Source organism: Lontra canadensis, unplaced genomic scaffold (assembly GCF_010015895.1).
Source record: "Lontra canadensis isolate GAN:19392208 unplaced genomic scaffold, GSC_riverotter_1.0 scaffold104, whole genome shotgun sequence".
Taxonomy (NCBI): Eukaryota; Metazoa; Chordata; class Mammalia; order Carnivora; family Mustelidae; genus Lontra; species Lontra canadensis.
This window is the reverse complement of record NW_022631098.1, coordinates 2,046,389-2,117,313: the sequence shown is the minus strand read 5'-3', so window position 1 is coordinate 2,117,313 and position 70,925 is coordinate 2,046,389. Positions and strand designations below refer to the sequence as shown.

Sequence of the window (70,925 nt, the reverse complement as noted above, 5' to 3'; positions counted from 1 at the left end):
CGAAGGCAGAGGCTTTAACCCATTGAGCCACCCAGGCGCCTCTAAAACACAATTTTAAAAACTGTCAGATTCTTGGCAGTAGGATGCAAAGCAGCAGGAACTCACATTCATGGCTGATGAGAACGTAAAACCATACCACCACTTTGGAAAACAGATTGATAATTATTTATAAAGGTAAAACGTACATTCCCCATGTGACCCAGCACTCATACACCCAGGTGAAGTGAAAAATATGTTCCCATAAAAACCTGCACACTAATGTTCATCTGTCATGGTCAAAAACCAAAAAAAAAAAAAAACACATTGTCCTTCAGCCAGTAAGTGGGTAAACTATGGTACAGCCATAGAATCAAATACTACTAAGCAATAGAAAACAACACACTGTTGATTCACACAACAGCATGAATGAATCTTAAGTAAATTCCTCTGAGTTCCTCTAAATTAGCCATTTTCAGCAAATAAGTGAAACTTATTGTATATAACTGGAACCAGGACTCTCTGGGAGAAAGAAGATAAAGATAAGCCTAAGAACAAAACCTGTGGTGTTGAATCGTAGTCATATTGTAGTTAATCATAGAGATAGCACTATGACGCCATATTTGGTATTTGTACAAATCTATATATAAATATAAGTAAGAAATACAGTCTATATATTTGTACAAATCTGCGGAGACATAGGCGTGTTTGTTTACATGGATGAACATGTCTGTGGTGTTATATAGCTCTTTCTGCTGCGAGGGCCCAGTTGCAGTGGCCCCCCAGTAGCTACACGCACACCCAGCCCCTGTATCTTCTCCCGGTTCTGGAGGCTGGGAAGTCTGGAGACTTCCCAGATCAAAATGCCCCAATTCAGTTCCTGGTGATGACTGTCTTCCTGGCTTAGTAGATGGCCACTTTCTCCACTGTGTCCTGACCTGAATTTTGAGAGACACAATACCAGTCGTTCACAAATTATTAGCTACTACAATTAAGGCAAGGCATAATGACTAGGTTAGCATTAAGCAAATCGCCAGACATTTCAGGCTTTAGTTAAGAAACAACAAAGTAGAAATCTTCAGGAAAGAAAAGGAGACTGGTCACCTGTCCTATGGTAGACATTGTCTTAGACATGTTTCATCTATCCTTACTTATTCTTCACAACAAATGACTCTGCAAATTAAGAATTAACCTGTCCACTTTTATGTGTGAAAGTAAGCCTTCCAGATTCTTATGACCTCAGATTTAAGGTAATAAAAACCTGAGCTTCAGTAGTAGAAGAAACAGGAAATGAGTTTCAGAGAGGATGGAGGTAAAAATAGGAAGGTGCTGATCCTTGAGAACTCTTATGCTCAGCGATTTTTTTCACTTTGTTTTTTGGCAGGTTCACATGGCTTTCAGGATAGGGAGGGCAAATTAGGAGTTGGTCCTTACTGTTTTTTTTTTTTTTTTTAAAGATTTTATTTATTTATTTGACAGACAGAGATCACAAGTAGGCAGAGAGGCAGGCAGAGAGAGGAAGGGAAGCAGGCTCCCTGCTGAGCAGAGAGCCCGATGCGGGACTCGATCCCAGGACCCCGAGATCATGACCTGAGCCGAAGGCAGAGGCTTAACCCACTGAGCCACCCAGGCGTCCCGGTCCTTACTGTTTTTAAAGAGTTATATGGGGCACCTGGATGGCTCAGTTGTTAAGCATCTGCCTTCGGCTCAGGTCATGATCCCAGAGTCCTGGGATGGAGCCGTGCATTGAGCTCCGTGCTTGGAGGGAAGCCTACTTCTCCCTCTCCTGCTTCCACTCTTGCTGTCTCTCTGTCAAATAAATACTTTTTTTAAAAGATAAAAAAATTAATTGCTATGTGACTGGATCCCTATCCCGCAGCTGAAAACTGCTTTTTCTGCCTTTGGATTATCTTATTAGCTAATGTGACATAGTCATAGTGTCCTATTCACACAGGCAAGATTCTTGACTTATGGATTTCATGCAACCCCTAAGTTAAGTGACTCTTCATTTTTGATAACCTGTTCTTATCTTAATCTTTTCTTCATCAAAAAATCCAGATCTTTTATAACTTTATACAGTGAAGTGTTTCATGGTGAGAAATTATGAATAGTATTACACAATTTTTGTAATGCTTGATTTTTTTTTTTTTTTTCAGTCCTTGTTTGGAAAAAACTTGACAACAATTCTGAATGAATATGTAGCTATGAAAGCAAAAGGTAAGAACTGAGGGTCAAGAATTCTTTTCTATTTTATACAGTATTTTTCTAATTGTTTTAATCAGAAATAATTTTTAAAGGCTATTAATTTTCTTAATAGCCAAAAGAAAGCTTCTTAGTTGTGATGAGATAAGTTTTGCTGGGAAATATTTAATTAATTTGCGTTTATATTGATTGATAAATGTGTGACAAAAATCTGAATGCTAACAAATATAACAAAGTAATTTTCTTAAAAAATAAAATTCATAAGTCTAGATGTCTAAACTGGTGAACAGCATTGCTGTGTGTTATAGAATTTCAAGCCAAAATTTTAATTTTAAGGTCTTGGTAGTCTAAATCTCGACACAGGAACCAATCATAAAATTCTGGTTTATAGTAACCAAAATATAAAATAATACTTGCCTAAGTTAATGTTTTAGGGAAAAAGTTGAAATTATTTTATTCTCTAATACTGATAAATTTTATAATTGACGACATTAAAAAAAGAACCATAAAACAATAACACTGAAAAAAAGGAAACATGCTCATCTATTTATTTATTGAGTTTTTGTCTCTAGACAGCTTTGTGCTAGATGCTTTCCTTAGTTTTACTTCAGTCCTTAAAATAACCCAGTTACAGGTTGATTATTAAGATCATTTTTAAGTATCAGAAAACTGAGAATTGGAGAAGCCATATAACTTTTCTACGATCACAACAATAAAAAGAATATGCTACTGGAATACAAAGGTTTAGTCCCATTTTTATGTTGGGTAGCTTTCTCTGGTTTGAGTTTTTTCAAAATATATGGTAAGGATTTTAAATATCCTAGAAGTTTCCTATCACTGTGGGCTTTTAGAGCATATCCTAAAAAAATGAATCCATTCCCAGGAATGTTACCTGTAACTCCTAAGAATAGTAACTGATGGGGCTTTTATTAAGTGGTTGCTGAGCAGTTGCATTGATGTGGACATAAAAACATCAGTTGTAGCAAAATAATTTCCATAGTCAAAGGAGTTTGCATAACCTTTATGGTATTTATTATAAATCAGCTTATTAACTTTCAAATATAACATGATGTCAAATAGAACATATTTAAGGTAGTTTGTCTTTTTGGGGTGGCACCTGACTGGCACAGTTGGTAAAGCATGCAGTGCTCGGTCTCAGGGATGTGAGATCGAACCCCATGTTGGAAGTAGAGATTACTTAAAAATCATTAAAAAAAATAGTTTGTCTTTTTTTTTTAATACAAAGACGGTATAAAGTTAATCTATAAAAGCTTCAGAGGCTTTACAAATTTCCATTTCCCCTCATATTGCATCTGATACTCAATGGCTTAAGAAAAGAAGGCAATCTCATTTATAGCTTTGCAGGTTATATTACAAAAGAGGCTTATTTCTTAGTTTCCAACATGTCAACAGCTGAAAGAAAAGTTTGTTTTCTGTGTTCATTTTTGTGTCTAAATCAAGGGGTGAATTTTCTTCAACTGTTTTTATTAAGAAACTTTTCTTCTTATGATCTAGAAACATCAAACGATGTCCCAGCAATTATGTCATCTCTATGGAAGAAGTTAGACCATACACTTTCTCAGATCAGGTAATAAAAAGCCTGTATAGTAAGCTTATCAGAACATGCATGATTTTGGAACGCAAACACATGTAGGAAGCTATTCAGGTTTAAATCTTCTTATGACCCACACAGTGCATTTCTGTGATACTGATCTAATTTTAAATTTACCCTAGAGGTTATTGATATTCATTTGGTTTTTATTGGAATAATTTGCCATAAAATGCCTACTTGAATAAAATCTTTGGAAATCAGGACATTGAGGTACGTCTGGGTGGCTCATTTGGTTAAGCAGCTGCCTTTAGCTCAGGCCATGATGCCGGGGGTCCTGGGATCAAATCCCACATCAGGCTGCTTACTCTGCTTCTCCCTCTGCTTGCTGCTACCCCTGTTTGTACTCCCACTCGCTTGTTCTCTCTAGCAAATAAATAAGTCTTTAAAAAGGTGGGGGGGGGCCTGGGTGGCTCAGTGGGTTAAGCTTCTGCCTTCAGTTCAGGTCATGATCTCAGGGTCCTGGGATTGAGCCCCATATGGGGCTCTCTGCTTAGCAGGGACCCCGCTTCCCCCTCTCTGTCTCTGCCTGCATCTCTGCCTGTTTGTGATCTCTGTCAAATAAATGAATAAATAATCTTTAAAAAAAAAAAAAAAGAAATTGAGATTTACAGATGTTTAATGACATTTCCACGTTCCCATAGCAAGTTAGAGGCAGATCTCTGGCTAGAATACAAATCTAATGCCAGTCTTGTGTGAATTCCCTCACATAGTTTCATGCAAAGAATTGATGTGTTGAATTCATGCCTTATTGGTTCATGCCCTATAAAGAAACAAGCTTGAATAATAATGCTACTTTTTGAATCTTTAATTTCGAATTTCCTCATGGTAGCAGTGCCCACCGTTTACCTAGGTCATGGCCTTGGAATGCCAGTTTTGGCGTCCTTGGATGCCAGTCCTTACTGGTATCACTTATAACATCTCTTATTTAACTTTAGAATCTAGTATAAAAACTGGAATTTTCTACCCTTTCTCCCAGAGCTACCAGTGAACACCTGACATAAATTCTGCAGGGTCTCGGGGCACCTGGATGGCTCAGTCAGTTGAGCATCCAGCCCTCGGTTTCAGCTCAGGTTGTGAGATCAAGCCCCACTCAGGGCTCTGCGCTCAGCAGGGAATCTGCTTGGAACTGTCCCTCTGTGCCTCCTGCTCTTGCTCCCTTTCTCTCTGTAAAATAAATCTTTTAAAAATAAAAAAACACAAAAACTCAGCAGGGGCTCAATTTCCTTTCTCAGTTTAAACTGCTAAAATGACTCCAAATGCTTTCTGTTCAACTTTGTACTACATCTTATTTGATAGTCTTACCTTTTTTCCTCCTTTTCAACTCATTTCTTCCCTTTCAAATAATCTTCAAAAACATTGATAATCTGGGGCACCTGGTTGGTTCTGTATATAAGGGACCCCGGCGTCCCCTCAACAGGGAGATTTTGAGATTCTCTCCGTTCTGCCTCTCCCCTGCTCACACAGTCTTTCTCTCTAAATAAATAAATAAATTTTTAAAAAAATTTTTAAAAAAAGACATTCAGGGGCACCTGGATGGCTCAGTGGGTTAAAGCCTCTGTCTTCGGCTCAGGTGATGATCCCAGGGTCCTGGGATCAAGCCCCAAATCGGGCTCTGCTCAGCAGGGAAACTGCTTCCCCCCCTCTCTGCCTGCCTCTCTGCCTACTTGTGATCTCTCTCCCTGTCAAGTAAATAAATAGAATTTAAAAAAAAAAATGTTTCTTAAAAAAAAAAACATTCAAAATTTAATTAATAACTGTAAATATTTATAAGTTACTGAGATATCTTATTGACAAGATACTACATAAAAATAAAAGGCTCTTCGTGAGTTATTCTCCAGGTTGGTTGGTGCTTCTTAAAAATGTTTAGGGACAGCTGGGTGGCTTAGTCGGTTAAGCATCTGCCTTTGGCTCAAGGTCATGATCTCAGGGTCCTGGGATCAAGCCCCACGTCAAGCTCTCTCTGCTCAGCGAGCAGTCTGCTTTATTTCTTTCTTTCTCTCTCTCAAATAATAAATCTTTCTTTAAAAAAATGCTTAATCAGTTTGGTAAGTTTTGTTGTTCCTGTTGGGAGAGGCTCAACAGATTTCCCAGGAAGAGAGTAGTGTCTGTCATTGGGTAACCATTATAAAGGGAGAATCACCTTATATTGTGAGCTATATGTTTGCTTTTCTCTCTTATTAGAGGCTGGATAGACTAGTTTTATAGTAATAAATTTGATAAATTTAATAAATTAGCTTTGGGATTTTGAAGTATTTATAGAGTCCTATGTGAAATCAGAATTTCTCTGGGAAGATCTCTCTAGCGGTAAAAGTAATAACTATAAAATTTTATACATAGCTTTCTTAAATACATTTACTTCCTAAAGTCAAGTCAAATCCTTAATGGGATGTTAAAGTTCTCTAATGCATACTGCACTGAATAGAAGCTTGATGGTTAAAGTCATATGTGCGTGAGTGCTTACGTGCCACTTCTGAAGCAAGTAAGATTTGGTCACCCCTCCAAAAAAATAAGCTGGTCTTTTTTGTCTGAGCGAGATCTGTTACCTTTTCATTCAGTGTATTCAGGTGTGACTGTTACTAGATTAGAGTGTGTCTTGCCAGCAGAACTTGTTTAATGTCTAACTATTTTGTTTTATTTGTTAGGAGCATGCAAAGTTCCCCTGGGTTTGTTGCTAATCAGAGAGGTTGGTATTCAACTTTAAACTATAAATAATGTTCAGAATTACTTCAAACTTAAACTGTCAGATGGACATTGTCATTAACGGTACATTTTGGTGGCGAGGGGGTGGGGGGCGGGCACCTGGGTGGCTCAGTGGGTTAAGCCTCTGCCTTCGGCTCAGGTCATGAACTCGGGGTCCTGGGATGGAGCCGTGCATGGGGCTCTCTGCCAGAGGGGAACCTGCCTCCCCCTCTCTCTCTACCTTCCTCTGCCTACTGGTGATCTGATCTCTCTGTCAAGTTTAAAAAAAAAAAAAAAAAAAAAAACTTTAAAAAAAATAAACAGTACATTTGTGCTAAGTATCTATTTTGTTTAAACTACTGCTCTTCTAAGTGCAGTTATTATCATAAAAGGAAGTGTTTTCATTTATTGCAGAAATAAGCATTTGAAATACTCCCTATTTTTTCTCATTGGTTCTCATTTATTCACCTCTTCTTAATTCTCACTTCATAGGTTTATTTATAAATTTGTGTGTACAGAGGACTGTCAAACCACAGTGCTTTGAGCGGTGTGGGTCTAGTTATTCACATATTGTTTTTATAAATACAGGAGTGTAATGTATTTTCCCTTCCTGTGATTTTCTTATTAACATTTTGTTTTCTCTACATTGGTTTATTGTAGGAACACAATATAACATGCCAAATATGTGTCACTCAGCTGTTGGTTATTGGCACGGCTTCTGTTCAACAGAAGGCTCTTAGGTTTCCGGGGAGTCCTAAGTTGCATTCTCAAGTATACAGAGTCGGTGCTCCTAACCCCTGTGCTGTACACGGGGCAGCTGTACTCACTTCAGTTTGCTTCACAGGAAATTATGTAATTTTATCATAAACTTAGTTGATACTTTTAAGGGTTGTTTTGGTTTTTTTTTTTTTCCTAATCTGTAGATTTCACATGTTAAATAGTAGGAGTATTACGTAGATTTGTTAAAATTGCCCAGAATACTCCGACAGTTAACCTTTTAAATGCTCATGTGTTTCAGTCCGAACAAGAAGTGGAATTGCAGAAATCAAACGACAGAGAAGGCTTGCGGCTCAAGCAGCTCCCATGAATTCAGAGTTGCTGACTTTAGCGTATCTTTCAGGACAGTGCACTACTGCTCCTCCCCCACCACCTCCTCCTCCTCCTCCTCCTCCTCCTCCTCCAGCAGCTGTGCAGGTTATCCGGCCAGCTGGCCAGATTGCAACGCCTTTGAGGTCCAATTTTCTAGTGGTCAACCATTCACAGTCACAAGACACAGCTGCCAGTAAGTTTGAATTTTCTTCTCTGAAATTTTGTTTTTAGTCCGATCATATGAATCGATGATATGCTGCACTTCTATACTCATTTTATAAAATTATAGGAAAAAAAAGACAAGCCTGAAAGTAGAACACACTTTGGGTAGGTTTGCCTTAAAGTAAGCATATTACTATACTTAATGAGACATTGTAATCTAGGATTCTTATTTCTCTTCTAACAACAGGCTAGAAAAGACTCTTGTATTTGATTTTAAAGGAATACACAGTACATCTGACCTCCGTATCTTTGTTCATGCCAGTGTGTTCTGTAGTGAGGAATGTTCCTCCAGTACGCCCCCATCTCTGCATGTTGCAAATCCCTCCTATTTCTGTGAAGCTGAGAGCTAGGCATGAACTTAGACACCAAGCAGTGTATCTTGATTGTTGTATACTTGAAACTATTGAAAACGCATGATAGAAAGGAGCAAAAGCTAGTTAATAACAGCGTTGGGATAAAAATTCAGGTGCCAGCTCTCTTACTTCTTAGACCAGTCTTCTTTCTCTTCTGTGCAGCTAAAATTTTTCACCATCAGTTATACCCTTCCTCAGTTGCATCTTTCCTCCAACCTTGTTTACACCTCTGGGTAAAAGCACTTAGTATACACTGTAGTGTACACAAAGCAGTTCCTCTGTCCTTCCACGTTATTTTTTGTTGAGACTGTCCTGTACCTGTACTATATAAAACTTGAAGTCATAGTGTATTTTACTCATCTTATTTTACAGTGCCTTGCACATGGTAAAGCATTCAGTATATGCTGAGTTTAATATAAAATAATAGTCCTTTTGTAATGCTGCTTATTCCATTAATTCACACTTAGAAAACTGTTCTGTGTCCTTGACTTAATACTTTGTTTTCTTGAAATACAGCTGGAGAGGCTTTAAATATCATTCCTGGTCCTCAGGAAAAGAAAACTCAGACCACGGTCATGTCTCCGGCTAGACGCAAAAGGTAAATGCATTTTGAAAGGACGAGTTTCTGATAACCACTAAAATTAAAGAATTACATCACCATATTTATGTTATGAATAAAGTAACAAGAATGGATTCAGTTCCTCAGGCTATTTATATTATATCCATTCTTTTTTTTTTTTTTAAGATTTTATTTATTTATTTGACAGACGGAGATCACAGAGAAGCAGGCAGAGAGAGAGGAGGAAGCAGGCTCCCTGCTGAGCAGAGAGCCCGATGCGGGGCTCAATCCCAGGACTCTGGGATCACGACCTGAGCCGAAGGCAGAGGCTTTAACCCACTGAGCCACCCAGGCGCCCCTATTATATCCATTCTTAAATGCATTTTTTTTTTTTCACATTTTAACTTCCCTGAAATCAGGTTGTATCTTCTAATCAATGGCTTATTACTCTTTCATTGGAAGTAGTTTTTTGTAATAGTAGATAAAAATATGTCTTAAAATTGGCAGTATCTCAGATTTTTTTAAATGATTGTTATTTTTTAAATAATAGGAATAATACTAGCATTTCCACAAACACGTATTTCAAGTCTTAAAGTCAGAAATTTTTTCAGGGAGTCTTAGAGAGCAGAGTTCTTTCTGGTTTAACCTATGTGTCTTTGTTTGAAGGGTATTTCAGAAAAGAGAGATAATAGTTTTTAAATGCTTTTTCTGATTTCCTAAAACTGCCATGCCATGGATATTTTTGTTAGAGTTTTTATAATTGGTTGTCTCTCATTCAAGGCTGCCTCAGCCTTCTTTATTGTTTTAATAATAAAACAACTATAACAGTATCTAACATTTATAAAAACCTTGGCTTTTTTATAAAGTCTGTCCACAGGGGCGCCTGGGTAGCTTAGTTGATTACGTGTCCGACTCTTGATTTCAGCTCAGGTAGTGATTTCAGGGTCATGAGATCAAGACCCATATTGGGCTCTGTGCTGGGTTTGGAGCCTGCTTATGATTCTCTCTGCTAAGGGAAATAAATCAATCAGAGAAAGATAATTTTCATATGATCTCAGTCTTAAGTTGGGTTTAAGAAACAAAACAGGATCATAGGGGAAGGGAGGGAATAATAAAACAAGATGAAATCAGAGACTAAGACAAACTATAAGAGACTCTTAATCCTAGGAAACAAACTGAGGGTTGCTGGAGGGGAGGTGGGTGGGGAGATGGGGTAACTGGGTGACAGGCATTAAGGAGAGCACGTGATGTAATGAGCACTGGGTGTTATTTAAGACTGATGAGTCACCGAACTCTACATCTGAAACTAATAATACAGGATATGTTAATTAATTGAATTTAAATTTTTAAAAATTGCCAAGAAAGATATTAACAATTATAGTAAACTGCCAAAAAAAAAAAAAAAAATCTCTCTCCTCTCTCTGCCTCTCTGTTCCAAAAAAAAATTTTTTTTAATAGTTTTTACACATACTTTGTTTTATTCAATTCTTTAATAAACCCAATAATGCAATTGATCTTACCCTGTTATAAAGTAGGTCACATAGTCAGAACTGGGCTTCCTGCTCTGCAGGGAGCCTGCTTCTCCCTTTCCCTCTACCTGCTGCTCCCCCTGCTTGTGGTCTCTCTGTCAAATAAATACATAAAATCTTTAAAAAAAAAAAAAAAAAAACACCTTGCTACAGACCACATAGTAAGTGGTGAAGCTGGACTTCAGATTCCTTTCTTGTTAATACAAGTGTAGAATGGTTTTCTACTCTAGCCAAAGCTTTGTTGTTACCACAAAGAGGGAAAATACCTGTTCCTCCATGATCTTAAGATTTATATCTATATATGTAATTGTCATTGAATCCGTTTTTTATACTATTTAAAAGACAAGCTCTGAAATGTGTTTCAGTGAATCTCAGAGGAAAAGTAACACTTTATCTGGGCCTCATTCAACGATAAGGAATTTCCAGGATCCAAATGTATTTGCAGTAGAAAAAGTAAGTGACCTTACCAAGCTTTGCAGTCTGAGATATTCCTGAGTTTTAAAATATTGATATTTACGTGTGTGTGTGTGTGTGTGTGTGTGTGTGTGTGTCGCATTTGTGTGTTACAGTATTTCTGTAAAACTGCAGGGTAATTGCCTTGGGATAGAGAGTAGTAAAATGTATGAGGAGGAGACAGTCCATTTGGAATAGGTAGCATGTGCAGATGTACCAAGTAAGAAGCAGTGCTGTGTTTAGGGACCTGTAAATACATTGTGGATGCTGGATTATGCAACATAATAGGGCATTTTACTAGCATCAGCTTTTTTAAAACCCTGTATGAAAAGTTCAGGTTTGGAGCTGTGTTTTGTAATCAGTGAAGAAAGAGTTGGTGAAGGATCCGTGAAAACACTTATGAAGTGTAGTATTCGAACATTGATACACTGGTAGCCACCCACCGTAACTTCTGAGTTTCCACCTAGATTTGTTAAAACTAGCTAGCGTCCGTTCACTAGAAGCTCTCTTTTATTCTTCTACTAATATTGATTTTCTTTTCCAGCAAATGGTTATTGAAAATGCACGAGAAAAAATACTAAGTAACAAATCTCTTCAAGAAAAGCTTGCAGAAAACATTAATAAATTTTTGACTAGGTAAGCTGTGTGTGTGTTGATGATGCCTAATTGTTTTCACCTCATTTTGAGAGACTGTTAAAAATTTTTCTTTCTGTATTACAGCGACAACAATATTGCACAAATGCCCAAGCAAACGGAGAGCAACCCTGCGGAACCAGAGACTTCAATTGATGAACTCCTGGGACTCCAGGTATAGGTTAGGGGGTGTGTGTAGTGCATATACTCTTAGTTAAAACTGATGGTATTTTGGTTTCATTTCAGAACCATTGCCAAGAAGCGCATGCCTGGCTCAGTCAGTATAGCATGCGACTCCTGATCTTGGGGCTCTAAGTTCGAGCTCCATGTTGGGTATAGAGATTACTTAAGAAAAAAATAAAATAAAATCTTGACCAAAAAAAAAGAAATTGCCAACAGATGTATGAAATTATTTAAGATAATAATTTTAGATAGAGATTTCCTTCATTATCCAAATATAAATGTAATCTGTTCTTGAAAATGTATTAGTGAATTTTCCAATAATCAGTATAAATTACATTATTTAAATGGTAAGACATCTCTAACCCATCTACTATCACTAATTCTTCCATATACCAGTAAAACACTTTACTTTAGCCATACAACATGAGTGGGGGATATGTTTGTGGGCAGCTAGCAACAATACGGTACAACATAAGTATAAATTGCATTTCTTTTACATTGCTACAGACTGTATAATAATGTGAGGAAACGATGAAATTAAATGTTAAAGATATATAATGAATCCAAGTAAAATGAACAAGACACTTTAAAAAAGAAAGGTTACTAACTAAATGAATAAATTGTGTGAAGTTTACTGCCAAGAGAAGGAAGATGGGACTACAGTCACTGTTGCTATTCAGTGATAGTGAAGATGGAAGAGCATCAGCTGGTAAAGGAAGAATTTAACAATTTATCTTTAATATTTGTTCATGTGTTTAAAAGAAAAAGATTTGTTCGTGTGCGCATAACCTTCCTCAAGAGCAGCTGAGTTTGTGATGGCAACACATCCTTTGACTCGGACTCTTGGATGGTGTGACCCATTCTTGTTGCCATGCCCACCAGGTGAATTCACTGTAGCAGATTTGCTTTCAGGTGAATTCTAGGTAAAACCACTGAATTTTTTTTTTTTTTTTTAATTTTAATTTTTTATTTTTTGGTCTATTCCTTCAGAATACTTAAAATTTTTTTTGCTACCTTTTCCCATAGTGAAGTTCAGTAAATTTAACAAAATATGACAAACTTTTTTTTTTAATAATTTTATTTTTTATAAACATATATAAATATGACAAACTTTTTAAAGCGACTTTAAATTATCTACCAGTACTTCTTTTTAAAACTTCTCCTGTCTTAATGTTAACAGATGAATACACCCTATTCTGAATTTTTATAGTCTTTAATTGCTTGTTTATATTTTCTCCACAAATATCAGATACTTCCCATAATCAAGGCACTGTGTTAAATACTACGAGAAATTATAAAAAAGAGAAGACACAACCCTCTGCTTTTGCTTTCTAGTATTTCACATTTGGGAAAAGTTGAAAATTCAGATTTAAATAACTTTTTTAAAGAACAGCAAAATAGATTGCCCCACTGAGGAGTAAAAACATCAGATTCACTGAGAAGTAGTAAGCCAGTTGTATAAATAGGTGAGATGGAATTTTTAACGTATTTATAAGTCTTTGTGACCTTGGAGTAGGTAAGAGTTCTTAAGCTACACAAATCACTGTTTTAAAAAAAAAGCTTCCTTAAAACTTAAAATACTTGCTTGTTAAAATCATCATTAACAAAAAATTAAAGGTCAAACCACCAACAACTTGGAGAAAATATTCATAATACATGTATCTCACAAAAAATTTTTACCCAAAGTACAGAAAGAGCTCCCACAAATCAATAATAAAAAGCTAAGCCACCCATTTTAATAAAAGGGTAAAAGACTGGACCAGACAAAGGAAGATAGAGGAATGACCACCAAGCCCATGAGAAAATGTTATTTGTCATTTGGGAATTTAAAGTTGAGAATACAGTGAGATACCATTTCACATTCACTACAGTGGCTGAAAGTTAACGATCTGACAATACCAGATGTTGACAAGGATATGAAACGACTGGAACCCTGAAAAATTGCTGATAGGAAGTTATGAAATGGTACACCTGTTCTGAAAACTGATAGTTAACAAAGTTATGTGTCCACCTGTACATTTTCCTTACGACCTGGCAATTACTAGGTTTTTACCCAAAAGAAAGAAATATGTTCACATATGTTTATAAAAAAGACATCTACAAGAATACTTGTAACAGCATTGATCCTAACAGACAAACACTAAATCCGGATGTCCACCAACAAAAAAGGAATCAGCAGATTGTGGCGGTCACAGGATGCTGGTGAACAGTGGGAGGAACCATGCAGCTAATACACATAACAACGCGGCTGAACCTCAGACACCTGTTGATCAAAGATAGACTAAAAAAGAATGTGTTTATAGTGCACCTCCGCTTGTATAACATTGTGAAACAAGCAACACAAACTCATGCTGGTAGAAATCAGAAATTGTTGACTGAGTGAGGTGAGGGTAGTAATTTGCCAAAGGCCGAATTCTCTAAAAACAAAAAAAAAAAAAGGGAGGGGGGATGGTTGCATAGATGTGTGGGTTTTTGTTTTTTTTTTCTTTTTTTGGATGTGTGATTTTCTTGGGCGATGGAAATGTTTTACCTTTTTTTGTTTTTTTTAAAGATTTTATTTTTAAGTAATCTCTACACCCACCAAAGGGCTCGAACTCAACCCTGAAATCAAGAGTAGCACCCTTCCACCAACTGAGACAGCCAGGTGCCCCATTTCACACTGTGGTTACACAGTCCTTAAAATTGTTATGGACTTGGGGCGCCTGGGTGGCTCAGTGGGTTAAGCCTCTGCCTTGGGTTCAGGTCATGATGCCAAGGGTCTTGGGATCAAACCCCACATCGGACTCTCTGCTCAGTGGGGAGCCTGCTCCCCCCCCCGCCGGCCTAATTGAGATCTCAGTCAAATAAAATCTTTTTTAAAAATTGCTGTGGACTTAAGATGTGTGCATTTTATTTTATGTAAGTTATACCTTGAGTTTTAAAAATATTTAGAAGATTGATGTGCAGTTACCTTTGGAACATTCATTTCAGGGTTCTTTTGATCCTAATTTTTAAAGTTGAGAATAAAGCAACTTAGTAGAAAAGTACATTTTGTCAACGTTAACTTTTTTTTTTTTTTTAAAGATTTTATTTATTTGACAGACAGTGAGAGAGGGAACACAAGCAGAGGGAGTGAGAGAGGAAGAGACAGGCTTCCCACTGAGCAGGGAGCCCGATGCCAGACTCCATCCAGGATCCTGGGATCAGGACCTGAGCCGGAGGCAGACGCTTACTGACTGAGGCACTCAGGCACCCAACATTAACTTTTATAAGACTGTATCCACCATTTCATAATTTGGTAACATTGTGTTCCCGACATTATTTACATTACTGTAAATTTTCAGCTTCCTGGATATAGAAATAGTTGTTCAGGCTCCTAGACAGCTCCCATAATCAAAATGAACTGGCTCTTTAACTTCAAACAACTTTTTCTTCTCATTTTATGGGCATTTTTATAAAAACTCCCAAGTTTTTGTCACTTCATGAAAGTTCCACTTTAACTCTTTGCTCCATATGAGTTTCCTGTCTCATGGGATTCAAATGTATGCCTTGCCAATCTTGAAGAATACAGCATTGTGGGATGTTTTATAAATAACTAAAATTGAGAATTTTAAATCTCCCAACTATTAGAATAAGAGTAAATGAAGACCCTAGTACTATAACTTCTATAAAATCTAATGTTTTAGCTGAAAAGATTTACTACTGCTTTTTATTCCATATTTCTTTTTTGTATTTTTTTAAACTTATATCTTCACGTAAAATTGATAGAAATGGATTAAACATTTTTTACTGAGCTACATTACTGGCCTACTACTCCAAGCTTTCGCTCAGAATCTATGTCGTCCTTGTGTGAAGTATTGACACAATCTGTTTGCCCCAACTTTTACAGGAAACACAGGTGGTGGTTGTGTTTTACCCTGATAGCTGGTAAACTTGAGAAATTTCAGCACATTTTTACCGACTGCCCTTGGGTGGGGCGCAGCCTTTACCCCTTGGTTGCACACTAGGGTTTTTTTGTTTGCTTGTTTGTTTTGGGAAGTTTTTTGTTGGTTGTGGGGTTTTGGGCTGGTTTTGGTTTTGTTTTGTTGTTTAAGATTTTATTTATTTATTTGACAGCAAGAAAGGGAATATAGGCAGGGGGAGTGGGAGAGGGAAAAGCAGGCTTCCTGCGGAGCAGGGAGCCAGACACGGGGCTCAATCCCAGGACCCTGGGATCATGACCTGAGCTGAAGTCAGACGCTTAACAACTGAGTCACCCAGGCGCCCCTGTTTTGTTTGTTTTTGAGAGAGAAAGCGAATAAGCCAGTCAGGGCAGTGGAGCAGGGAGCAGAAGGAAAGAGAATCCCAAGCAGGCTCCATGCTCAATGCAGAGCCTGATGTAGGGCTTACTTAATCCCACAACCTCAAGATCAGCAGAAATCAGGAGTCAGATACTCAATCAGCTGAGCCACCCAGGCATCCCTGACTGGTGGTTTTAGAGCATGTTCACTTTTGTTCTGTTTGAATCATACTGACTTCCCAAAAAAGTTGAAATGTCCAGTAAACATGGAGATCTATTCAGCTCAGTAATAAATACAAATTAAGAGAACAGATTACTTTTATTTAGTAGGCTGATGATGCTTAAAAATTGATATTACCCATTATTGGTAAGAGCTTGCACATTGTTACACAGAACAGGAATTCTTAGCAATTTCTGTGGAAGACTACTTGGTAGCAGTTCTCAAAATTTTAAATATGTATATCCTCTGACTCTTTATCAGTGGATTCAGTAATTGCACTAGTAAGAATTTACCACAAAAAAAAAAAAAAACTGATCCCTGGATAAAGATTTTCACTGTGGTATTATCTAACGCCCAACATTGGGAACTGATTAAATGTGGCATAGTTAGCAAAGAAAAAGCCTGTTACAAAGGAGTTCATTTCTTTTAAATAGATAGTGGATTAAACATTTAGTGTTGTATCCTACTATTAAAAGAGACAGTATGGGGAAATTTTAAAAACCCACAAGAATAAAGAAGTGGACAGAAAAAAAAAAAAACCTCTTGAAGTCAGAATTGACAAGGGGTCATTGACTTTGGAGATCCAGTATTCTAAGCCAGTAAAGGCAAAGCAAAAAAAAAAAAAAAAAAAAAAAGAAAAAATTTACAACATAGAAATCCCAAAAGGCTCAGTACCAGTAGCTCTGAAAGCAGATGTAGAGACAGCTACAAGCAGGAAATAGGATGCAAAATTGAGGACGTCGTAGTTAACCTCTAAATCTTGTCCGCGTTTTACACTGTCTCCACAAACACTGTTGTCAGTCATATACTCGCCCAGCAAAATGTCACTCAATCAAAAGAAAAAAAACTAAAAATACAGATGGTTTTGCAAGATAATTCTGCTGTGTAGATGGTAATTGACAAGCTCCCTCCATTGGCAAAGAGTTTGCAGGTAGCTTTTGACATGCCCCTTTTAAATGTGAACAGACTAGGGGCACCCAGATGCCTCAGTTGGTGAAGCGTCTGCCTTCGGCTCAGGTCATTATCCCAGGGTCCTAGGATTGAGCCTTCTGTCTAGCTTCCCCCCCTTGCCTGCCACTCCCCCTGCTTGTGCCCCCTTGAGCGCGCTCGTGCTCTCTCTCTGTCTGACAAATAAATGAGCAAAATATTCAAAGATTAAGAGACCAAAGCAGATAACAGGGGCGAGCTTTATATAGAGGTCACCCAAGCTGATAGGAAAATAAGCCAGGTTTGTAGTTATCAGGGACAGGACATTGAGGGGTGGGGATATTGGATGAAGGTGGTCAAAAACAGAGACTTCTAGCGAAAAGTTAATCAAGTACTGGGCTGTAATGTACAGCATGATGACAACAATGCTATATGGTACATTTGAAAATTGTTAAGAGAGTAGGTCCTAAGAGTACTCACAAGGAAATAAAAAATTTCTTGTTTTTGTAGCTGCATGAGATGATGGGTGTTAACTGATTGTGGTCATCATTTCTCAGCATATGTAGGTCACGGCATCACACTGCACACAGTAAACTTAGTGCTGGGTGTCAAGTTTAAAAAACAATTTGTAGTGCGACTTTACTTAAGTTATACATACACACATAACTATAGTTCCTGTGTTCATTCTATTTTAATTTGGGGGAATATATCCACCAAAGCAGTTAACTCTAGGAAGTGGAATTAGGGAACATTCACTTTCTACTTCCTAGTGTTGTTTTTAGTTGTTTCAAAGGACCCTAGTGTTAAAATCAGAAGAAATGTTCGTGGCAGGAAGTAATTAATAAAAAATGAAAGCTGTCATATGCCCTCTAGGTATTTTGCCGGTGTTACACTACATACTAATTCAGTCAGGACCACTCTTTTTTGGCAGAGTGAAATCCATATGTCTGAGGAAGCAATACAGGATATCCTGGAACAAACAGAGTCCGATCCAGCATTTCAAGCGCTCTTCGACCTCTTTGACTATGGTAAGTAGACCATCCCAGGGCAGTTAGAAGAAAAAAAGTTATAATTTCTTTGGCCCCTTAACCAGACTAAAACAACATTCCCAGAGCATCTGAAAAAAAGTCCTGTTTTCATCAAAGCAAACACACGGCTGTGAAAGTGGGGTGGGAGTTATTTTTTCCGTAAACTTTAGCTGTAAAAATGGAGAACCTTTTGTATTTTTTGTGGGCATTATTGCCAGTCAACACAAATAGGTTGATGTCAACTACTGCACATACATTACACTAAACACAATTGGATAATACTAAAGGAATATAAGAAATTGGCATTGCCCTCAGTTTTATGATCTTGTGCAGTGTTTCTCTAAGTGTAGTCTCCAAACCAGCATATAACATAATCTGAGAACATGTTAAAAGGGCAAGTTCGTGGATTCTCCAGATGATTCTCATATAGGCTGAAGTTTAAAAACTTCTGGTCTATTGGAAAAATCTTTATTTTTGCCAATGATACACAAGCCAACATGTTAAAAACATCCAGAAGACCATAATTTTAACATAAAATTTAACATTTGCTTAATCACCATCAAGCTGCATTAACTGATGCTTATTTTTATTTTGATCATTTAACTAATTTTTTTCCCTATTCCCTTTTTAACAGGTAAATCAAAGAATAATAAAAATATATCACAAGGCATTTCCAGTCAGCATCTGGAAACCAATCCCAGTGTAGTCTTAGCAGATGAAACTAATCTAGCAGTTAAAAGTTCTTTTGATACAGAACAATCTGGTAAGAATTTAGTCTTGTTAATATCTTCTATCTAAATCCTAATATCAGTCTCAAAATTTCAAAGGCAGAAAATACTGTTTAATTTGGAAGTTGTTCAGATTGCCACATAAAGTTTGTTTTTGTTTTGTTTTTTTAAAGATTTTATTTATTTGAGAGCATGAAAGAGAATGAGAGCATGAGCAGGGGGAGTGGGAGAGGGAGAAGCAGACTTCCCGCTGAGCAGGGAGCCTGATACCGTGCTCTCTCCTGGGACTCTGGAATCATGGCCTGAGCCGAAGGCAGACACTTAACCAACTGAGCCACCCAAGCACCACTGTTTTTTGTTTTGTGTTGTTTTAAGTTTTTTCTTTTCATTAAAGAAAAAATTCCAAGCCTTTGAGCAATTTGAATAAAGGGTGAATTTTAGTACTCATTCTTCAGTGATGCAATAGGTTCTTGATATCCACAATTTAGTATTAATAGTGTGGTCCAGTTTGACAGAAATCTAAAACATTAATTTTTTTGTGGCATAAATTCCAATCCCTTCTTTGTACAGTTAGTGTGCGGTGTTTGTACACTTAGTGTGCGGTGTTTGTATAGTCAGTGTGCGGTGTTAATAACTCAGCTGGTGAGCAAGTTCAGCTGACTGCTCAGCATCTGTATCACTTGTGTCAAGGAAACTATACACTGTAGTGATAGTCTTGCAGTATGGATTTGATCAGATTTTCAGTCCTATTCCGATGTGTCTACTAAGTCAGTTTTTTACATTTCTGCCTCCAGTACCAGTGAAGTAGCAGTGGAATACCAGTGGGGCACATAAATGACCCACAGTAACTATTGACTGAGAGAAGGCAGTGAATGGGACCATCTTACCTCCATTACAATTATTTTAATTTTGTAAAACATAACACAGAGAAGTACACAATAAAGATATGTGTATCTCACTGAATTATAGCCAAATACCCTGTATAACCATCTCCCAAATCAAAAAACAGAACACTGCCAGCAGGATGAAAACCTCACTTCATCTCCCTTCCCAACACTAAACCCTCCATCTCTTTTTCTAAAAGATACCATTGTCCTTGTATCTCACACATGCCGAACTCTGTGCCTTTTTAGTATCACCTTCTTCAGTTCTGTTAACAAGTTGTGTCAAAATAATCTTTTCTGCCCTGTCTTCTTAAATGCCTCCAACTGCCAAGAAAACCCGATGGCTTCCACGTTTCACATAATATCTCAGACTACATTCCCATTTTGAATTCTCTGCCTACACTGCAGCCCAATCCTCTAATTCTTAAACTGGAGTACAGCGTTACTTTGCGTGGAAGATCATGCTTCACTTAGGCGCTCTGCTGTGCACAGAATGAAACTCAAAATCTCATTCTCTCGAAGTCTTACCACTTCACTGAAACTGACGTGGCCTGGATATAACTTCTCCCCATCTCCCCACAGTAGGATTACGAGTGTCGCATTGACAGAATCATAGGTGACAGCTGTTTTTCCAGACTTTTTTCCTCTGTTTTTCATATTGTTATTGTTAATTTCTCTATCCTACACTGTGATGCTCTATGACACAGCATGTCAGTGCTACGTTACTTCCTAAAACGTCCTTTCTTCTTATTCCAGTGATCACAGCTCTTTTCTTTTTCAAGATCTCCTCTTATAATAGTGCCTTTGTAACAGTCACATCGGTTAGGCACAAAGAGGTACCATTCGCTCCTGTACTGTAACAGTTTTTACATGTTTTATCATCTCTTTCTGTGTCTGCTTCCCTTACTAGACTGATCTTCCCAAAGGCAGAGACTAGGTCATTCATCTTTATATCCCAGCACTAATCATGTGGTTGATGATTTTCAGTAAGTGTGTGTTGAAGATTGCAAATAGGATGCGATAATAGCAAATGTTGATCATACAAAATGTGCTTGGCCCATTTCACCTTGAAGAATATATCAGATAAAGTAAGGTCAACAGACATGGTACAAGTTGAAAAGTCAGCTATTTCAAAAAAAAAACATGTGGAGCCAGTTTTTTACCTACTAATAAGCTTTAAATGTTTGTTTGTTTGTTTGTTTTTTTAAGATTTTATTTATTTACTTGACAGGGAGAGATCACAAGTAGACAGAGAGGCAGGCAGAGAGAGAGAGAGAGAGGGAAGCAGGCTCCCTGCTGAGCAGAGAGCCCGATGTGGGACTCGATCCCAGGACCCTGAGATCATGACCTGAGCCGAAGGCAGCGGCTTAACCCACTGAGCCACCCAGGCGCCCCATAAGCTTTAAATGTTCTTAAACCTACATACTTTTTCCTTCTTTGCATCATTTGTTTTCTAAGAGGTTTGAAAAACAGTTTGGCCCTTGTTTAAAAAGGCATCAGTAAGTTTAAAAAAAAAACAAACAAAAAAAGTACCTGTAAGTTTTTTGATACTCGGAAAATGTGAGATGCAGCTTTTCCGACTTCTGCTTAACAAGCTATCAAAGATGAGTTACTTTCTTGTCAAAACAGGAGTGAACGGGACGCGCTCACCATCTCCGCCATCCTTCTGTCTTGCAGGTGATCAGTCTGGACCGCCCCCATTTTGCGCATCCTACCAAAGCGAAGACCCCTCTGCCGTTCTGAAGAGCAGCGGCCACGCGGAGCTCCGCCAGGAAGCCCAGGAGCACTTCCCGCAGACGGGCTCCAGCGTCCAGAAGAAGGCATTTAAGACGGCCGGACCTAATGGACACAAGTGTAACCTTGATATTACCTTCGAGTCTGTGCCTCATTTGAATGACTTTAACCAAAGAGTAACTGCGGACGCCGAGTGCAATCAGCGCTGTGCCGAATTCTACGCCCATCCGCTGCCCGCTGACGCCGCCGTGGCGCTGGAGGTCGGGAAGAATGTCCTGCTGTCGGACGCCCCGCGTGAGCCTCCCTCGCAGCCTGATGCGTGCGCTCTGCCAGTGACGTCGTTCGTTTCCCTCGGCGCGGAGACTCACTCCGAAAACTTAATACTCTCTGGGAAGAGTTCTCAGCTTCTATCCCAAAATATCCCATTAACTGGAAAGACATGTAAAACAAGTCCGTTTTGTGAAAACTCTAACAACACAGCAAGACTTAAAACCAGTCTCCCCGGTTCTAAGTCACCGGACCCTAGAGAAATGCACCGGAATAAAACCGAGATCCACGGCGGCTTGCCAGGTGCATCACAGGGTGCGGACCGCCAGGACGGTTCTTCACTTCAAAGTAAAATACTGCCTGTGTCCGTTGAAAGTTCCGGTTTAAAGGTATCCGAGCAGTTAGACGTTCGTCTTGAAGATACAGTGTCTTCAGTTAAACAACCAGCTGAGGAGTCCTCGGCCGCTGAGTTAAATCATACAGAGAAACGTGAAACTCAGCCCTCCAAGCCTGAGAAAGTCGCTGTCCAGTCACAGGAGCGTTCATCTTTAAGAGAAGATGGAGATAGTATTTTTCTCACTTTAGGCGACAGTGGTAACTGTGGGGAGGTGGCGCTCATTGCTCCAGAAGGTAATGCTGTGGAAGGGAAGCAGTCTCTGCCCTCAGAAGCTCTGTGTTCTTCAGTGGGAGATTCTCACCCTGAGTCCCAGAGTTCTAGTGACAAACCTGCTGTGGACAATTCAGCAGACATAGATGCATCAAATATCGTCTCTCTCAAAATTATCATTAGTGACGACCCATTTGTTTCCTCAGATACGGAACTGAACAGTGCTGTTTCTAGTATCAGCGGGGAGAACTTGCCGACGATAATCCTGTCCTCGCCTGCCAAGTCTCCTGCCAAAAACGCAGAACTAGTTAAATGCTTGTCTCCGGAAGAAACCGCAGGCGCTGTCCCGTCTGCTGAAAGACTGGCGGATTCCGCGCCAGTGGAGCAGAGCCTTTTGGCCCTCAAGCCTGAGGACTCTGCCGGAAACGGCGCTCAGAATGAAGGCAGCGTTGCCTTTTCGTCCAACATCACACCGTGTGTGTCCAAGGACGGCGGGTACATACAGTTGATGCCGGCTACGAGCACGACGTTTGGCAATTCAAGTAACATTCTCATAGCGACCTGCGTGACTGATCCAACAGCCTTAGGAACAACTGTAAGTCAGTCTAATGTGGTGGTGTTGCCCGGAAATTCCGCCCCTGTGACTGCTCCGCCTCCCCTGCCCCAGTTACAGACGCCCCCAAGGTCCAACAGTGTGTTCGCTGTCAACCAGACTGTGTCACCCAGCTTTTCGCAAGGTAACTTTAAGAACACATTGAAGTTCATTTCTCTGGAATGGGGTGTAATTTCTCTTGGGTGTGCATTTATTGACTAGGAGGAATTAAATCGTGGATGGATAGTGTGAGAAAAGACTGGAATTTGTGATTATGCCCCCTCTTTTCTCTCCCTAATTAGTTCAGTCATGCCTTCTTTTGTATCTACTATAAGGTGGGGAGTCCTTGGTTTCAGTGATCCTGGAAGATGGAGCTGATGACACATTCATCTGCCTTTCCTTCCATATTGGTTCCCAAGCTCCTTTCCCCCTTTTTTTAATATTGTAGGCATATAATAAAATCTGAGTAAATGCACACAGTTAGTAAGCCTGTTTGGAGTGCTGTTTAAAATGACATAAAAGAGCGGTCAGAGTGAGTAGAGACTGGGATTTCAGCGGAAGCTCGAAAAGAAGTCGGGGTTGGGGTGGAGGGAGGGAGTTGTCAAGTATAGGTGTGGTTGAGAGACTGAAGTGGGTGTTCCTGAAAGTGAGCTCCACCCGGCGGGAGCAGGTAGTGAATATAAGGAAGAGTTGGATTTAGGGGACAAGGATAAACTAGGAGAGGCACGGACTGTAGTGTTGGTTTCTAAGGACCAGATAAGCATTGTCATTTCCCCTCTTGGTTTTGACTCTTGGTAAATTTCTCTGGACCCTTTTTGACCAGTACCACTGAGGTGACAGGTTCGCATTCTGAGCAGGTCTTGGGCCGTTAACGTTCAGTTGAGACCCTAATTTTGTGGTACAGTTCAAATTGAAATCGTCACCATCACATTTCTAATCAGTTTCACTATTGTATCTAGAAGAATCAGCATATAACGGTGGGCCCTGACTGTGACGTCTGAGCTTAGACTGTTTACCTTGACCAAATGTAGTAAGATTACTTTAATATTCAGATTAACTTTTTCTTAATTTGTTAGCCTTGCTCTTGTTCCTAAAGTTTTTTAAGGACAGTAGATTCTAAGGTATTCTAAGGATTATAATTTTAGGGATTTATTTAAATAAATTAGTAGTGACTTTGGAGTCTTTTGTTTGAGAGAGAATCTCACTGAGAATTTTTTTTTAAGGATCTGCCATCATAATTGCTTCTCCTGTCCAACCTGTTCTCCAAGGAATGGTGGGAATGATCCCTGTATCGGTGGTTGGACAGAACGGGAATACCTTTTCTGCTCCTCCTCAGCAGGTAAGATTTCTGAACTGAAAATGGTGCAGTGATGCTTTTCAAACATAGTATCTATCACTCATGGCTGCTCCTCTTCTAGCTCCTTCATATGCCTTTGGCGGCACCCGTATGCAGTAGAAGTACCCCTCAAATCCCCATCCCTCCAAAATCACAGAGGACTCCGGCACTGAGGAACAAGCCTTGTCCAGGTATATTTTTAAGTTCATTAATGTCTGTATACTCATTTGTTTCCGGCAGCACCACAGTATTTTTCTGAATACCTGTTTCATTCCTAACAGGTGATTTCTAACCTTTGCTTCAAGCTTTTTTTTTTCCTTTTTTTTTTTTTTTAAGTGATCTAAGCTAAAAGGCGAATGGAGCAAAAAAGAGTTCAGAGACCATATACTTATGAGAACTTGAATGTGGTGGATATAGCATCAGAAGTCACAGAGGACGGGAAGGATAGTTTAATAAATTTATTGGCTATTATATATTTATAAGGAAAAAATTAGATACCTTCCTCATACCATACACAAAGGTGAACTCCAAGATGATTAAAGACATAAAAGTATAAAGCAATACAGTTAAACAGTAAAAGAAATGTAAGAGAATGTCTTGGTGACATGAGGATAAAAGGATTGCTTTAGAAAAAATGAAAAAGATACATAATTACATGTGGAAAAAGTTAAGAGCATGACTGCTCCAGGGGTGCCTGGGTGGCTCAGTGGGTTAAAGCCTCTGCCTTCGGCTCAGGTCATGATCCCAGAACCCTGGGATCGAGCCCCGCATCCGGCTCTCTGCTCAGCAGGGAGCCTGTTTCCTTCTCTCTCTCTCTGCCTGCCTCTCTGCCTACTTGTGATCTTTGTCAAATAAATAAAATCTTAAAAAAAATTTTTTTTTTAAAAAAGGCATGACTGCTCCAAAATTAAAGGTTTCTGTTCAACAAAAGACACTACTTATGAAATAACAGCAGATCTTCATTGAGAGCTTGCATCAGACTTCTGCCTCCGACTTCTCCATCTTCGTGGATGACAAAATGCCCACGTCGTCAACCTACCCACCCCCCTAGCCCTCAGCATTCTTGGACACCTTCCATTTCTGAGTCTTGATCTTCATGTCACCTATAGCTTCACCTTTAAATACTTCCCTTCTTACTAGCCCTGTGTGGTTGTAAAGGCGGGTAACCTCTCTCCGAACATTCTGGATTCCCGGACAGTGACTCTCCAGCCAGTGAAGGCTCCTCTTTGCCCTGAACCTCCCGTCTCGCTCCTGGGTTCCCTTCCTTCCCCGACCAGGCTAGGCCCACGTCACCCGCCCTTCCCAGGACTCTGAAACCCCTTCAGCTGCACAGTCTTCAGAGAAGGTGCCTTCCGGCCCCGGGTCTGTCCCGACATCACCCTCTGCCTTTGTACCTTGGCCTCTCAGATTGCTTTGGAAGTGAGGCTGTTCACTACCACTTACAACTGTCTCACTCTCACCGCCACTTAGCAGTCGTTTCAGGTGTCTTCCTGTCTGCCTTTCCCTTCCCCCCTTCGGACTCTCCCGACCTCCCGCAGCTCTTCTCCTACCTACATGGTCCCCGCCCTCCTCACCCTGGCCAGTGATCCTCTCCCAGCGGAGCAGGAAGTGGTGAGCTCCGTCCGCTCACGTCACTCCCACTGCGTGCGTCCTTGTTCTGCTTCCTCCGTTCCTGTCTTTGTCCCAGGACTGGGGCTCTCCTCCGTCCTCCGGTTAATGCCTGCATCTTCTCCGGTCTGCCTGCGTCCTGTCTTCTCTGCAGCCTGCATCTGTCTTCTTCGGATCCTTCTGTCTCTCTGCAGCTCCTGGGGTTTGTCTCACCGGCCAGCCGCCCATCCCCACCTTCTCCTGTCCCCCATTCTTTCTTCATCCACGTATTGTCTTTTCTCATGTTTCCACTAAAACTGTTTAAACTGAGATCCCCAGTGGCTCTGGAGGTTTTCCGTTCGGACCTTACCTCCCTCTGGCAGTTGACATAGTGATGGTTTCTGGACCCGCCACCGAGTTACTGCACTCCTGCCGTCGTGACTCCGCCCAACTCCAGACCTTCAAGTTTGACGCGTCTCAGTCCCACTTCTTCCTCAAAGACCTCCTCAGCCTGCTTTTCTCCCCCTTGGTTAATGTTCCCATTCAGTCCTCCTTAACCCTTCCTATCTGTGTGAGTGCCCATGGCTGTCTCCAAGGCCTTTGTCTCTTACCTGGAGTATTTGCGGCTGCCTGAGGAGGATTTCCGATGGCAGTTTCCTTTCTTCTCTCGTCCGTCTTCTACACTGCCAGAGTGACTTTCTAAAGCACAAGTCTGTTTTACCTCTTCCCTATTTAAAAGTCTTAAGGGAGGGGTGCTTGGGTGGCTCAGTTGGTTAAACGACTGCTTGGGCTCAGGTCATGATCCCAGGGTCCTGGGATCGAGCCCCACATCGGGCTCCCTGCTCAGTGGGGAGCCTGCTTCTCCCTCTCTCTCTCTGCTGCTCTGCCTGCTTGCGCTCTCCTGCTCTCTGTCAAATAAATAAAAAAAATTTAAAAAATCTTTAAAAAAAAAAAAAAGTCTTAAGGGAGCTCTCTGGAACTTTTTGCATAATGTACAAGGTCCTTCACGATCTCACCTGTGCCAGCTTGGTCATCTTGCTGCTCTCCCACAGAAATTCTTAAGTCCCTAGAAATTAAAATATGGCCATTAAAACTCCAGAGCTGGTGCTTTTCCTGACGTAGGCATGCAGACATGACAATCAAATGGGCATGATTTCAAAATAGGCGTAATATATTACTTTCTTTAGCTTTCTGGACCTAAGACGTGGGGAGCCTGCTCCCCCAACCCCTGCTTGTGCTCTCTCTCTCTCTCAAATAAAAAAAATCTTACAAAGGAATAATTAGAAGTTGCTTTTTAAGCCCAGCAGGTGAGAGTATTTCGTTTGTACATTAGTTGTCATTTAAAATTTTTCTCACGATGTGTGATACTTGGCTTGTTCCATTTTCATTCAGAGTAATGTACCCTTTCTCTTGGGAGTGTTTTTCTTTTCTAATTATTTCATTTATAATTCCAGGAAAGCAGGTAAATAATTTGGTGGATTCATCTAGTCATTTAGTTGGATGTCCTGCACAAAGGTAAGCATAAAAGTAGTTTTCATCATGGACTCTTTGAATTCGCTTAGTTTAAAAACAAACAGGATGTCTTTACGTTGCCAAAAATATTTACTTATATATTTGCAGAACTAAAGTGTCTGACAAGGATTTCTTTATGTTGCTTAAAATGTATTTCTTTATTTTGCAGAACTGAAGTGTCTGACAAGAATTTGGCCACAGATCTTGGGAAAAAATTGGAAGAAATCACAGTTCCCTTCTCATTAGAGAGCATAGTTCCAACTAGCAAACCATTTGAGAGCCACAGACGTGTGCTGTGTTTTGACAGCATCACTTCTCCTGTGGCAAATACACAGGGCACGAACCATAAGGTGGCGTCCCAAAACAAAGAAAGGAATGACATTTCATTTCCTAATCTTGAGTCACCCCTTGTGTCTTCCACCTTAAAAGCCCCTTCTAATAATGCTCTCAAAAGAGAGAGAGAGAGGCCTCCTTTGCCTAAGATTTTATCCAAATCAGAAACTGCCAATAGCCGACATACCGCCATAAAAGAAACCCAGTTAGAAAAGAAAGCTTCACCAACAGAAATTGTACTTGAATCTTTCCATAAAGCGACAGCTAATAAGGAGAATGAATTATGCAGTGATGTCGAAAGGCAGAAAAATCCAGAAACTTCGAAACTGTCAAATGGACAGCAAAATGGGGGTCTACGGAATGAGAAAACCATAGCTTCACTGCAAGAACTAACCAAAAAACAAGGCACATCCTCAAATAGTAAAAATGCCATTTCAGTAGGGGCACCTGTGAAGGATCCAAAACAAGAGCAGACTAAATGTGCCAGTTCTGTGATGAGCGCCCTGAGCAAACCTACCACAGACGTGTTGCCGGATGGCCAGTGGCCCAGCCCCGTAGCGCGGCTCCCCGAGGGCTCGGATGCGCCTGGGCCCCGGACGCCTGGCGCGGGGGCGGGGGACAGACCTAAAGAAGAACCGAGAGATGGTATCAAGGTCCCCTCTAGTAGCACAGCCAAGGTGATGGTCCCCCCTGTCACCCCAGACCTGCCTGCCTGCAGCCCTGCCAGTGAGACCGGGAGCGAGAACAGCGTCAGCATGGCCGCGCACACGCTCATGATTCTCTCCAGAGCAGCCGTCTCCAGGACCGCCTCCGCAACTCCTCTCAAAGACAACACGCAGCAGTTCCGAGCCTCCTCCAGGAGCACCACAAAAAAGCGGAAAATGGAGGAATTAGATGATCGTGAACGAACCTCTCGGGCTTCCAGTAAAAGTCTTACAAATTCATCACTCCCAATGAAAAAGAAGAAAATTAAGGCAAGTTTGAAAGTCTTAATTTCAAAACCACACCTTTGCCCTTCCTTCAGTGCTCACGTTAGAGATCTCAGCATTTTTGCCGCAGCTACCTGACCGGACCCTCCGGTCAAGACGGCTTTGAGTCTTGACTGACAAAATTATTCTGTAGCAGTGTCTCAGCCAGTGTGGTACGCAGAATTTGTCTAGGGGAAATCAAGCATTTGCAAAACAATTGCTAAGGCATTGCCTTGGGGAAAGGAGGTTTTTGTTTCTGTCGCGGTAGGACCCAAGTGTTTCGGGAGAATGACATAAGCCATGAAAGATTGGGAAGCCACTGCTGTGTGTGGAATTAAAGTAAAAAACAACTTTGCAACTCCTGCCTCTTGGGGGTTTTTCAGTGTCCTGCCATCTCTCCCATTGGCTCTTAGAGACGTTAATATGTTGGAGCAGCGTAAAAGCTAAAGTTACCTGTTTTTTTTTTCTTTGGGCATGGTTATCTGTAGGAAGGCAGTGCAGGGATAGCTTTGAAAACCAAAACCCATTTTTTCTAAACCTATTTAGCCACTTAGTAAGTGAACTGAATAGAAAGAAAGGTGTTTAACATGTCTTATGGCAAGTCCAGTTCCCGGGAAAGATCTGTGGCTTTGATGCCACGCAAACCTGGGTTTGAACCCCGCATCTCCTGCTTACTGGTTCTGTGATCGTGGTTAAGCCCGGAGCCTCTGGGGCTCAGCTGCATCGCTTGACCTGAGGCTACCACACGCGTCTTACGTGAGGCTGGACGGAGTAAACGTAGTGTTCCTAAGACGCCTGGGGCCGGAACAGTACCTGTTACTTGTAGTGAGGAAAGCTTCTGAGACTCACTGCGGTTTGGTGAGAATGACACCCTCATAGAAAGCATGGCCTGTCTTGTCTCAGCATTCACAAACTCTGAATTTGTTTAAGGTGTTTTGCTTAAACTAATGTTAAAGTACCACTGAAGTATAATTTATTAACTTTGGATTTATAAAATGTGTTGCTACTTCTCTGTATAATTAAAATTCCAACCAACTAAAAATTTTAGCGATATTTTAGTATAGGAAGAACCTGATATGAGGTTCTAAGTAAAAGTTTTTTGGCCTTGTTTGAGTTCAATATGTTAACTTAGGTTTATTTTTTCTTTTTTTTTTTCTTTTCTTTTCTTTTTTTATTTCTTTTCCTTTTTCTCCCCCCCCCCCTTTTTTTTTGACAGAAAAAGAAGCTACCCAGTTCATTTCCAGCTGGAATGGATGTGGACAAATTTTTGTTATCATTGCATTATGATGAGTAAACATTCTGAACATAAAAGAACAGTAGCTGTTTAAAACTCGTATCCCTTAAACTATGAGTGTAGGGAATGAGATACTCACAGAACCTAAAAGCATGACCTGCACTTTCCTTGTACTGAAATTTCACTTTATATCTGAATCATGCTGTTTCTGAAGCAGCTTCCTAGTTTGTAAATAGATTTACCTGGTATATTTTTTATTTTGGAAAAAAACATTTGCAGAAATGTAAGTAAAGCCAATCTGCAAAACTGTATAGCTCTGACAATTACGTATTGTACATATTGTATAAATCTTGTTGAAATAGAGGTTAAAGCAATCTAGTATTCTTACATTGTGTTTTTTGACTTCTTGTGATCCCTGAGGCTTTTTCGTCTGGAGTAGTTTCTCATTTTGTGTGCGGGGGGGGAAAGGATGCTTTTCTTTATAAAATTGCCTTCAGTAACTGTCGTACAAGACATTTAAAGACAGCCACAGAGTAGTACAAAGGTGATGACAACCTCAGTTGGTGGAGCGATCAGAAATGAACAATTTAGGTTTTTCCCAGAGTGAATATTATCCCTTCTTATAATTGCAGTAAAGATTATATTCCTGAAATTTTACACTTTAATGTGTTTCTCCTGGTCATTCTGGTCTTTGTTTTAAAAAGAATTTTGTAAACCATTTTTGAGTGTTCTATTTGTTTATAACTTTTAAGATCTTTTACAGAACTTTAAATGTTTAGACTGTGGAGCCATACAAAGTTCATGTAGTAGTTGAGATGTCTTGGTATGTGTATACTTTTTCCCATATACTGGGGATTTGAAGAATTGCACTAATTCATAGAACTTAGTACATAACAGTGACCAGTGCACATTTAATTTAAATCTTGTATTCTATGTTAAAGCTTGTATGGAGGATTATCTTCTGGTGTCCTTTTAGAAAGCCATGTCCATCAAAAGATGTAAAAAGAGAAATCATAGTTTTATATTTTAATTTAGTTTCTCCTAAAATGGGCTGTGTTAAAGTAACTATATCTGTACTTAGATATAGTGTACTGTCTCTGTGCCCCCTAAGAGGTTGTAAAGAGTTACTCAAAAAGTCCTTAAGGAGAATGAAAGAGGTGCCTTCTCTGTATCAGACTCACACACATCAGTCAAGTTGAAAAACTGGTTTAAACCTTTAAATGAGAACAGAAATTATCATTAATATCTGACCGATTGTGCCTAGATTAAAGTATATTCTCTTAAGTGCTTTCTGTTTGATTAAATATCAGTATATCAAGGATTTTTTCTACAGGTGTATATGTTAAAGGGTCATTTCCCTCAGCCTTTTTTTATACTGGGCCTTTAAAAAACTGAAATCCATCCTACTCCCATTTCTCAGTGTGGAAATCACGTCGTAATTGCTAAACCTTACTGCAGAAGTATGTCTTGTTAAAAATTTCTGTGATCTGGCGGTGGTCTATTCCTAAGGAACTACATATCATACACGTAATGTTTATTTAACTCAACTTGATACTGTACTACAGTTAGGTTTGAATAAATATTTTCATTAACTGCAAAAGTTTGAATTACTTTATATTGGCATATATACACATCCACTTAATGACCCAGATTGAGACTAGCACATTATCAGGACTGTAGAATCCCCTCCTACTTCCTCTAGTAACCGCTAACTCCCAGGGTAGTAATGATCCTGACCTCTACCACAGTTTTAGCTTTTTTGTTTCTTTTTTTTAACAGTATGACTGTACTCATGCAGAATAGTCTTCTGTGACTTGTTTTGCTCCCCATTGCAAGATCAACCCATGTATGTCATTTGGCTGTCCTCTTCCATGCTATGTATTTTTCTGTTGTGTTTATCCATGTTGTATCATACCACAGCTAATCCATTTTATAACCGATGGACATTTATTTTCAGTTTGGGGCTATTAGAAATAGAACGGTGAATATATTTGTACATTTTGGGGGGTGAATGTATTCCACTTCTCAGTTGGATATGTATTCAAGAGGGTTGCTGGCTCTTAGGGTTGTAGATCTCCAACCCTATTCGGATTTTTCCACTGTCCAGAGTGGTTTTATCAAACCCTACCACCATCAGCAGTGTAAGGAGAGTTCCGTCTGCTCTACATCATTGTCAGTACTTGGTATTTTCATTTTAGCCATGTTGGCCGTGTCTATTGGCATCATAATGCAGTTTTACTTTAGTTCTTCCTGATAGAACTGAACACCATTTCATATGCATTTGGCCATTTAGAGGACAGGTCTCCTTTTGTGGAGTATCTGTTCATGTCTTTTGGGCAATTTTTGTACGGAGTTGTCTGAGTTTTTTCTTACTGATATGTATCTGTTCTTTCTGTCTTCTAGATACAAGTCCTATTTCATATGGATATCTCATGTCTGGATGTTTTATCATGTTTTCCTTCTATCAGTTTTATTGTTCAACCTTGTGTACTTTGATTGATCATCCAATTAACCCAGCGTCATTCTTGAGAAAGACTTGCCCAAATACACTGCACTGTTACCGTTGTCATGAACTGAAAAACTATGTCTGTGTGAGTTTGCTTCTGGACACGGATCTGTTCCAGTGGTTGACTTTTTTTTTTTTAATTGAAGTATAATTAACACACAATGTTACGTTAGTTTCAGGCATATAACCCACTGGTTCATCGGTTCTACAGGGGACTTGGTGCTCAGCACAATAAGGGTAGTTACCGTCGGTCAGCAAACAACGTTCTTAAAGGCTCATTAACCGTATTCCCTCTGCTGTACTCCTCATCTCCATGACTTATTTTTATAACTGGAAGTTTGTACCATTGATCCTCATTTTAAAGATGTGCCAGCAACACACCATGTTAATGACTGTAGGAAATCTGTTTTAGGTTTTATTTTATATTTGAGCCACTTACTGAATGAGCTCTGTTAGAGCTAATGGTTTCCCTGATGCTTAGTTTTTATTTACTAAGTATATATCCTCTCTGAATAATTTTCTAATTTCATTTCTTCTTACTGTGGTGATGAGCATTTCAAGTACAACAAATAATGATCAAAGTGGACTTCCATGTCTTAGTCCTCATTTTAATGAGAATGTTAAGTACAATGTTGCATTTTGTTTGTAGTGTTTGAAGAATTTACATGAGGAATATCTGTTCAACTTAATTAGGTGCTCTTCTAACATCAGTTAAAATATTTTTATTAAATCCATGAATTTTGTTTTTATATTAGTAATTCTAATATTGTGTGCTTTGCAATCTTACTGATGTCTGAGTATAAATTTGATTTGTCAACATTTTATTTAAGTGTTTACTTCTAATGAGATTGGTTTCAAGCTTATGCCAGGTTTTTTGTTTGTTTTTTTTTTTCCTATTGAATTTGGAACTTACCATCTCTTTCTAGTTTATCTGAATATTGGAATAGTAAATAGTGCTTGTTTGAGGATTCACTTGATGGTTCAGACAAGGCATGCGGAGCGTTTAGGTCAATGTCTGGAACATAATGCTATTTTCACAACTAGATCCCTGTGCTGGTTTTTCTATTTCCATATTCTGCAGCAGATTATTTAGAATGGTAACTGACTATTCCTGAAACGAAATCATTGAAGCCGGCAAGCTTTTTCTGCAGTAGTTTAGGTGTTTTTTAACTCAAAATTTCTTCTAGGCTGATTGGTCCAGTCAGGCTTTGAGCTTTTTTCTGAATTACATATATTTTTCCCCTAAATCTTGGTTGTTCTCTTTAGAGACTAATTTTCTGACAAAATCACCTGTTACATTTAACAATTTTGTACTTTTCTGATTGATTTGTCATTTATTCTTTTTTTTTCTTTTTAAGATTTTATTTATTTGAGAGAGAGACAGTGAGAGAGAGCATGAGCGAGGAGAAGGTCAGAGGGAGACGCAGACTCCCCGTGGAGCTGGGAGCCTGATGTGGGACTCGATCCCAGGATTCCAGGATCATGACCCGAGCTGAAGGCAGTAGCTAAACCAGCTGAGCCACCCGGGCGCCCATTTATTCTTAATGTTTGCTCTTTTCCTCAGAGTTCTTTTTCATGTTTAATTTTTTAAATTGAATGGTTACCTGGCTTTTTTTCCTTTTACACTTGATCTTAACCAAAAGGCTGAGAAGCAGTGGCTTTTTTTCCTTTGAAAACTATGTAAGCATTTGGGGCGCCTGGGTCACTTGGTGGGTTAAGCCTCTGCCTTGGGCTCAGGTCATGATCGCAGGGTCCTGGGATCCAGCCCCACATTGGGCTCTCTGCTTAACAGGGAGCCTGCTTCCCCCTCTCTCTCTGCCTGCCTCTCTCTCTACTTGTGATCTCTCTCTCTCTGTGTCAAATAAATAAATAAAGTCTTTAAAAAAAAAACAAAAACCTGTAAGCATTTAATTAAGGCTGTGAATTTAGTTCTGATTTCACCTTTAAGACATCAAAATTTGGAAGATGAGGTAAGTACTTTCATTTTTTTGTTTTGTTATTTTTTTAATGTTTAACTTAATTAGAATAAAGAGCATGCCCATTTTCAATTTATTTTTTGCTTAAATTTTGTTATCATTCTTGTAAAAAGATCAGTTCATATTTCTGTAAATCTTGTTACGGAGGCTTAAAAACACTCTGTTTATAAAGATACTAGGTTTGATATTTCATTTTACATTATCCTATCTAACTTTGCTTTAACACTTTTGTCATAAACCTTTACTTTCCCATTATTACTCTCTTGGCTATAGTTTCTGCTTCCGTTATTTTGGTATCATTGTTCAGGGCCTAGTCTCTAACTATCATAACTGCATTTTTTTTTTCAGCTTTATTGTGTTAAAACTGATGACTAAAGTTGTTAAGATAACTGAAGTGGACATCACGAGTGGATCTACAGTAGGTCGTGGAAGGATTCCTCCCGTCGAGTGAAGAACCATTCCGCACCTCACCTATTCCTCTTGGCTGTGTGTGGGATGTGTGAGTTCTGTCTCAGCACATTTCAGTTCTGTAATACAGTGTTGTCACCGCATGATACATTAGACCCTCGAACCTCATCTTAGAGCTGAAATTTTGTACCGATTTATAAAAGCTCCCTCTTGGGGCCTCCACGGCACTCCCCAGGCCCCAGCGCCCAGCAGCTACTTTCCTCCTCTAAGAGTTTGACTTTTTTTTTTTAATAGATCCCATATATGTGATACCATGCAATATTTGTCTTTCTCTGGTTTATATCACTAAGTATAATGCACTCGAGATCCAGCCGTGGTACCGCAAAGGCAGAAAGTCTGTCTCGTGGCGGAGTAAACCTCCGCTGCGCGCGGTTCGCGCCCTTCGTTAGCTTGGTCACTCGCCGGCCGCTTCGGCGTCGCCGGGTCTTCGCGGCGGTGGGTCGTGCTGGGGAAGCTGCGGGGAACGTGGAAGCGCACGTGTCTTTTCCCTGCGTGCTTTTCATTTCCTGGGGGTATACGTGTGTCCTCGAGTGGCTGGGCTGGATCCTATTTTTCCTGACTTTTCCTCTTGAATTTTTGAGGAAGCGCCACGCTGTTTTCCATAATGACGGCGCCAGTTTACATTCCCAGCCCCCGTGCGCGAGGGTTCTCTCTCCACGTGTTTGCCAGAGCTTCGTCTTCGATGACGGCCACTCCGGTAGGTGCGAGGTGGTTTGTCGTTCTGATGTGCGCTTCTCAGATGACTACTGACCTTGAGTAACCGTCTCCTGGACCTGTAGGCCATTTGTAGATCTTCCTTGGAAAAATGTCTGTTCTTATCCTCCGCCCAATTTTTAGTGCAGTTGGTTTTTTACTGTTGAGTTCTGTGGGGTTTTTTGACATTAACCGCTTATCAGATAATTTGTAAATATTCTTCCCGATTCCGTACATTGTCTCTTCTTTTCGCAGGTGGTTCTTCGGCTGTGCACAAGCTTTTTAGTTTGATAAAATCAGGCTCATTTATCTGCTTTTGATTTTGGTATCAGATTCAGAAAAACCATTGCCAAGATCTATGTCCAGAAGGTCACTTTCTATGTATTCTTCTAGAGCTTTATGGTTTCAGATCTTAGTCCATTTTGAGTTAATTTTTGTGTATGGTGTCAAATCGGAGTCTATGTACCTGTCCAGTTTTCCCAATAACATTTGTCAAAGAAATTCTCTTTTCCCAATTTTACATTTTTGGCTCCTTTGCCCTAAATTAATTGCTTATGTGTTGCATAGATTTATTTCTAGGCCCTCTGTTCTATTGATCTTTGTGTCTGTTTTATACCAATACTGTACTGTTGTGATTATTGTAGCTTTGTTTGAAGTCAGGAAGTGTGTTTCCTCCAGCTTTGTTATTCCCCTCAGAATCGCTTTGGCTATTCAGGGTCTTTTGTAGTTCCATACAAATTTTAGGATTGTTTATTCTATTTCCGTGAAAATTGCCACTGAAATTTTGATAAGGATAGCACTGAGTCTATAGAGTAGTATGGACATTTAAATATGATTAATTCTTCCAGTCCATCAGCATGGGATATCTTTCCATTTGATTGTTCTTTAGTTTCTTCCATAAAATCTTACTTGTATCAGTGTGCAGATCTTTCCCCTTCCTGACCACATTTATTACATTTATTTATTCTTTTTGGACAAAATTATAAATGGGATTATTAATGTCTCTGTTAGTAGAATGTTAGTGTATATAAATGCAGCTGACTTGTATATACTTAAGTCCTATAACTTTACCAAATTCATTTAATAGTTTTAACATTTTTTTGTCAAGTCTTTATGGTGTTCTGTATATCATATATCATCTGTAAGTAGAGGCAGTTTTACTTCCTTTATGATTTGGATGCTTTTTATTTCTTTTACTTGCCTAATTCTCTGGCTAGGACTTCCAGTTAATTGTTGAAAGTGGGCATTGTTGTCTCGAGATCTTAGGGGGAAAACTTTCAGCTTTACAACTATTATTCAAAGTATGTTAGCTGTGGGCTTGTCATGGATGACCTTCATTTTGTTGAGGTACCTTGTCTCTGTGTCCAGTATGTTGGGAGTTATTACCATGAATAGATTTTCAATTTTGTCAAATGCTTTTTCTCCCAACTATAGAGATGATCCTATGAATTTTACATTTTGTTAAATTATGTATCACATTGGGGCGCCTGGGTGGCTCAGTGGGTTAAGCCGCTGCCTTCGGCTCAGGTCATGATCTCAGGGTCCTGGGATCGAGTCCCGCATCGGGCGCTCTGCTCAGCAGGGAGCCTGCTTCTCTCTCTCTCTCTCTCTCTGCCTGTTTCTCTGCCTGCTTGTGATCTCTCTCTGTCAAATAAATAAATAAAGTCTTTAAAAAAAAATTATGTATCACATTAATGTGCTGTAGAATTTTGTTTGCTAATATGTTGTTCAGGCCTTTTTTTTTTTTTTTTTTTTTTAAGATTTTATTTATTTGACAGACACAGCGAGAGCATAAACACAAGCAGGGGGAGTAAGAGAGAGAAAGCAGATTCCCTGCTGAGCGAACAGCCTGATGTGGGACCAATCCCAGGAAACTGTGATCGTGGCCTGAGCTGAAGGCAGACACTTAACCAACTGAGCCACCCAGCTGCCCTTTGCAGCTGTGTTCTTCAAGGATACTAGCTGGTAATTTTTCTTTCTTATGGTGTCTTTGTCCAGTTTTGGTATCAGGGTTATGCTGTCCTCATAAAACGATTTTGGAAGTGTACCATCTTCTTCCCTTTTTTTTTTTTTTTTTCTTTTCCAAGATTTTTTTTTAATTTATTTGAGAGAGAGCACTAGCGAGAGTGAGGACGCACAAGTGAGGGTTAGAGGGAAAGGGAGAAGCAGGCTCCCTGCTAAGCAGGGAGCCCAACGTGAGGCTTGATCCCAGGACCCTGGGATCATCACCTGAAAGCAGCCACTTAACCGACTGAGCCACCCAGGCACCCGCTCTTCTTCTGTTTAAATGTTTGACGGAATTAACCAGTGAAGCTGTCTGGTCCTAGACTTCATTGTGTGAGGGTTTTGACTACTGATTCAGTGTCCTTACTATTAATTGGTTTGTTCAGATACACTGTTTCTTCATGATTCCATCTTGGTAGGTTGTATTTTTCTGGAAATCTATCCATTTCTCCTAGGTTTTCCAATATGTTGGTAATTCAATGTAGTCCCTTATTTCTGTGTATTTGTGGGCTGTTCGTGCAATGTCTCCTCCTTCAGTTATACTTTTATTTGCTGGAGTTCTCTTATTTTTATTCTGATTTTAGTATAGGTGCTGCCAAAGCAAAATCTGTTATTTTCTTGGTAAGTGTAGCTAATGGTTTTTCTGTTTTTGCCTTAAAAAAAAAAAAAAATCAGCTCTTAACTCTGTTGGTCTATACTATTGTCACTTTAGTCTCCATTTCTTTCCACTCTGATCTTTATTATTTCCTTCTTTTACTAACATGGGGCTTGGTTTGTTCTTCCTTTTCTAGTTCCTCGAGGTATAGTTGATGTGTTTATTTGAGATTGTTTGAGATCTTTCTTGATTTGTAATGTGAGCACTTATCACTGGGGACCTCCCTATTAGAATTGCTTTTGGGGCACCTGGGTGGCTCAGTGGTTAAAGCCTCTGCCTTCGGCTCAGGTCATTGTCCCAGAGTCCTGGGGTCATGTCCCGCATCGGGCTCTCTGCTCAGCGGGGAGCCTGCTTCCCCCTTTCTCTCTGCCTGCCTCTCTGCCTACTTGTGATCTCTGTCAAATAAATAAATAAAAATCTTTAAAAAAAAAAAATTGCTTTTGCTGCATCCTATAAGTTCTGGTATGTTGTACTTCCATTTCCGTTTGTGTCCACATTTTTTTTAAGATTTTATTTGTAAGCTCTGTACACAACACAGGGCTCAAACTCACAACCTGGAAATCCGTTGTCACGTGCTCTGCTGACTGAGCCAGCCAGTCGCCCGCGTCAGGACTTTGTGCATTTCTCTTTCAATTTCTTGGACCCGTTGATTATCAGTGGCATGTTTTTAACCACCATGTGTCTGTGAATTTTCTAGTTTTTCCTTCTTATAATTGATTTCTAGTTGTATACCACTGTTAGAAAAATCGCTGGATATGATTTCAATCACCTTAAACTTAGATTTCTTTTGTGGCCTCACCTGTCGCGTATGTCTTGGCTGGGGTTCCAGATGCTCCTGAGATGAACGTGTATTCTGGGGTTGGGTGGGATGTTCTATAAATATCTAAGTCCATCCGATCCGACATGTTATTCAAGTCCAAAGTTCCCTTACTGGTTTTCTGTCTAGATCATCTGTTCGTTGTTGAAGTGGGACACTGAAGTCTCCTACTGTTGTATTCTGCTCCTCTGTTAGGTGTGTATCTATTTCAAATGGTTTAACCTCCTGTTGGATTGCCCCCCACCTTCTTTATATCTTAAACAGCTTTTGTCTTAAGGTCTATTTTGTCCAATGAAAATACAGCTGCCCTGCTTTCTTTGGCCTCCGTACACGGAATGTCTTTTTCCAACCCTTCCCTTCCAGTGTGTGTGTCCTTGAGGATGAAGTGAGCCTCTGGCAGGCAGCAGATAGTCAAGACTTTATTTCTCCGTTAAGCTACTCTGTGTCTTGTGATTGGAGAATTTAGTTCATTTGTATTTAAAGGTATTATTTACAGGTATGGCCATTTTGTTTATTGTTCTCTGGCTATTTTGTAATTCCTTTGTTTCCCTCTGGTTCTCTTGCTCTCTTCCTTTGTGATTTGATCATTTTTGCTGGTTTGCATCCTTGGTTTCCTGTCTCTTTATCTTTTGTGTATCTATTGTAGGTTTGTTTTGTGGTTACCGTGAGGCTTATAGAAGATATTTATAACAATCTACTTTAATCTATAACCGCTAACTTCAAACACACATAGAAACTGCACTTTTACACTCCCCCACCACACTGGGTTTGATGTTACAATTTATGTATATTTTTACTTTGAACATCTATTAAAAATTTTTGTAGTTGAACTTTTTAATATTCTTGTACGTTATCAGCGATTTGCCCACCACCATTACAGCACTGGAGTCCTGAATTTGACCGTGTATTTGTCTTTACCAGGGACCCAACTTCGAAATGTCTCCTTGTTACAAATTAGCATCCTTTCCTTTCAGCTTAAAGAAGCCCCTTTAACATTTCGAGTAAGACTGACCCTAGTGGTGATGAATTCCTTCAGCTCTTGCTTGTCTGGAAAACTCTCATTCAAATCTGAAGAACAACTTTGCTGGGTAAAGTACTGGGTGGCATTTTTTTTTCCTTTCAGCATTTTTACTATATCCTGCCCCTTTCTTCAGGCCTGTGGACTTTGCTGAAAACAATGCACTAGTCTCAAGGGGTTTCCCTTGTAGGTAACAAGGCATTTTTTTCTCTTGCTGCTTCTAAGATTTTCTCCTTTGCTTTAGCTTTTGGCAATTTAATTATAATGTCTCAACGTGGGGCTGTTGTGGATTCATCTTTTTTGGAACCCCCTGGGCTCCCCAGGTCTGGATTTCTGTTTGCTTCCCCAGGTTAACGGAAGTGTTCAGCCATTATTTGAGTACGTGCTCTACCGCTCTCTGTCTTCCCCGTCTGGGGCTGCAAGTAATGCAAGTGTGTCCACTTGATGTCGTTGTGTGAGTGCTGTAAGTCCCCTTCATCTGTCTCTTTTTTTTTTTTTTTAATGAGCTTGTCTGTCACACAGCAAGTCAGTGACAGACTCTGCCCTATAGGTTTTGTTGTTGTTGTTGTTGTTGTTGTTTAGATTTTTATTTATTTATTTGACAGAGATCACAAGTAGGCAGAGAGGCAGGCAGAGAGAGGAGGAAGCAGGCCCCCTGCTGAGCAGAGAGCCCGATGTGGGGCTCGATCCCAGGACCCTGACCTGAGCCGAAGGCAGAGGCTTTAACCCACTGAGCCACCCAGGCGCCCCTTGTCTCCTCTTCTGATTGCGTGAGACTCACTGTCCTGAAGTCTCGGGTCCTTTCTTCCACGTGGTGCAGTCTGACTCCTTAAGTTTTCAGTTCAGTTACTGAATTCTTCAGCTCTGATTTCTCTTTGGCACTTTTATATTTTCTCTTTTGAAATTCTTACCTTGTTTGCATATTGTTCTCCCAACCCAGTGAGCGTCTTTATGGCTGTTACTTGTCAGATAAATCATTTCTGTTTCATTAAAGTCTGGTTAAGTTTGATCTTGTTCTTTTGTTTAGAAAAAAAAAAAAATCCCTCTGTTTCTTCATTTTCCTCAACTCTCTTAGGTGGTTTCTACCTACTGACTTTGTGTGGGAGATGAACCTCCTCAGCCAGCCTGGGCAGAGGCCTTGATTGTCTCTTAATCTTCTGTGTTGGCCTCTGCTGCCTTGTTGGTTTTCGGTGGCTCCCAGGGCTTGAGGGTGTGACAAGGCATGAGTATGCCAGAGGCGAGGACTGTAGTGAGCTCCTAGACCGTGGGCAGGACATGGGGCAGCAGCTGGGAAGGTATGTAGTTAAGCCTTTCCGGGTGTGGGGGGGTGGCCAACGACAGACCTTGTGGCCGGCAGCCTCTGGGCTGGTGCTGGGTGTGGGGGGGGTGGGGGGGGGGGGGGTTGCTCCCGCACCTGCTAATGATGGCTTCTTTGCTACGGTTCCTTGCAATCCAGGAGAGCAAGCCCTGCTGCCTGTCAAAGCCGGTGATGCGGGAACCCAGCCTTCAGGCGGCAGCTGCAAAAGGTAGGGCACCAGACGGACGAGCAAACTGCTTCCCGGAAGGTACTTGTGGTTTGTCAGGAGTTCACGTGAGAGTCAGAGGTGGAGCTGCCGGCTCCCTGGTCTCCACGGGGGAACACAGCCCACGCCTAGATCCGTGCTCAATTCTTGTCCTCCAGAAACACTACCACTTTTTTCCTCTTTTGTCTTCATGTTCTCTACGACTTTATTTTGAATGATCTTTTTTTTTTTTTAAGATTTTATTTATTCATCTGACAGACAGGGACCACAAGCAGGCAGAGAGGCAGGCAGAGAGAGAGAGGAGGAAGCAGGCTCCCTGCCGAGCAGAGAGCCCGATGTGGGGCTCGATCCCAGGACCCTGGGATCATGACCTGAGCCGAAGGCAAAGGCTTAACCCACCGAGCGACCCAGGCACCCCTGAATGATCTTTTCCTTCTATTAGAGTTCTTGTCCTGTTTCTGCCTTGACTGCTAGTAATTTGTTATGTATACCAACCTTCTCTTTTTACTTAATAATGGTTATCTTCTATAGTAATGTATTGTAGAGCTTATTTTACATTCTACTGGCATTTGTCTTTAGGTAGCAAATATATATATGTTTTTTTTTTTAAGATTTTATTTATTTATTTGACAGAGAGAGATCACAAGCAGGCAGAGAGGCAGGCAGAGAGAGAGGAGGAAGCAGGCTCCCTGCTGAGCAGAGAGCCCGATGCGGGGCTCGATTCCAGGACTCTGAGATCATAACCTGAGCCGAAGGCAGCGGCTTAACCCACTGAGCCACCCAGGCGCCCCTATGTATGTATTTTTTTAACCCCGATTTTACTACATTCCCCTCCTCCCCAGCCAGTCCTTTTAAATTTAAAAATTAAGAAAATTAAAAGTTTTACATTTCTCGAATTCCAATTTTGATTCTTTCCATGTGCTGGTAATAAATTCTGTCATTTTTGGAGGAAATACTGAGCATATTTTTCAGCTCTTGCATGCCTAAAGATTCCTAGTATCTTTGTTCTATTAAAAATACATACAGGGGCTGCCTGGGTGGCTCAGTCGTTGGGCGTCTGCCTTTGGCTTGGGTCATGATCCAAGGATCCTGGGATCGAGCCCCACATCGGGCTCCCTGCTCAGCAGAGAGCCTGCTTCTCCCTCTCCCACTCCCCCTGCTTGGGTTCCCTCTCTCTCTGTCAAATAAATAAATAAAATATTAAAAAAAAAATACATACATGTTGGGGCACCTGGGTGGCTCAGTGGGTTAAGCCTCTGCCTTCGGCTCAGGTCATGATCTCAGGGTCCTGGGATCGAGTCCCGCAGGGAGCCTGCTTCCCTCTCTCTCTCTCTCTTTCTGCCTGCCTCTCTGTCTACTTGTGATCTCTCTCTCTCTCTCTCTCTCTCTCTGAAATAAATAAATAAATAAATAAATAACATACATGTTGGTCATTTGTCTTCTAGTACTTTTAAAGAAAATGATTGAGGCTACCCATTTTTCCACCTGGATGTTCTCTCTGGAATCTTACTAGGATTCTGTTAATTAACTTTGCTAATGAAATAAGGCCTCCAGAGTTGTTCTATTATAATTAATCCTTGGATTGCCACTTTTTTTTTTTTTAAACCATTTACTCATGAGTTGTCTCTTTTTCTTTCCCAGAACTGTCAGAGAGCTTTCCCATGTCACTGGTGCGATGCAGTGTTAATTCTGCTTGTCTCCTCTGAAGTATTCTACCATGTCTTGGGTTTTCTTTCCTTCCTTCGTCTTACCCCCTCCTGTCAGAGTCAGGGTAGGCTCAGGCTTACAGAGCACAGCTGCAACAGGAGCTTGGACTGGACCAGCTCTGCTCCTGACCTCACAGTCAGGCCCCCGGACCTCACAGTTGCCTAGTCCGTGCCTCAGTGTCCTTTTCTGTACATAAGAGGAAATGACAGTACCTACCTTCTTGAGTTCTTGTGAGGATCAAAGGACTTAGTACATAATGAGCTACAAGTATTAGCTGTGATTACTGTGATTTTTTTTTTTTAGGTTATCCCTCTGAATCTTAGTATTTTTTTCCTTGCATTGTCTTTTTGTTCCTTCTCAGGTAAGGACTCCCAAGAACCATCTGCCAGGGGTGCCTGGGTGGCTCAGTGGGTTAAAGCCTCTGCCTTCGGCTCAGGTCATGATCTCAGAGTCCTAGGATCGAGCCCCGCATCGGGCTCTCTGCTCCTCAGGGAGCCTGCTTCCCCCTCTTTCTCTGCTTGCCTTTCTGCCTACTTGTGATCTCTGTCAAATAAATAAATAAAATCTTTAAAAAAAAAAAAAAACATCTGCCAAGAGACTGTGCATACATGACCCTTTCTGCCCCTTTGCTCTCCCATCGCTGTGCATCTCACCTGGGAAAGGAGCTTCCCTTCTCAGAACCACTGCTGAGGTGGGTGCTCTTTGCTGCTGTAGTAATCCAGAGGCCAAACCCCAGGATTTTCTGACCCGCTACCCCCAAGTCCTGCATGCTAATATTATGAGAAATTGCCCCCCCACCCCAGACCCGAGCACATGGATCTATCCTGTTTCCAGCAACACTGTTCTCACTTTCAGGAGTCTGATAAAGCTCAGTCAGCTGTATGTGATGTTCACTGACCTCTGACCGGCCTCAGAATGTAAATGATGATTTGTTCTATAAAACGGAAGCCTCTACTTCTAAGTTACTAATAAGTGCACACTTGTATCTCAGATAGTACAGCTTTCTAACAACTACTTTGAACTAGAGATTACAAAAGACTTAAAGCAGAAGAAAACATTTATTTATAATTTCAAAAGGTTTGAGGATTGATCTTATCATATTAGAAAAATATAAAAAATGAAACAGATGGGAGTATATAACCCGACCCCAGGTAGTGAGTCATACTGATTACAGCAGACCTTTCTGGCCACATAGGGTTGTTTTAGACACAGCTGCCTACAGCTTCTGGATCAGCAGGGCAGATGCCCCTCCTCCTCCATTACAGATACTGGCAAGACCGTACTCCCCTTGCTTCAGGGCATGAACCATATGAACGACAATCCTGGCTCCAGACATCCTAGGAAGAAGAAAGCATTTGTGTTCTTTCATAAATTAAAGAATACCTAATCAAAACAGTTCCCATTCCAAGTTCGCTTGAAAGGCTGTTAGAGAATTTAACTTTTTTTTTTTAAGATTTTATTTCTTATTTGACAGACAGAGATCATAAGTAGGCAGAGAGGCAGACAGAGAGAGAGGGAAGCAGACTCCCCGCAGAGCAGAGAGCCCGATGCGGGGCTCGATCCCAGGACCCTGAAATCACGACCCGAGCCAAAGGCAGAGGCCCCAACCCACTGAGCCACCCAGGTGCCCCTTAACTCCTTTTCTTAAAGTGGGAGACATGTTTCAAGAACTATTACAGCTTTTTTTTAAAGCCCAAGCATAGATTTTAATCTTAAGACACTATTAGTTCTCAGGCAACAAATGCGGCAGATCTGTATTCAGTGTTAGATCCTATCAGAAATGGTGTTCACCCTTCGAAGGACAGATGGGAAGGAAACCAGTTCAACCAGGAGTAAAAGGATTAGCATGAAGCGGTTAAGATTTAGACAAAACTACAAGGCCATTATGAAGCCATTAGCCTAGACAGAGAGACTTGTCTGACTTCACCTACCCGATGGGATGTCCCAGAGAAACTGCTCCTCCATCGATGTTCACTTTGTGGGGATCGAGGTCCAGCATTTTAATGTTTGCCAGCACAACCAAACTGAAGGCTTCATTCACTTCCCACATCGTAATATCCTCTTTCTTCAGGCCTGCATCTTTAAGAACCTAAAATTTTTATAACGATAGATTAACAGTCAAAACTTATTTTCATTGTTTTTTTGGAATTCTGCAATCTGGGTTTCTAGTTCCCCGTGATGCAAGAGATATTTAAATATGGAGTTTCTTAGTTTTCAGGAAGAAGAGCCTTTTCATTTTCGGATTTTAATGTCTCACTGCACTGTGAGCAAAGAATTCTGTTTGCATTATTTATTATTTGCAGCAATAGAAAGAACTAGATTTTTTTTTTTTTAAGATTTTATTCATCCATTTTGACACAGAGAGAGAGATCACAAGTAGGCAGAGAGGCAGGCAGAGAGAGAGAGAGGAGGAAGCAGGCTCCCCGCTGAGCAGAGAGCCCGATGCGGGCCTCGATCCCAGGACCCTAAGACCATGACCTGAGCCGAAGGCAGAGACTTAACCCACTGAGCCACCCAGGCGCCCAAGAACTAGATTTTCTTGAACAGTCTATGGATACCTGAAAAGAACATGTGCTCTCTATTTGGAGGTTATAACTTGATAATCTTAAAATCTTTTTTACTACTTTGATCAGTTGTAGATTATCTGTCAAATGAGAGAGGTCTGTTAATACGGTGGTTTTTCTCTGCATGTCCTAGTTTCTCCTGTATAAAAGCTGCTGTGGGGTTATATGGGTGCAGACATTCTTAGCTGTTGTATCCTCACTGCAAATTATCTCAAGTCTTTAATTCTGAGCAGTTCATCAGCTATGCAGGAAGATGTTCTAAAATTCTGCTACCGTCCTTTTTTTTTTTTTTTTTAAGATTTTATTTATTTGACAGGTCACAAGTAGGCAGAGAGGCAGGCAGAGAGGAGAGGGGAGGGGGGGAGCAGGCTCCCTGCTGAGCAAAGACCACCCCCCCCCCGCCCAATGCAGGGCTCTATCCCAGGATCCTGAGACCATGACCTGAGCGAAGGCAGAGGCTTAAGCCACTGAGCCACCCAGGTAACGTCTTCCTTTTATTTAAAAATTGTTGTTGTGAGAATTAATAAAAGTAACTGGGAACTCTTACCCCCTTCCTCTCTCCCTGCAGCAGGCTATGTTTCAGGCTGTACAGCTCCCACAACATGAGACAAAACCCGTGTGGCCCCTTCCCTGGCCCTCAGTCAAGCCGGGGTCGGGATTGGAACTCCTCCTTCAGAATCCAGACCCATTTCTCCCCCTTGCTGTCCTTTGCGATGCATTCACTTTCTGAAGCTGTTATTCTCTTCCTCTCTGCACCCTGCCACCTCATCGTTTCTGATCCTTTCTTTCCATAGTCCTCACTGATTTCTGCTCTTTCTGGGTGTTGCTGTCAGAAGTCCCCTCCCAGGGTGAGGCCCTCTCCTTCCAAAAGGGAGTATTTGCTGGAATCTTCTGGGCTCCTTCAGCACCGTCTCTTCCTGTGACCCCATAGCAACTTCCCTTAGAGACAGTGACCGCTTGGAGTACATAGGTTTTTGGTTTTTAGTTTTACTCTAAGACCAGCTCCCAAGCTCCCAGCAATTTCCTTTTGGAATGGAGACCTCTCCTAGTACTGCATTATTTGCTTTGAATTCTAGACCCAGGACCTTCAGTACTCTCTTCTTTGCCACACCAGCCTCCCACTCTGTGGCTCCCACACCAGGTGCGAGTAAGCACCCTACCTAAAAATAATTCCAGACTTTGCGTCGGTTTCACTGAGGCTCTAGTTTGTGGGCTGCTCAGACTGTTTTCAGAAGTTGGAAGATTTGGGGGCCTTTCGGTGCCTCAGGCAGTTAAGCATCTGACTTCAGCTCAGGTAGTGATTTTGGGGTCCTGGGATCGAGCCCGTGTCGGGCATCCCACTCAATGGGGGAGTCTGCTTCTACCTCAGCCCCTCCCTCCATTTGTGCTCTTTCTCTCTCAAATAAAATTTTTAAAAAAAGATTTGAAACCAATCTTCCGCAGACAAGTAACATTAAAACCCCAACCCCACAGCTCTGCTCCAAGCAGAAGCCGGCACGATGTGGTAATGACGGCCCCGCACTGGGTTCTCACCTTCAGTACAGCATACACAGGCGCAATTGGAAAATCAATGGGTTCGACAGCAGCATCAGCAAATGCTTTAAAAAAAAAAAAATCATTAAAATCTTTTTTACAAGTGATAGGTCATGTATCATGTGCAGAACTGCAAGCTTCCTAGCCCCAATCATACAAGGAAATGTAGTTGTTCCTGTTCTAAGACTCTCGGCTTTATAAAATTAGATCATCTAGGCCGCGGATTTTCCGAAGCAGGGGCTGGGGGAATTGGCTCCAGGGACACTAGCATTAGCTAGACATGATGTAGGTGCTGCAGTGAGTAGAAGGCCCCTTCCTGCAGCATCCGAGGGGACAGAGGTGACCGCGCGTCCTCCAGCGAGCAGCACAGCCTCCGGCAAAGGAATTACTGGTTGCAGAATGTCGCAAGTGCTGAGGTTAGGGGTGCTAGTTAGCGCTCCCAGCTGAAAACGAGGGGGTGCCTAGGGGGGTTCATAAGGCATCTGACTTGGTTTTGGCTCCGGTCACCATCCGAAGGTAGTGGGATCGCCTGGGTTCTGTGCGCAACAGGGAGTCTGCTGGTCCCTGTCCCCCTGTTCCCCCTCCTTTCTCTAATAGATAAAATCTTCTAAAACAATAAAGTTACAAAATGGTATTTGTTAAACTTACTCACAAAGTGGATTTTACAGCTAAAAATGTTTAAGGAGATGAAGGGTGTGACAGCCACATAGTTAAATGCCAAAATGTCTCAACTTCTTATTTCTAAACCCCTAACTTCATATTCTTTTCCTTCTAGGTGGTTACCTCTCCCCTGCATGCCAGGACCATGTACCTCCTGCCCCCACTCAGCAGACAGGCTAGGAAAGCTCTCTGATGCTTACTCTTCTACAAAATGAATGATAAAGGAGCTTCTAACTCAAAATACGAGCGACTGTCACACCGAACCACCCAGAGAAGGAGCCGACCTCAACGCTGTGTAACCTACACGGAAACTCCGTTTCGGGAAGCTTCAAGGGGCTCAGGAGGAGAGGGGTTCGGAACGCGTGCTACCTGCTACTCTGGCCAGCGGCCTGACGTCGAGCCTCCGGGCCGCGTCCGCAGTCATGAGCAGCAGGGCAGCCGCGCCGTCGTTGAGCGTGCTCGCGTTGGCGGCTGTGACTGTGCCTGGAAGCAGCGGTGAGCGTGAGGCCACGACACTTCACACCACATTCATTTGGTTCAACTGACTGAACTCCTGCGGGCACCACGGAGGCTGCTGGGTGCGTGGAAATGACCAGTATGTGTGGAGACGATGCCTGCTTTCAAGAGACCCACACCTGGCTATTTCCGGCTGGTTTTCGAGCCCTTTGTTCACAGCTCGCTCAGCAACACCGGCAGGACGGCAGGACGTAAGCGCGGGCTTACAAGGCTGCCAAGGTAAGGACCAGCTGTTGCTTTTTCTTCCCAGAGTCTAACTTGGCTTATCCACATTAGAGCAGGTACTATGTCAAAACCACGTACATCTTGGGGCGCCTGGTGGCTCAGTGGGTTAAGCCTCTGCCTTTGGCTCATGTCATGATCCCAGGGTCCTGGGATCGAGCCCCACAGCAGGCTCTCTGCTTCCCTTCCTCTCTCTCTCTCTGCCTGTCTCTCTGCCTACTTGTGATCTGTCAAATAAACAAAATTTTTAAAGTAATAATTTAAAAAAAACCACATCCTCTTCTACAGTCACTTGAAGTTAAATGTCAGGAATACTAAAAATAACTGAACTGGATGTTTTAAATTTTACAGAATGTAAATTATATCAGGTAAGCTTTTATACAAATTGTGACCAAAGCCCCTATAGTAGACTGCAGCTAAAAAATATACAAATGTACTTTTGGCAACATAAATTTTACATGGTGCTTTAAAAAAGACTGATCCCCCCCTGTAGTTGGTATTTAAAAATTCAAATCAGGAAAGGCAGAAAAAGTATCTTTAGAATCTAATCTCCAGTAGATCTGCCCATTTTAAAAGCAGCATGGACCACACCTCAAGGATTTCAAAAGCATTAATTGAGACACTTGAATCCTGTTTATGGTAGATTTCGACAGTTACTGAGGACCTACTACCAGTCAGGCACTAGGAAAAAACCGTGAACGACACGGCTGCCAACTTCATCCTCAAAAACCTTACAGGTACTTAACATATAAACACATTTCATTACAGAATAATCTTTCAAAATGAATTAAATATGAAAAACTGAATTCTATACTCATTCTGTAGTCTCTTCCCTAGGATTTCTATATTGAAGGTATTAAAATTTTTAATATTTTTTGGATAAATATCATGTTAATTTCACATGAGCCTTGACATACTGAAAATGCTAAATAACATCTAAATGTTTTCTAAAATTACTTAACTAAAATCCATAGGCAGTTCCAAGAGTAGAGGTGGTATATTAACTCCACTTTTTGCCATGGTTCATTTCTTCATACTAACCATTTTCTTTCTGGAAAACGGTCTTCAGCTTTGGGACTTTGCTAAAGTCAACCCGTTTATATTCTTCGTCTTCTTTCACCAGGACATCTGGTTTACCTGCAGTACAAGTCTCATCAGCCGGATGAGTCCCTCAGTGAGACACAGCAAATGTACCCCCCACACAGGGCCTGCACACCTCGCACCACCCCACGTCAACCCTACTCGAGAATCCACCACCTACCCTCTCTGTTAGGGACTTGAAGAGTTTATTAAGTAGTTTAACCTTTTAAATCTTTGATGGCCCCATCCCATTCTCTTGTCTTGCCCTTTTTAGATCACAGATCCCAGCCACTTTCCTGACTCCAGGGCTGGACAAGCTCTAGTAATTCCACCATCCTGAACCTCATCATTTCTCCGTGGAAATGAAACCTCAACCAGTTTAATGAGTCTTCATGCTGAGTCCCTGCTGGAGTGGATGAGGAGACCTCCCTGCTCGGTGACGGAGAGCCTTCAGATGGGACCCGGAGATGGAGACGGGACAAAAAGACGCAGCTTCCAGAGCTGCTGCCGTGTGGCCTTCAGTCCTGGGAGGTGCCCCCCAAAGCCTGCCTCCTCACCTCAAAGGCTAATAAACTGTCACTGATACTAGAAAATTTCTAATAAATATAAACATATTTCTCAAATTGGGAACATTATTCTTAGTGGTATTTGTAGCTGAGCTGGAAATAGATATGAAATTGGGTGGAGTTACATTGTAACTGGACAGCATTTCCCTCTGTTAACCATTAGCAAAAGTATGTGTCCTCAGGTGAACAAAGATAAAAATGTACTCCTCTAAAACAGAATTTTTTAGCATAGCAAGAATTTTTTAGCATAAAAAAACCTATGTTGGAACATCATCCCTCTACCTTTTACTGTAATTGTGATAGGGATAACTTCATTTCCAAATTTTCCTGCTTCCCACGCTGCTTTACTCCTGGTGTAGGAGTTAATCGCGTACGTGTCCTGTTCCTCTCGTGCAATGTTCATCTTCTTCGCAGTATTCTCAGCACAGTTCCCCTGATAAAAGATGGAATTCTTAAATATCTATTAACTTGCATAACATAAAACAGTGGTTAGCCGTTAAACGTCATTTCTTAAAATACACTCTTTCTGTACTAGGTCATTTTTCAGTCAGGTCTCATCTTTAGATACTTCAGTTGAGTCCAGAATTTCTATTTCAAAGGTAAATAATTAAATAGCTACAGCATCTATAATCAGAAGTCAGAACACTCCCTATTCCAGTGTGGGCCAGCGGATTCAACACCCAAGTCAAACTGATGTGGGGAGCTAAGAGATGTATTCCTGAAATGAATGGCTAAAATCAACATTTATGGAGCCCACCCTTCAGTTTCTGAATCTGCGTATCTTTAAACATCAAGCAGTCCTGTGTACTAGCTGAGATTTCTCCAAAAAAAAAAAAAAAACAAGCATTACCATATGGATCTTATTGTAGACATCCGTCAGCCCATCTTTCACAATCAGATCTTCCAGCTTGACACCACCATACGGCGTGGCTCCTCTGCTCATGACATAGGGAACGTTGGACATGCTCTCCATCCCGCCTGCCACCATCACATCCTGCTCAGCAGCGAAAACAATGTCAACTCCAACAGGACCTACAACCATGGACGCCCACCACGCAGCCACCACCAACACGCTTCCATTGGCCTGGCTAGGCTGCTACACAGTGGGCACGGAGGCACCCTTTCTGAGCCAGATGAAAAGAAATGGCCTAAAATGTCAGGATATTTAAGAATCAGGTATCCTAATAAAGCAACTCTTCCCCATAAGCAGTTTGAGGAAGTGCCCCTTGCATACCCTATAATGGACAGGACAGCCTGGGTACTGGAGAAAGGGCTTCACTAGAATCACAAGAATCATAAAGACCATGCAAGAAAGAGCACACAACCAACAAAATCATGGCCAGCAAATGGTAGTATGACTCCCCTGTGCCTCTCCTCTACAAGATACAGCATGTTCTCACCACTGTAAGTTGCTTACCAGCTGGCGAGCTGCGTGCATGGGGAGGGACTAGAGAGTTACAGAGTATTAGGATTCTGTGCCAGAAGAGTTTCAAGTGGTGGTGTTAAAATGATGTAAAAGAGTGAGTTACTATTTAGGAGGAAATGTAGGAGTGGTGCTCTGATGGGCCTGGAGCTCTGAGATTTCAGACAAATGGAGACAGCAACCCAAGGAAAGGCCTCAACAGGAGAAATATGAGCTGTGCCCCAGAAATAAGACACCCAGTTTGGCCAGGGAGTAGATTAGCTGAAGACCTCGTAAAAGCAAGCCCTGGAAAGGTAAGTTGGCTCGAGCATGTGCCAGCGTTAGCATTTTGCATGTGGCTGTTAGAGATTTTGGAATAAACACTGGATTCTACAGTTAATGAAGGTTGAAGAGACCATGATGAATGTGTCCTGACAGGGCTGGTAGTAAATGTGTGCTTTATTGATAGTCCTGTCCCTTATGCCAGTGTTTGAGAATTGGCTTCCTTCTGCCTCTCATCCCTTCAACCATCCCCCAATCTGGAGATTTAATACCACCTGAAAAAACAAGGTTTTACTACTCCTGGTTTTGGTAAAGTTGCTTACAGCAAAGGTGAAGGAATCTTCTGTACATGAAACAGCCAGAACTTGGCAAAAAGTGGTCCCTGGCTTCCACCGTAGCAGAAAGGGCGAGGTAATGCTCAGTAGGCAGCAGTTCAAGGGTTTTCTGAAGGCAAATCAGCCTTAGGCCGCTTGACTCTGAGGTTTTCAGTTTGTCTGTATGAAAAATATGACGCAATATTTCCCAAGCACCTGCCTTTCAAGTGAGGCAATGTTTACACTGCTTGAGCAAATGTCGGGCTGCTTGGGCAAAAGTTGCTGGTCCACACAGGACGCCTGATGACTGCAGGGGTCAAGGAGACAGTGGAAGGATGTAGGGCAAACCTCCAGTGCCCACACACAGGATTCTCACCTCCTTAATAACTGTTCACAGTCCTGGCTTGTCTTTGGCTGACTGCAGCAGAGTCATTCAGTTGAAAGTACACTCAGGAACATGTACCGATGATACTTTATGCAGAAAACCCAAAAGATTCCACCCCAAAGTACTAGAGCTCATACAGCAATTCGGTAATGTGGCAGGCTACAGAATCAGTGCACAGAAATCAGTTGCTTTTTTATACACTAACAGTGAAACTGCAGAAAGGGAAATTAGAGAGTTGATTCCATTTACAATAGCACCAAAAACCATAAGACACCTGGGAATAAACCTAACCAAAGAGGTAAAGGATCTGTATTTTAGGAACTACAGAACACTCATGAAGGAAACTGAAGAAGACACAAAAAGATGGAAGAACATTCCATGCTCATGGATCAGAAGAATAAACATTGGTAAAACGTCTATGCTGCCCAGAGCACTCTATACTTTCAGTGCCATCCCGATCAAAATACTATCAGCATTTTTCAAAGTGCTGGAATAGTCCTAAAATTTGTACGGAACCATTAAAAACCGACTCACCAAGGAAATGTTGAAAAAGAAAAAAGCTGGGAGCATCACGTTGCCTGATTTCAAGCTTTATTTACTACAAAGCTGTCATCACCAAGAGAGCATGGTAGTGACACAAAAATAGACACATAGGCCAGTGGAACAGAGTAGAGAGCCCAGATATGGACCCACAACTCTATGGTCAATTCATCTTCAACAAAGCAGGACAAAATATCCAATGGAAAAAGACAGTCTCTTCAGTAAATGGTGCTGGGAGAACTGGACAGCTATGTGTAGAAGAATGAAACTGGACCATAAACTAAATGGATGAAAGACCTCAGTGTGAGACAGGAATCCATCAGAACCCTAGAGGAGAACATAGGCAGTAACCTCTTCAACATCGGCCACAGCAGCTTCTTTCAAGACAGGTCTCCAAAGGCAAAGGAAACAAAAGCGAAAATGAAATTTTGGGACTTCATCAAGATCAAAAGCTTCTGCACAGCAAAGGAAACAGTTAACAAAACAAAGTGACAACCCACGGAATGGGAGAAGATAATTTTGCAAATGACACTAGAGATAAAGGGCTGATATCCAGGATCTATAAAGAACTCCTCAAACTCAACACTCAAAAAACCGGTAATCACGTCAAAAACTGGGAAGACATAGGGACGCCTGGGTGGCTCAGTTGGTTAAGCAGCTGCCTTCGGCTCAGGTCATGATCCCAGCGTCCTGGGATCGAGTCCCACATCGGGCTCCTTGCTCGGCGGGGAGCCTGCTTCTCCCTCTGCCTCTGTCTGCCTGTGCTCGCTCGCTCTCCCTCTGTCGCTGAAAAATAAATAAAATCTTTAAAAAAAAAAAAATTTAAAAAAAATTAAAAAAAAAAAAAAAAACTGGGAAGACATGAACAAACACTTCTCCAAAGAAAGCGTACGAATGGCTAACACACATGAAAAAACGTTCATCATTAGCCATCAGGGAGATTCGAGTCAAAACCACATCGAGATACCACCTGACACCAGTCAGAATGGCCAAAATCAACAAGATAGTAAACAATGTGTGTTGGAGAGGATGTGGAGAAAAGGGAATCCTCTGAAACCACTGGTGGGAATACAAGTTGGTGCAGCTACTTTGGAAAAGTGTGGAGATTCCTCCAAAAATTAAAAAGAGAGCTACCCGGGGCACCTGGGTGGCTCAGTGGGTTAAGCCTCTGCCTTTGGCTCAGGTCATGATCTCAGGGTCCTGGGATCGAGCCCCGCATCGGGCTCTCTGCTTGGCAGTGAGCCTGCTTCCCCCTCACTCTGCCTGCCTCTCTGCCTTACTTGTGCGCGCTCTCTCGCTCTCTCTCTCTCTCTCTCTCTCTCTGTCAAATAAATAAATAAATAAATAAATCTTTTAAAAAAAAAAAAAAAAAAAAGAGAGCTACCCTATGACCCTGCAATTGCACTACTAGGTATTTACCGCAAAGATACAGATGTAGTGAAAAGAAGGGCCATCTGTACCGCAGTGTTCAGAGCAACAGTGTCCACAACAGCCAAACTGTGGAAAGAGCTGAGATGTCCTTCAACATATGAATGGATAAAGAAGATGTGGTCCATATATACAATGGAGTATTACTCAGCCATCAGAAAGGATAAATACCCAACTTTTGCATCAACCTGTATGGGACTGGAGAGAATTATGCTGAGTGAAATCAGAGAAAGTCAATTATATGGTTTCACTTACTTATGGAACATAAGGAATGGCATGGAGGACATTAGGAGAAGGAAGGGAAAAATGAAGGGAGGGAAATCAGAGGGGGAGATGAACCATGAGAGACTGTGGACTCTGAGAAACTGAGGGTTTTAGAGGGGAGATGGTGGGGGTTTGGGTGAGCCTGGTGATGGGTATTGAGGAGGGCATGGACTGCATGGAGCACTGGGGGTTATATGCCAACAATGAATCTTGGGACACTGCATCAAGAACTAATGATGTACTGTATGGTGGCTAACATTAAAAAAAATCAGGAAAAGAAAAAAAGAATCAGGCATCCTAAGACTCCCAGGATCCTTTGCCACACTCAACACTGCTCTAAAAGATGACAGCTGTTCACAGAAATAATCCTACTTCTCTCCTGATCGGCTCTTCCCAGACGGCTGTGGTAACTCTCCACATGACCACGTGCCACGCATCGCTGCCTCCACCCCGGCCGCGTGGACTCACGCCCAGGTCACTTGGGCTAGAATAAAAGGTTCCTTGGCCCTTCTCCCGGAAGGCCTCTCTCCCCCCTTCTGTCCACTCACCTGCACCTGCCGTGAGGCCTTCACAGACCTCGTGCTCGCTCACAGCCCCCTACGTACCCTGCCCCGCCACCAACACAGGAAATACCCGGATCAGGACACCTGGCCCTTCTGGGACGGGCTGCCCGTCCTTCTGTTCTGTTCCCCGGTTCCTGGGTAGGCGTTTATCAGGCGTTTAACAGCCCCGCCCTGGATAGCCTGTACTTCCGGGTCCGTCTTCACCGACCAACGCTCCTTTAAGGACCAGAGACCTTGTCACGTCTATCAGTGAGTACTAAGCAACTAACCTGTTAGTACAAACCAACAGAAGAAACTTGTTTGCATATAAGGGCTATTTTAAAACAAATAGTTTAATATAAAACATTAATGGAAGCATTAAAGCCAAGTTATTTTCTCATAGCCTTTAACCAGGAATAAAGACAACCACGAGTTCCAGACCAAAGAAACCTAAATATTTTGCCAGTTTTGAAATCAAGAGATTCTCACTTACTTCTCATGTAAGTTCTACTCAGTTACTCTAAAATACTGAATATTCCTGGGGGTGATGGCAATAGTAAGTGACAGAAAATAAGGTATCAATTATTCTTCAATACAAAATAAAAAGTGGCCACTTTCCAAAATATTTCAAAATACTTTGATACTTAAAAATATTCATTCCGGGAACCTGGGTGGCTCAGTGGGTTAAAGCCTCTGCTTTCAGCTCAGGTCATGATTCCAGGGTGCTGGGATCGAGCCCCACATCGGGCTCTCTGCTCAGCAGAGAGCTGTCTCTGCCTCTGCCTGCCTCTCTGCCTACTTGTGATCTCTGTCAAATAAATAAAATCTTATAAAAATATATAAAAATTTAAAAAAAAAATTCATTCCTAGTATTCCTGTAAGTCAGGTATCTGTACACACATAGAAATACCAGCCGAAAGCGTCTCCAGTAGCACAAACAGCATTTGCTAGAGAACCACCGTAAATCCACTGAGACAAAACTTTCCTTCTCAAACAGTTCCCAGCATGGAAACAATCTCCTCTGATTTCCACTCGCTGCTGTAACCAAGGCCTAGTAACACCCCGTGCTGGTGTCACCCTCCGTACAAAGGAGTTCCAACGTTTGCAAAGTGTGCAACTGGTACCACTTTTACAGAAAGCATTTGAAAATATCCTCTGGAAATCTTCTGACTCAAACTCTCCTCTTAGTAATTTTTCCAAGGGACCAATCTGTAGGTGACGAGACTGTTAACGTTCTGTCCACTGGCGTCCGGTGAGTGTCCCAGAGCAGGCGCTCAGCTCGCGGGGCGGGAGGAGGGGTCACGCTTGTCCGGCTCCAGACGTGCTGTTCTCACCTCTCCACGGAGCCCCTCAGAGCTGCCGTTCAAGGACCGAGCCCTAGTGACCAAGATACACGCGTACAGGCACGCGTGGCGCCATCGTCTAAGATAGCGAGGAAGGGGAGACAACCTGGATGTCCAGTCCACAAGGGCCCAGAAAATACGCTTTCGTTACTCAGGTCAGGAGAACACGAGCACGTGCTCACGGAGAAAGATCCCGCAGGCATTCCGTGGGGTACAGAGTTTAAGCACCTTGCCCAGAGTCTCTCTGCTCCTAGTGGCAGAACACCCAAGACGGCGGGAGAGAGAATGGAGACCTCCTCTTCTTACACGCTTCATTTCCGGCCGCCTGAGCACGCGCGGGTCACAGTAACGCGTCAGCCCCGTCCGCGAGGCGGCGCCCCAGCCTCGCTCCCTCCCTGCCTGTGACTGGAAACCCGGCCGGGGAGGCGTGTCCGCGGCGCACCAACCCGGGCTCCGGCGCGTGCGGGCCGCGGTCCACACACACTTCACGGAGGCCCTCCTGGGCCACACCCGAGACCCCGAGAGGCCAGAAGGCACTAGATGCGACGAAGACCCCTGCTGTCCCGCCTCAACCATGCAACCTTGCCGGCCAGTCTCAACCGCACCCTCTTCACACGCGAGAGGAAGGGCTCAGACGGCCCAGCTCTCGGTTCCGCGGCCCGGGCCCGGGTCCTCACGCCGTAGCGCGCGCGCCGAGCCGCGACCTCCCACCGGACCTCAGGTGAAGACGAGCGGCCAGCGGCGCCGGCGGGGAGCGCGATGTGACAAGTGAGCGGGGACGCAGCGACTCCTAATCGGGCCGCGGTTCTGGGCTCTGCCAGTGACTGGATCCCCAGGGTCAGCACCTTCTTCTCCTCCACGATGCAAACCCTTCCTACTCCGGCAAATAAAATATTTTGTGTTGAGTCCCCAGAATCTCAGAAAAAGACCAAGTAAAGGGTCACCTGAAGACCCAAACCTCTTCAATGAAAGCTCATTTCGGACCCCAGACCCTCGAGGTACCACCTGCGCGCCCCTTCGGATGGAACAGGCGGATCCAGACCCTCACGAGCCTCGGAGGAGGAATCCCACTTCTAAAGCACAAACGTGCTCTGATTTACAGCATCTCTGAACACCGCCTGTTATTTGGTTATAAAATGGGAACGAAGGCGCTTCTTACCTGGTGTCCACACATGAGATTCTGCGAGGCCATCATGATGGCTTTCATGCCCGAGGCACACACTTTGTTCACAGTGGTGCATGGAGTGGAAATCGGTAAGCCTGAAACCAACACAAACAAGTCCTTGTGCAAAGCGCGGATACCCTTCCCACACACCTGCAGAACTTAAATACAACAGGGCACGTGAACCTCTAACCTGCCGCAACATCCCTCCTGCCAATTTTAACCGGATTATATGATGCATTTAACATTGACCCCGCCTCCACTCGGCTCTCCCGAACAGCTGACGACGCAACAAAGCAGACACGGCTCCCAGTACCTGCGCCCAGGGCCGCTTGCCTTGTTGGCGCTTGTCCTTCACCCCCTTGCAGAACGTTTCCCATGTACACCTCCTTCACTTCTTCTTTTGGAATCCCTGTTTTTACAAAAACAAAACGCATTTCCATATTTTTGTCAATTTAATTAGTGGTTACCTAATCAGTTTCAAGAAGTCGACAGCAAGACGGTTTCTTCCTCTTCTCGGCTGAGATTCATCCTACATGTAGGACAAGGATTTCCTTACAAGGGAATTTAGAAAGGAGGGCATGGAGTACTTCTAAGTGTTATGTATACAGTAAGTGCAAAATAAGTGTTTGCCCCATTGAAGCACCGTCCCCCTCTACACAAAAAGCAAAGCAAGTGGGGCACCTGGCCAGCTCCGTCAGGAGAGCATGTTCGAGCCCCTTGGGCAGCAGAGCTCACTTGAAAAAACCACCCAGAAGAGCACAGTGGTGACTGACCTGCCTTCTCGATGGCTCCCTGAATTGCAATGGAACCAAGCCTGGTGGCCGGCAGGGAGGCGAGGCTGCCCAGAAAGGATCCAATAGGGGTTCTAGCAGCACTCACTATGACCACTTCCTGGCAAAACAGGAGATGGTAAAAATGATGACATTTAAATATTTTATCCAAACCATCTTTCATGAAATGAATACAACTGAATACAAAGGAGACCCCCAACCTCACCCACAGGGAATCCACTCTAAAACGCCCAGAGTGTGCCCGGACCTGCAGACAGAACTGAGGCCTGGACGGCGTCCGCTCCGGCCTGCACAGCCACCATCCCATGAGGCCCCGTGAGAGGGGAGCCAGAGCAGCCCCGCAAACGCGGATACGGCACCAGGAACCAGATACGGGGCATAACAGCTACGTGACTGTGTCCCTCGGTGTGTCTGTGGACTGTACGCAGCCTTGTGACAACAACGCAAGAGGATAAAATGCCTCCGTGCCAAGATGACAGGAGTGAGTGACACGGGCACTGGGCCACTAACTTTGTGAGGAAATCAGGAGGAGACTCATCTCCTTCCAGACCAAGGCGGACCACAGCCAAGCGGAACCATGGATAACGGTGACCATTTTATTACCTAGGACGCAACCTTTTTTTTTTTTTCCCCAGACTTTATCAGAGACAGAACACAAGCAGGGAGAAGGACAGAGGGAGAGGGAGAAGCAGGTTTCCTGCTGAGCAGGGAGCCTGATGTGGGGCCCAATCCCAGGTCCTGAGATCATGACCTGAGCTGAAGGCAGACACTGGCGACTGAGCCACCCAGGCACCCCTAGACACGCTTTTTTATGAATGACTATTTACTCAATAAAGATTGAAATAATCTAAATATCTGAATAGCAGCAAGACTAATCAGTTCACTGAGGATGCTTTACGATTAAAGATCTAACAGAAAACCTGAGACAAACCAAGTCTAAAATAAGCACAGATCCTTACCAGTTGTCCACAGAAGGCTGGAAACCAGAAGAACACATTTAAGAAACAATCGCTTTACCCATGTTTACAGCAAAATCAAGAACCCTAACCAACGGCCTCCCCTGAAGGCTATTCTGGGCTCGGAATCCAGACCTACGTGCGATGTGGGGCTTAACGGGGACTCAGCAGAGTCGTAACTTCCTAGATTAATACAAACAGTAATACGAAATTGAAGAAAAAGTAGATAAAAGTTCTCTTAAACACTGTCAAACTCTACTTTAACAATTCCCTCCTTACACTTGCCTTCCACAGTCGCCAACCGAGCTCGGGGACAGTCAGAGACTGCTGAGATCCGGACAGAAGGCTATCGCCACGTCACCTGAGGAACCTGTCAGACACAGGGCCCCTTGGAAAGTACCACCGTGATCAGACGGCGGTCCTCCCAGTCTAATCCCCAGCCTGGTTCAGTTCCTTTCTTCTAGGATCTTCCAGGTGTCCCTCACAATACAAGGGTCCCCGAGAGGAAGAAGGAACCCCGCACGGTTTCAGAGAGAAGGTGGTTCCGTGGGAGACAATGGGGAAGCAGTGGCTGCGGAGCAGGGCCCTAGACCCATCTCTTGGCCAGGATCTGGGCATCTAGCACAGGATTTCAGTAATTAGCTACTCCTAGCCCCCACAGCAGCCCAAGATGACCCCACATATATGCAAATATAAGAATTTGCATTCTTTACTGACTATATTTCCCTTTAAATTCTTGAAATTTTAAAGCACAATTTAAGTTTATACTTACATTCAAAGTGGGTTTTGAAACATAACTTCGCTCCATGTATCTTATTTCCTGTAATACAAACATTTGTAAAATTATAATGTAAAAAACTTTAATCTACATCATTTAATACTTCTCAGTGGTGGGGTTCTGATGAGTTCTTTCTGCTTCCTTATATTTTTTATGTCCACGTTCTACACAGCATGTATCATTTATAATCAGAAAAAATTTACTTCTTTATACTATTTTGATTAGCTGTTCATTGCAACTGTTTTAACTTTTTTTTTTTTTAAGATTTTTTGTTGTTGTTTATTTATCTGACAGACAGAGATCATAAGTAGGCAGAGAGGCAGGCAGAGAGAGGGGATAAGAAGGCTCCCTGCTGAGCAGAGAGCCCAATGCAGGGCTTGATCCCAGGACCCTGAGACCATGACCTAAGCCGAAGGCAGAGGCTTTAACCCACTGAGCCACCCAGGTGCCCCGCAATTGTTTTAACTTCTGATACCTTTATAAATTTTAAATCTATAAGCCTTTAAGTATAAGCTTTAGTTTTAAGTTAAATCTTCTAAATTAATTTTTTCTAAACTAATTTCAGTACCACATGAAAATGTCATTTTTCAAAAAAATATTTAACTTAAACTTGCTATTATTTCCTTCATCTAACAAATGGATCTGATTTATCTGAAGCAAACACACCTCATACAAATATGGTCTATCTTGCCAAATATTTTTTTTTTAAGATTTTATTTATTTATTTGACAGAGATCACAAGTAGGCAGGAAGGCAGGCAGAGTGGGGGGGGGGGGAAGCAGGCTCCCCACGAAGCAGAGAGCCTGATGTGGGGCTCGATCCCAGGACCCTGGGATCATGACCTGAGCCGAAGGCAGAGGCTTAACCCACTGAGCCACCCAGGCACCCCCAAATAAGTTATTTCTTAAGAAAGAAATGAGTATCTTCTCCCTACATGTCCATTCTTACCACACCACTTTTAGTAACAAATGCCAACAAGAACAAGCAGAGAAAATCCAAGTCACAGTTCAGAGACCCGCCTGATCTAAGACTGGACAGTCTGCAGGGCAAAGAACAAAGGATAAATTTTTTTATCCTCTGGAGTCAGAAAGCATAATAAATATTCAAAAATTACACTTATATTTAGACCCTAATCTTGTTGATAGCTGTAAATGGCCAATCATATCTCAAAGCAATAAGCAAGCCTACAAACATCTAAAAGCTAGCCTGACTTAAAGCAAACAACCAATTACAGCTTTCAGTTCGCAACAGAGCACAAAAGAAAGGAGATGTGACCAAGAGTGGCTCTAAGCAGAGAGAACCACTAAAACCACAAGGCATCCTCTCAACACTGATGCATAACACGTTCAGACGAGAACAGATACATCGGCAGCTTTGAGACAGAGGGTGTTACTAGGTCATAGAAGAGAATTTAAGAAAATCCTTTTTCCAATGTTAAGATGACAGAGTAATGACAGAGTAACTCACCTTTATGTAGAAAGTTCATATAAACAAGTTTGCTATAAGAAATAACCTAATTTAATCCTGGTTTTTATTCAAAACCATAATTATTACAAAATTTAATGCAGCCCCTCCTTTTTTTTTTCTTAAGATTTTATTTATTTATTTGACAGAAAGGTTACAAGGAGACAGAGAGGCAGGCAGAGAGAGGGGGAAGCAGGCTCCCCACTGAGTAGGAAGCCCGATGTGGGGCTCAATCCCAGGACCCTGAGACCATGACCTGCCTGAGGTGAAAGCAGAGGCTTAACCCACTGAGCCAGCCAGGCACCCAGCGCAGCCCCTCTTGCAAGGAGGTGGCTTTTCAGTCTTCATGAGCTAGAGGACAGACTCGCTTCCCACCATTGAGATCACGGACATCACAGGAGGCATCACTGGGAATCTGGAATCCACAAAACGGGGCCCTACACTCCAGCAGCGTTACAATCTTACGAAAGGAGAAATGTTAAAATCACCCGTACACAGTCCACTGTCCAAAGACAGCTCGGTGAAAAACCGGAGAGACGCTGATGAACGAGCCACCCCGGCTTCCACAGAGAAGGTTCCTGGGTGTCGTGCAGTGTCTCCAAATACGTGGTGCCACTGAAATGCTTCGGAAAGGGGTCCCAGTTTGTGTACATTCATCGCTCCCATCATCCAGTGTAAACACAACACATGTCACCGACGTGCTGTCACTTTCCAAATGACCTGTTTGTGCAGACCTTGAAAGAAAATATATCTGCCATCTCCGCCTGCGTCTAGGGAAGCTGGGTCATAAGTCAGGTGCACGCTTTCCCCGCCAGGAGCCGCCGGCGGACACGGCTGTCAAGGGCAGCACACATGTGCCCGTGGCAGCCAACAGCCGCGCCCGCCCGCCAGGCAGGAGGGCGTCCTTCACGGGCCAGCGCATCTGGGGAGCTGCCGAAGGGTTCCAGCCTGTCACCTGGGATCCAACTTTGAATTAAAGGTTCCCACTTGTATTCCCCAGTATTTGGAAAGAATACACTTTTGGTGGAAATCGAATGTATCATCCTTTGTGGGCCGTATCCAAGCAGCGGATTTTTTTACAAGTCCCCACTGTTGGCACACATGCCAGTCCCTGCCTCTCCGACCATGCAGCTTCCTCAAAGGGGAGTGAAGGGACACCCAGGCCTCCGAGTCCCCTGCCCCCGTGCCCCCGCCCCCCCACACCAACAAGCGGACAGGACGGGAAAGGGGAAGGCCTTGATGGGGGCCTGGGTCGGCTGGATGCCCGCGGGCTTGGGATCGGCCCGTCGCAGGGGCCGCAGCCAGCCGGCATCACTGCCAACCATGGCCGTGACCGCAGATAGAACAGCCAGGAGCAAGCAGAGGCGACGGGACTCAGGGGTGGTGGTGGAGACAAAGCCCGGGGAGGAAGTGAGCTGTGTTTTGGACCCAGAGTTGGCAGTGTCCGTGATGGAGTACGTGGGTTTGAGGGCAGGACGAAGGGCGAGTGCTAGGACTGGGGTTCGGGCACCGGGCAAATGGTACTGCGCTGCTGTGAGGGAGGACGCACTGGGAAAAAACCGGTTTCCTGGGGGACCAAAATACTCGGGGAATGAAGGGAGAGGAGCCGGACACACAACAAGGAACAAAAGAAGATTCCTCAGTGGGCGACCTCCCCGTCCTGGCTCCCACAAGGGCAGCACCTACCGCGCGGCCTTGGGTGCCCCGCGCGGCTGCTGGGCCCGGAGGCCCGCTGCCCTGAGCGAGTTCGCAATGGGACACGGCTCCTCGCCACCAAGGCCACTTTTCCTGGCTCAGCGGCCACCTGCAGCCGAAGCTGCCCTGGCCTGTCCGGCCTGCCCCACCACCACCAGCTGCCCTTCCACGGGGCCACATCTTCATGTCTCCCCCTACTCCGTTCACCCCTGTACTTCCGGATCGTTCCAGAAGCACACACAGGCTCTGCTTCCTCCCACCCGAACCCGCATTCTCCCTGAGCTGTCCCCTCACTCCCCGGCCCCCAGGGACACGGGTTCCCCACCCAGTGACTCGGGGCTCACCTCCCCGCGGCTGACCCCCACACAAGCCGATGCTGGGTGCCTGCGCTCGCTGGGCTGGAGGTTCCCTCCACCCCTGGCCCACCCTCTCTCCCCCTCTGCTTCCCCGGCTCCTGAACCGGCATCTCCGCCCTCAGCACCTGCCCACGGCCATCTCCAGCCTCTACCTCTCCGCTGACCTCCCGACTCACTCAGTCCCAGAACCCACAGACGCCTTCCGTGGACCGTCCCACTCACCACTCCCTATTCCCCCAGGAAACCGGTTTCTTCCCAGTGCGTACCCCTCACAGCAGCGCAGTACCATTTGCCCGGTGCCCGAACCCCAGTCCTAGCACTCGCCCTTCGTCCTGCCCTCAAACCCACGTACTCCATCACGGACACTGCCAACTCTGGGTCCAAAACACAGCTCACTTCCTCCCCGGGCTTTGTCTCCACCACCAGCCCCGAGTCCCGTCACCTCTCTCGCTGGAGTCCACGGGCACCTGACTCATCTCCCATCACCCCAGACTTCTGCCCGCGGTCCAGTCGGTTTTAAACACATCAACTAGATCAACACATCATCCTTCTATGGCTTTCCATCGCTCCCGGAATGACATCAAAACCCTGCCCATCGGGCGCCTGGGTGGCTCAGTGGGTTAAGCCGCTGTCTTCGGCTCAGGTCATGATCTCAGGGTCCTGGGATCGAGCCCCGCATCGGGCTCTCTGCTCAGCAGGGAGCCTGCTTCTCTCTCTCTCTCTCTCTCTCTCTCTCTCTGCCTGCCTCTCTGTCTACTTGTGATCTCTGTCAATAAATAAATAAAATCTTAAAAAAAAACAAAAAAAAAACCCTGCCCATCATTCTGCAGGGACACAGCCCCTCCGTTCTTCCAAGGCTTACTTCATTCTTGCCCTGTGCCAGCCGCCCAGCCTACGCTTTGTCCTCAACCTGCCCTACCACCCAGAGCCGCCACTAACAGCCCATCCCCTGCTCCCCATGCGAGCCGGTATCCACTCTTGATGTCCCAGCGCTGAGGACACCTTCCCACAGTGCTCCTTCCCGACCACCCAACGGAAATCGGCCTCCCCTGCTGACACTGTGTCATCGGTAATAGGCATGGGACAATCACAACCAGCAGAAAGAGTGTCATCTGCGGCCCAGGGCCACTCAGCCTCACCCCCAGCCCTGGAAACCTTACCTGCCTGAGCCAGGCAGGGGCAGGCCCGGCGGCCCCCACTTCCACGGCACCAGGGCGTGCTCACTTTTTCCAGAACACACAATTCTGTGGCCCCTCGATGACCTGTCTCCACACTATACTGTTCTGAGAACAGATGTTATTTACTCTCTCCCCGTGACCGCGGTAGACACCAAACAACTATCTGAGCAAAATCCAAAGCTTAGAGCAAGTGTGAGAAACAACACTGCAGGCAGGAAGTACATTCCGAAGCTGGCGAAACAGCTACTGAGCGAGGGGGTGAGGGCCTATGCTACCTGCTACGTGGAGGGGTCACAAAAGGGCTCCTGGGGAGGCCCCCGGGGCAGAGACGTGAGTCACCCAGAGAAGCCCTGGGGAGACCTAGGAAAGGAGCACCTGCCACAGGGAAGGTGGAGAACCAAGGCCTTGAACTATGAACACACTTGGCACAGGAGAGGGAGAGGACGTGGAGCAGGACCATGGGGCCAGGTTTGAGCCCGCGGGCGGTGGTGAGGGATCTGGAATATGTCATGTGCAACCAGCCACTCGCATTTACAGGTAAGGAAACGAAGGCACAGTCAGGTCCAGCAACTTGTCCGGAGTCATACAGCCAGTAAGGGGGAGAGCCGGTATTTCAAATCTAAGCGGCCTGGCCTGACTATTTATAGACTCGTGTATATGTATCTATATTGAGATATGTACATTTATATGTGTAATAGACACAATGTACATTATACATAGGAGTTTATTAAAAAATAATAATAAAATTTAGGAAGCTGAGGCCAGTACTTTCCAAAGTACTGCGTTATCTTTCAGGAACTAATGATTTGCTTATGATATACGTTCCTGATCAAGTATGTCAACAGGAACACTAACGTTTCTTTATTCCACTGCAGAAACAGGTAAAACCACAGAAGACAGGCAAATTAACAGAGAACATCTACAAGCCAAAATACCTGTAAAAATGAGCCAAGTGAGGGGCGCCTGGGTGGCTCAGTGGGTTAAGCCTCTGCCTTCGGCTCAGGTCATGATCTCAGGGTCCTGGGATCGAGCCCCGCATCGGGCTCTCTGCTCAGCAGGGAGCCTGCTTCCTCCTCTCTCTCTACCTGCCTCTCTGCCTGCTTGTGATCTCTCTCTGTCAAATAAATAAATAAAATCTTTAAAAAAAAAAAATGAGCCAAGTGAGTTAGAAATTGAGCCATATTCAATGAAAATATTTTGAGAAAACTGATTAAATCATTTTTGGACCTTTTCAACTTCTTAGTATACAGAGCTTAGCAGTTAGTATCTAAAATATCTTGTGTTTATACCTATCATTGTCTGTGTACGGAAAGCAAAATTCCCTTACATAAAACAGTAATACCTCAAATCTGTATTTTTTTTCTTTTCCTTTTTTTTTTTTTTCTTTAGGAAAGAGAAAGCACAGGGGATGGAGGGGAGTGGCAGAGAGAGAACCCCAAGCAGGCTCCACACCCAGCAAGAAGCCAACATGGGGCTCTATCCCACAACCCATGAGATCATGACCTGAGTGAAAACCAAGAGTCAGATGCTTAACTGACTGAGCCACCCATACCCCCCATCAAATCTGTATTTCATAAGTTCTTTATAAAGCTCTCCAAGTATTAAAAGAGTTTTTCTAATTTCATTCAACAATTCTCATTTAGGTATTTCATTTATATAATTCCCTTCTTTAAATCCTACCTAACCCCTTTGTTATATTAAATTTTTATAGCACTAAGTGCTCTGTTATGGGTTGAATTGTGCCTCCCAACCCTGCCAAAAGAGAAGAGAAGTCCTAATGCCCAGTACCTTAGGATGTAACTTTATTTATAAATGTTGGTCTCTACAGAAGTAATCAAGTCAAGATGAGGTCATCAGAGTGGCCCTAATCCAGTATAACTGATGGCCTCATAAAAAGAGAAAATTTGGGGTACGTGGGTGGCTCAGTGGGCTAAAGTCTCTGTCTTTGGCTCAGATCATGATCTCAGTGTCCTGGGATCGAGTCCTGCATCCGGCTCTCTGCTCAGCAGGGAGCTTGCTTCCCCCACCCCTCTGTCTCCCTCTCTGCCTACTTGTGACTTCTGTCAAATAAATAAATAAAATCTTTTTTTTAATAGATCTTTTTTTTTAAGATTTTATTTGACAGAGATGACAAGTAGGCAGAGAGGCAGGCAGAGAGAAAGAGGGGGAAGCAGACTCCCCGCCGAGCAGAAAGGCTGATGCAAGGCTCGATCCCTGAGACCATGACCCAAGCCAAAGGCAGAGGCTTTAATCCACTGAGCCACCCAGGTGCCCCAATATATAAAATCTTTAAAAAAAAAAAAAAAAGAGAGAGAGAAAATTTTAACCACAGAGAAAGACAAGCACAGAAGATGAAGAGAAGATGGGGCAAGATGGCCATGTGCAGATGGAGGGTAGGAATGACAGATCTATAAGCCAAGGGCCTCCAAAGATTGCCAGCAAACTACCAGAAACAAGGACGAGGCAAGGGGGGGGATTTCCCTACAGGATTCAGAGGGAGTGGGGTCCTGCCAACACCGTAATTTCAGATTTCCTGGCCTCCAGAACGCTTTCTGTTGTAAGCTGCCCAACCGGTGGGATTCTGTCACAGCAGCCCAAGGACATATCACACCCTCCTTGTTGAAAATCTCACCTCCCTCGGCTTTCAGATGACACTACATTCATTCCCCTGATTTTCTTCCATAACACTATCCTCTCTTCACTCACCTTGGCAGGTTCTACTTGCCCGGCCTGTCCTGAAACATCATGTCTCCCAAAGGCTGCATGCTGAGCCCTCCCAACTTCTCCCTCTACACCTGCTCTCGGTGAGCCCCTCAATGACCATGGACACCACTGTCATCTGCAGCTGGTGATTCCCAAATCTCCATTTCCTCCAGTTCTCTTAGTTGTCAAACCGGCAACTCCAAACTCAATCCAAAACACAATTCATCACTTTCTTTCTCCTGCCACATCTGTTCCTCTGAAAACCACTACTATCCACCTAAATGGCAGGCCGAGGCTCCCAAATTATACCTAACATCTTCTAACTAAGCTCCTCTTAGCCAGTCAGTCATTCAGATCAACAGATTCCACCTCCAGGCCATCTCTGGAGTCCGCCCCTTGCCTGTTTACTACCACCTCAGATCGCTATCAGCGCTCACCACCACACTCTGTTCTTCTGTCCTGTGTAAGAGGAAAGGCTAGTGAAGTAAGTCAAGCAGATGGTTTCACTTACTTGTGGAGCATAAGGAATAACATGGAGGACACTGGGAGAAAGGAAAAGTGAATTGGGGGAAATCAGAGGGGGAGACGAACCATGAGAGACTGCAGAGAATAAATATACAGGTGATAGAAAAGCTGAAAACAAGAGGCAGGTGGTAGAGACTAGCACCAGGAAGGCATTAACACACATAGGGCCCCCTCTCAGACACTGTGATGTGTGCACCCACAAGCGTCAGCCCCACAGCTACACAGACAGAGAAGCAGAGGGAAAGGAATTGGGAGCAAACAGGCTGAGGACTGGCACAGTGCAAGAAATATTTTTTAAGTCTGAATATTAAAACAAACAATAACCTGGGGTCAAAACAGCAAAACAGAGAAGTCTGAAGGAGTATCAAATGCAGTAATGATCAAGAGGATGAAAAAAGAAATACACACCCACCCAAAAAAAGCACTGGCATTCTTCAAATGAGGGGCACAGAACTCTACCACCAGAGGCTTAAAGAGAAAGGGGATATACTTTAAAAAAAGAAAAAAAAAGTCGTTACAGCTGGAAAGGCAACAAGCTCCTATATAGGCAGACCATAAGGCAGACTTTGTATCTGAAGGAAAAGGTGAAAGAGCCAGTATGATGGGTGAAGGTCAAGTTCCATTCAACAAACTGACACTAAATATGGAAAATCCTGTTACAACAGGTTTCCAGTAAACCACCACTTATTTCAAATTACGACCAATACTGATTCCTAGAATTCAATAAAATGAGCACCATAAATCATTTGCTGTAAAACCTACGGCTCTTCCCATCAGCAACATGTGTTTGGATCCTAAGTTCTCAATTAAACTGTAAATTAGGAGGGTTCTGCAATCGTTTTGGCTTTTTGAGAGGACCTAGTTCATCTAATTCACCTGGTCAACACCGGTTGAAACCCACGTTAACCTACTTATACTTTCCCGACTTCCCAAACCGTCGCATGAAATAACGAGAACTGATCCAGGTACATGTCCCAGTTCCGCTCTGCGCTACCTTAGACGGGGAAGGAGAGAAAAAAGAACGCCTCTTTGTGGAAACCCACTCCTCCTGACTTTCCCCCAGGATTACTGTGACTCTTCCACGTCCTCCTGGCCCCTCCCTACAAGTTCTACATTTATGCTCTCACAGATCTCCGTCTGCGGCTGCTACCTCCCATCTCCCCCTGCCAGCATGCCGCAGCTCAAGTTACTTCACGCAGAAACCATGCCCCCCCCAACACCCCGCACCTCAATCCTGCGCAACCTCGGGCTACCACAGAACCCAAAACACCAACGGTCTCCACCGACTTGCGTCAAATTCTCTTACCACGTGGGTGGATTTCGAAGCGTCCGACCCGAAGCCACCTGGCAAGGGCACCTTCGCCGGCCACGCCCTCGGGCCGCCACTACTCCCAGGTTTCGCCAATCTAAGACGCAGGCTCCCTGGTTTTGAGCCTCTCGGGAGGACCCGCTCCCTTTCAGGGCCGTGGCTCCCGCGTTCCCTAAACACAGCAAGCGGGAGCGGAGCACGCCGCTGGACGCCCTCCGGACGCAGCACCGAGCACACCCCGCTCCTCGTGCGCGGAGCAGCCCCGTTTCTCCCCCGCGAGGGTCAGGCCGCATCAGAGCGGGGCATCTTCCCCCCTCTCGGGTCTCAAACGCGCAGGCCCGCCGATGCCCTACAGCACGAGCACTAGCACGACGTGAACGAAATCCCGGAGAAGGCGGACGGCCCGGACTGCCGGCCAGGCAGGACCCGGACTGGGCCCTTCTGGCTGCCGAGGTCCGTGCCCCGTGCCACCCACGGGCAAGTGAGCAGCGGCCCGCGGGGGAGGCCCCGAGAACGCCCGGCACGCACAGGTGCCAGGGAGCGGCGCGCGTGTGCGCGTGTGCGCGTGTGCGCGTGCGCGGCTCAGGTGGGCTTCCCCGCGCCCGGCCGGCGGCTACCCCCGGACTCCCAGCGCCGCGAGTGGGGGCCCTCCCAGCCAGGGGTGCCGGCGCGCCGCGACCCGGGCCCGAGACCCCCTCACCTGCAGCGGCCTCTGGAGCAGGCGACCGCGCCCCCGGGCGCTACAGCGCAGAAGGGCCGCCAACACAGCCATGGCCGCCGGGCGTCTACACAGACTCAACAGCCCGAGACGCCGACACCCGCAGCCAAATCCCGGCGCCGCTGCCCCGCCCGCCCTGCTCCTGGCGCGCCCCGCCCCGCCCTTTCCAATAGCGGCCACGGACGGCGGCGGCGTGCGTGGCTATTGGCCGGCGGGAGGGAGAGGGGCGGGGCCTCGGCGGACCGTTTTGGCCTGAGCTGCAGGACAGTCTGGCCAGCATGTGACAGGCCGCGGGTTCCTCTTTCCCACTTCTGACCTTGCGGTGTCGGTGGGGCCGGGGTCACCCGGGGTCACCCGGACGTTTAACGCTCACGGAGCTGTCTTCTCCCACTCAGACCCACCCGGCTTATTCACATGTTATTGCACAATCCTGTTAGCTTTTTGCTTGTTTTTAAAGATTTTATTTGAGAGAGAGAGAGAGAGTGCGCGCTCACACACACACACACACACACACACACACACGCAAGGGGGGGAGAGGTAGAGGCACACGGAGAAGCAGGCTCCCCGCTGAGCA

The 70,925-nt window shown here is 43.4% G+C and overlaps 2 protein-coding genes across 4 annotated transcripts in view; one reads left to right on the top strand and one right to left on the bottom strand.

The window, feature by feature from the left end:
• LOC116855605 (protein NPAT) overlaps nt 1–34,653 on the top strand; it is a 55,543-nt gene extending 20,890 nt beyond the window's left edge. Inside the window, exons 3-18 of one of the 3 annotated variants that reach the window (XM_032838465.1) lie at nt 2,133–2,193; nt 3,694–3,766; nt 6,433–6,473; nt 7,488–7,751; nt 8,650–8,731; nt 10,587–10,674; nt 11,219–11,310; nt 11,395–11,482; nt 17,827–17,923; nt 18,558–18,686; nt 21,213–22,880; nt 23,959–24,074; nt 24,154–24,262; nt 27,113–27,173; nt 27,340–28,477; nt 34,536–34,653. In XM_032838465.1, coding sequence (XP_032694356.1) covers nt 2,133–2,193; nt 3,694–3,766; nt 6,433–6,473; nt 7,488–7,751; nt 8,650–8,731; nt 10,587–10,674; nt 11,219–11,310; nt 11,395–11,482; nt 17,827–17,923; nt 18,558–18,686; nt 21,213–22,880; nt 23,959–24,074; nt 24,154–24,262; nt 27,113–27,173; nt 27,340–28,477; nt 34,536–34,562 — 4,134 coding nt within the window. In that variant the 3' untranslated portion in view covers nt 34,563–34,653. Of the gene's footprint in view, nt 1–2,132; nt 2,194–3,693; nt 3,767–6,432; nt 6,474–7,487; nt 7,752–8,649; nt 8,732–10,586; nt 10,675–11,218; nt 11,311–11,394; nt 11,483–17,826; nt 17,924–18,557; nt 18,687–21,212; nt 22,881–23,958; nt 24,075–24,153; nt 24,263–27,112; nt 27,174–27,339; nt 29,509–29,687; nt 31,306–34,535 lie in introns of those variants that run through there. The other 2 variants (XM_032838463.1, XM_032838462.1) reach the window with 2 other exon arrangements.
• A 9,539-nt stretch (nt 34,654–44,192) lies between these two features.
• Nucleotides 44,193–70,455, bottom strand: ACAT1 (acetyl-CoA acetyltransferase 1). The gene is made up of 12 exons (XM_032838322.1): nt 70,334–70,455; nt 60,398–60,445; nt 58,652–58,769; nt 58,192–58,287; nt 57,873–57,973; nt 51,064–51,207; nt 50,496–50,646; nt 49,609–49,704; nt 48,199–48,312; nt 47,170–47,234; nt 45,004–45,161; nt 44,193–44,409 (listed from the first exon to the last, which is right to left on the bottom strand). The coding sequence occupies exons 1-12, from the start codon at nt 70,403–70,405 to the stop codon at nt 44,289–44,291; spliced, it is 1,284 nt and encodes a 427-aa protein (XP_032694213.1). The 5' UTR covers nt 70,406–70,455; the 3' UTR covers nt 44,193–44,288.
• Between the last annotated feature and the right edge of the window lie 470 nt (nt 70,456–70,925).

Coding starts and splice junctions, on each gene's coding strand:
- ACAT1 (XM_032838322.1), bottom strand. CDS start 70,405: ATGGCTGTGTTGGCGGCCCTTCTGCGCTGTAGCGCCCGGGGGCGCGGT. Junction 58,770..60,397: donor TTTCAAAACCCACTTTGAAT/GTAAGTATAAAC, acceptor CTGTTTTGCCAG/GAAGTGGTCATAGTGAGTGC. Junction 48,313..49,608: donor CGTTTTCCAGAAAGAAAATG/GTTAGTATGAAG, acceptor CGCTGCTTCCAG/GCACAGTCACAGCCGCCAAC.